General features: G+C 38.1%; 1 protein-coding gene and 1 non-coding gene across 2 annotated transcripts; one reads left to right on the top strand and one right to left on the bottom strand.

The window, feature by feature from the left end:
- Nucleotides 1-48,315: 48,315 nt before the first annotated feature.
- On the top strand, nt 48,316-51,244 carry LOC141605422 (zinc finger protein CONSTANS-LIKE 14-like). Its single transcript, XM_074424177.1, has 4 exons — nt 48,316-49,304; nt 49,838-50,041; nt 50,488-50,726; nt 50,821-51,244. Exons 1-4 carry the CDS (start codon nt 48,423-48,425, stop codon nt 50,921-50,923), a joined length of 1,428 nt encoding a protein of 475 aa, XP_074280278.1. The 5' UTR covers nt 48,316-48,422; the 3' UTR covers nt 50,924-51,244.
- An 18,853-nt stretch (nt 51,245-70,097) lies between these two features.
- On the bottom strand, nt 70,098-70,204 carry LOC141610278 (small nucleolar RNA R71). Its single transcript, XR_012528181.1, has one exon. It is a non-coding gene; the product is annotated as a small nucleolar RNA R71 (small nucleolar RNA).
- Between the last annotated feature and the right edge of the window lie 1,885 nt (nt 70,205-72,089).

The raw sequence follows: 72,089 nt of genomic DNA, 5'->3' as shown, positions 1-72,089 counted from the left end.
TTATTGCGACTTGGTTCAGCGTCGTCTTTGTTAAGAGTAATTTCATGGGCCATGAGAGCACCAATGAGTTCTTCATAGGATAGGGTCTCAAGATCTCGTGATTCCTTCATTGCAGTGACCTTAGCACGCCACTTCTTAGTAAGGCTCCTAAGAACCTTTCTAGCAATGTCCTCAGTACTGAATTTCCTACCTAGGTTTTTTAGTTCGTTTATGATGCTTGAGAACCTTGCAGACATGCTATCTAAGGACTCATTAGGCTCCATAATGAATAGCTCATATTTTTGCATAAGCAAATCAATTCGGTGCTTCCTAACAATGGAAGTACCTTCATAAGCTAATTCGAGCCCATCCCATATCTCCTTGGCCGTGGAACATGAAGAGAACCTATCAAACTCAGTAGAAGTCATTCCGTTTTGCAGAAGACTTATCGCTTTGGAGTTCTTTTCGGCCTTCTTGTAGTCGGGCTCGACATAGTCCTCTTCTTTCTTTTCATAGGTAGTGCCTTCCTCGGATGCTACAAGAATTTTGTGCGGTCCGTTTTGAATGATCCTCCAGCACTCCCAATCGTGTCATTTCACATAGTGAGTCATCGTGTTTTTCCACAATCCGTAATTCTTCCCATCAAAGACGGGACACTTGAGATATTTGGAATCCATTTATCACGTGATAGGCAGCGGAATATAAAACGATAAGATAAATGAAAAACAAGATAGATCAGCCTCTTTGCGGTTAGGCAATCAAGAGCACGAGGCTCTGATACCAATTGAAGAGTCTATTGATCCAAAATTCTCAAGAGGGGGGGTGAATTGAGGATTAAAAACTTTTTGAAGCTTTTTCGATTGTGCGTATGTAATTAATTATTTAAAGTTTATTAATTAAACTTTAACTAATCAACTAACGATTGTAAGCAAAGTAAACGAAAGAACGAAACAAGAAGAGACACACGGATTTTTGAAGTGGTTCAGTTTCACAAGTCGAAACCTACGTCCACTATTCTCGATTAATAAATTTAGTACCTTTCTACGGATTACAAATTTACTAACCCAACTCGTACAACTAACTCTAGCTGTAACTCAATGAGTACCGTTAAATACTCGAGTGACTAACTTACGCTAATAAGAAAGCACTAATGATTCTAACAAAGGTTCACGTTAATGAACAAGTTAAGAAATCAACTAAGCACTATTATCTTATAACGATAAATGAAGAACAAGTATGCGAGTTTGTAACACACGACCTTTCAAAATTGCAAAACGGTTTTCGTTAAAAACACACGGTTTGCTTTTTAAAAATATGAAAACAATATTTATGCTTAAGGTCTCTATTTTAGATGTTGTAAATAGCAAAGTATTTATAGGCAAGGAAGAGGTAGGCTACACGGTTTCTACAAGAACCCTAATAGCCGAAATAATAAGATATAATTACAAATTATATCTTCTTATTATCTCTTTCCTAAAAGCCATAAAAGATAATAAAGAATATTCTAAAAGATAGAATATAATCTTTCCAAATATTATCTTTACTATAAATTCTAAGATTATGATAAGATTTCCTAAAACAAGAATATCTTTTACCATAAATAAATATATTAAGTAAGATATAAGATATGTAAAGATATTATTATAGAACAAAATCTTTACCTAATATCTCTTAGGCAACACGCATAACACGGCTCATAAGCTCGTGAATCATGCAAACCCTAATCTTAATATATAATTAGAATTTAGGTTTTAGGAGAGACTATATGGAAACCCTAATTGATAGTAAAGTCCAACTCATAAGTTGATCCAATAACCATCAATTAACGCTAACCATAAAACCGGACTCCTCACTAAACCGGGCTTTATAAAATAAATACTTTCATTAGAACATTTAAAATAAACTTTAAACAATTATAAAACAATTTTCGAAACATTTATAAGTCGTGTATGAAAACTCAGCATTTCAATGTTATAGTAGAAGAGCTATAACATTGAGCTCTTTTACTAGTAATGTTATAGCTGCAAAGCTATAACTTTACTAATCAAGACACTCATTCTTGACTATCATTATAAGATAATCACATATACTATTCTAATCTTCAAGGAGATCTTCGAGTATAGGCTACATCATCATCCAAGCTTGATTAATCTTTAGACAAACTTCGTCTTCACATAATACTTGAATGAATCTTTGAATTGTTTGATCTTGAACGAAGGCTTGAACTTCTCATGTAATCGTCACAATCCTCTTTGTTGCTCGTAATAGGTTAATGCTAAAACACTTAACAAACGTTTACACGCAACAAGTATATAAAATGTAAAACACCTTGATATCATCAAAACATAAACATATAAGCTATATGGTCCAACAACACCATTAGATGAAATAAAAAAGAAAAGCTAATTAAGGTAAGGGCTAATGAGGGTAGGACGAGAGGAAATCAGATGTTGCGGGTCGTATACGGGTTCACGTAGTCGGGTCTAGTACGGTGCTCCAAAGCATCCAGATGGTCGAAGGAGCTCCTAACCAACTGTGAAAGAGTAGAAATGCTCCTCTCAAAATTAAGCACCTTCAAAGAAAAAGCCTTTGTAGCTTCCAACGTGAGAGCTTGATCACCGGCCATCGCTTTCCCGTGCATCACCAAAGCACCACCCTGACTCGTAAGGAAAGTGAGACGATCACCGTGTGGGAACACTTCCCCATGAATAGCCTTCAGCTCCCTCTCAAAACCCGCTAACCTCTTGTCTACGTCCTTCATCCACGAGTACACCCGACTAGCATCTAAACCCGAGTCAAAAGACCGAGATGGTCCAACTCGTGACAATGCCATAGCCAAACTAGTCGAATGCGCCTCGAATTTCTCCATTAAACCATTCATAAACCCCTCCAACTTCGACTTCATAGCTCCTAAACCCAAATCCACCGGGGCTTTTTCAACATCTTTTGCAAGTTGCAATTCGGGTCCATCAACAACAAGACCCATTAGCTTGATTAACTTGTCACACATACAATCTCTAGCACTAACACCGTAATTGTCAGGCCCGATCACTTGTTTAATTTCCAACAGACGAGATATCCACATACCATACGGCAAATCGATTGTGGTGCTCAACTTGTCTTTAGTAACCGTAAGACTAGTCTGAATGATACGGTGCAAGACAACACTACCCAAATTCACCTTCTGACCTTCCAACCAAGAATAAACCATTATCGCCTCATAACTCGACACCTTATCACGGCCCCCTCTTCTCGGCACCACTGTGTTCCACAGAAAATTTAAGAGGAACTTGATCTTAGCCGAGAGAGGTCGAACCACGATATTGACACCCTCCGTCATCTCCTCAAAATACTTCTTCACTAACAACTCCTTTTCACTTCCAACATTAGACTATTCAAGACTCGGATTTAATTCAATCCCTTCATTAGGAACCGAAAAAGCAGAGCAGAAATCCGAAACAGAGACGGTAACATCGACACCATTAACAACCGCATGCAACACACCTTTCTTAATTGAGACACTAGCAAAGAATTGTACCACCTCAACCGGGTATATAGGACCCGAAAACTGACTTATGTGACTCCACCCTTGAAAATCAAGAAAATTAATAAAGAAAGCAAGAGCGGGTACACTAACCAACCAAGATTTCGGATAGTACCGACCACCATGAATGGAATACCTCAAAACTCGATTAACCAAGATGCTTTCATCATGAGTAAGCCGAACACGATTCAACCCTTCCTTTGTCGCGGCTTTCGAAGCATCCCAGAGCAGAGTACGAGCAACACCATTCCGAACTATCACCTCGGGTTCCTCCACAACAGCTTCACTATCATCAACAACAACTTTATTTTTACCCTTGAAAAGACAGCGTCTTTAGCCTTCGGAAAACGATTCGTCCCGACTACGAAACAGGGGCGAGTTTGGGTTTGGTTGTGGTGAAGGACAATTCATGGAATGAGGATTATGTGGTGGCAAAGGTGATGTTTGGTGAGGAAAGGGACGGTTTTGGTGGTGACGGGTTGAGGATCGGGTATTTTTTGCATGAGATGTGTTCATGATGATGGTGATTGTTTGAAAAAAGGGGATGATGGTGATTGTTTGAGTAAAAGAAAAGATATGTAATGATGGTAAAAATTTGGAAGAAGAAAAAGTGAGCAAGTGGGGATGGGTGGACGGGTCACGCAAGGGTAGATATAGGTGTAGGTTTTAGGGTTAACAAGTGGAGGTGTAATATGGTAAGTGTCTTTAATTAGGAATTGGAAAGTGATAAGTATGGAAATTTATGGTGATAAGACATGAATTAGGAAGTTGGTTTGATATAGGAAAGATATGAGCCGTGTACTTGTGAGCTTATTTGTGAGAATTTTTTATGATTTGGAAAGATAAAAGATATGGTGTGTTTGTTTATTGTGATAGGAATAAGTTTGTACATCAATTAAATTCTAAATAGCAAATAGAATCTTATGAAAAAATATTTCTAGAAACGAAATTATTCATGCAACGCAATATACGGACACAGTCATACAATCTTAACTTAACTAGTCAGTCATAAAAAGATTAAACACATATAGAAGCTTAGGTACCACTGATTAAACCAATTTCCAACGGTAAAGTCTCAAATCGTTCTCTAGCTAATGATTTTGTCAAAATGTCTGCCCATTGTTTTTCAGTACTACAAAATTCAAGTTTTATATTCCCCTTCTCAACATGGTCTCTAATAAAATGGTGTCTTATTTCAATATGTTTGGTACGTGAATGTTGTGCGGGATTTTTAGAAATTATTATCGCACTAGTATTATCACATAGAATAGGAATACATCCTACATCAACACCATAATCACGTAATTGTTGCTTAAGCCATAAAAGTTGAGTACATACCAGTCCTGCGGCAATATATTCAGCTTCAGCGATTGAGAGAGCAACTGAATTTTGTTACTTCGAACCCCACGTAATGATACACGGTCCGATAAAGGTGGCGACACCCGACGTGCTTTTTCTGTCTAGAGAACATCCTGCGTAGTCGGCATCTGAATAACCGACTAGGTCAAAATTGCATTCCATAGGATACCATAGGTATAAGTTGGCCGTTCCAATCAAGTAACGTAAAATTCGTTTTACGGCCGTCATATGCGATTCTTTGGGAGACGATTGATATCTCGCACAAACGCATACGCTAAACATAATATCGGGTCTACTTGCGGTCAAATATAACAGTGACCCAATCATCCCATGGTAAGCAGTTTTATCAACTGATTTACCGTTTTCATCCAACGTCATTTTCTTATTCTCGACCATTGGAGTAGGCATAGCGTGTGAATTTTCCATTCCAAATTTCCGAATCAACTCTTTGATATATTTCTGTTGATGGATCTTAATGCCTTCATCTGTTTGTTGTATTTGCAGACCTAGGAAGAATTTCAATTCTCCCATCATATTCATTTCGAACTCGGAAGTCATCAACTCAGAAAAGTATTTGCATAGTCTTCGGTTGGTCGATCCAAAGATGATATCATCGACGTATATTTGAACAACCAAAAGGTCAAAATCCTCAGTTTTTAGAAATAGGGTTTTGTCAGCGGATCCTCTACTGAATCCACTATCAAGTAGAAACTTGGATAATCTGTCGTACCAAGCCCTAGGTGCTTGCTTCAATCCGTATAAGGCTTTATCTAATTTGAAAACGTGATCCTCAAATTTGATATTCTTAAAACCAGGGGGTTGTTCAACGAAGACTTCCTCTTGCAAATATCCATTCAATAATGTCGTCTTGACGTCCATCTGGAAGAGCTTCATTCCCTTGTGTGCGGCAAATGCTATCAGAAGTCTAATAGCTTCAAGACGAGCAACAGGTGCGAAAGTCTCATCATAATCTATTCCTTCTTGTTGATTATATCCTTGAACCACCAATCTAGCCTTGTTTCTGACAATGACTCCGGCATCATCTAATTTGTTCCTGAAGACCCACCGAGTTCCAATGACTGTTCGATCTTTTGGTCTAGGAACTAAATGCCAAACCTTGTTTCTTTCGAACTGTTGTAGCTCTTCTTGCATAGCTATAATCCAATCTGATTCAGCAAGAGCTTCATTGATGTTCTTTGGTTCGATCATGGATAGAAAAGAGTAGAAAGAGCAGAAGTTGTTTAAGGAACGTCTTGTTTGGACACCCTTTTTAATATTCCCAAGAATGTTGTCCATGGGGTGTGAGTTATTGTATTTCCACTTCGTCGAAGTGCTTGGTTCACCATCGTTATTTGAGCTTGTCCCGACTTCATTTGGTTCGGAATTAGAGGAAGTTCCCCCTGAATCCAATTCGGGTGTTGTGTTTGAGTCGATTATAACCTCGGACTCTACACCTTGATTTGGATTCAATGTTACAGTAACATCATCTATAACATTGGTTTGGGAGTTCTTATTTTGAGTCGATGTTATAGTATCATCAACTATAACTTTGTCCTTCTCCTTTTTGTCTTTTGAGGAACGATCAAGTTCATCGTTTATTCCCTCAATCTCATTATCCTCTAATTCCAAATCCGGGGGATCGTCTCTTGAAAGACGAAAGTCGGGTTCATCCAAGTCTTCTTCCTCATCCTGTAAAGGCTTATCGAACAAGTTATCTTCATCAAAGATAACGTGGACACTTTCTTCAATACAAAGAGTTCTCTTATTGAAAACTTTGTAAGCCTTGCTATGATCTGAGTATCCTATAAAAATTGCCTCGTCATTCCTAGGGTCTGATTTACTTAAACGGTTCTTACCGTTATTATGTACAAAACATTTACTCCCAAAACAGCGAAGATGGGAGATATTAGGTTTTCGACCTCTAAGAAGTTCGTAAGGGATTTTCTTGAGGATAGGTCGGATCATAGCACGATTATGGATGTAACAAGAAGTACTTATGGCTTCAGCCCAAAAGTTACGAGGTAAACCACTACACAGAAGCATTGTACGTGCCATATCTTCTAAAGTTCTATTCATACGTTCAACAACACCGTTTTGTTGAGGAGTTCTTGGTGCAGAAAAGTTATATCCTACACCATTAACTCTACAATATTCTATAAAAGTTTGGTTGTCAAATTCGGTGCCATGGTAAAATTACGAATAGATACAAGATTAGTCTTATATTTATTTTGAACACGTTTCATAAGACAATCAAATTCATCAAAAGTTTCGTCTTTTGAATGAAGAAAGATAGGCAATACATACCTTGAGTAGTCATCTACAAGAACAAAGACGTACTTGGATCCTCCTCTACTCCTTACCTTCATAGGTCCACATAAATCCATGTGTACCAGTTCCAAGGCTTGATTTGTGCTCACTACTCTTTTAGGTTTGAACGATGATCTTACTTGTTTACACCTTGCACATGTGTCACACATCCTTTCTTGGTCGAACTTGATTTTAGGCAACCCTTCAACCAAGTCCCACTTCTTGAGCTTGTTCAAGGTCAGTCAACTAATGTGACCAAAACGTTTATGCCATAAACAAGGATCATCAAGTGTAACTTTCATGCATGAAAAAGAGTTAGTAGGCATAGCATTTAAATCTATCATATAAACATTCCTCTTTCGGTGGCCTTCAAGAATAACATTGCTAGTTCCTTCAATAATGATGCGACAACTATCAGTATGAAAAACTACCTTGTTACCTTTGTCGCATAATTGAGATATGCTTAGCAAGTTGTGTTTTAAGCCATCTACGAGATAAACGTCACTTATTGCGTGAGACTTAGAGATTCCGATTTTGCCAACGCCGATTACTTTTCCCTTTTTGTTGTCCCCGAACGTCACTTTTCCTCCATTGAAGGGCTTGAGTGAAAGAAATAGATTCTTATCTCCGGTCATGTGTCTTGAACATCCACTGTCAAGATACCATTGATTGTTTTCTTTCACTATTTCCTGCAAAATGATTAGATACAGTTTTTAGGTACCCAAGCTAAGTTGGGTCCCTTATAATTAGTTACTCTAAATACTAAATCCTTTCGAACCCAAACACGTTTAATGACCGTTTTTCTAACCTTAGGTTTGTTTGGCTTGTGAGGAGTTCTAGGGTTAGGGTTTTCTCTAGGTCTAGGAATTTCTCTAGGTCTCTCTTGACTATTTGCCTTGTGAATAGGTTTACTGGGTTGAGATCTACAAGGGTTTTGTGAAGTGCTAGGTTTCTTAGAGTAGTCAAAGGCCATGTCATAGAACCAACGAAATTTATTATTTCTTTCTTCGTTAGGTTCGTTAGTGGGGGTTTCCTTATCCTCGACAACTGTGTCAGCAGTTTTGGCATGTTCGGCATTCTTTCTTATATCATGAGCCTTTTTGACACAATTGATTTGGATGTGACCCGTATGACCACAGTAATTGCAAATCAAGTATTCAGGAAGATCAGCATACTTCCTTTTTCTAAAATCAAAATCCGAAGGTGTTGATTTGCATTTAGAGTGATCTCTACGGCTGTAGCACTCATGTCCTAACCCCATCTTCATATTATTGTCAGATTGTTCGGTTAGGAAGTTTAGGACTTTCGTGCTACCTTCCCACTTGTCATGGACCTTTCTAGCGTGTAGAAGTAGGTCTTTTAGGGTTTTGATTTCATCTTGACATTTCGTGTGATCTACATCATTGTCCTTTTTAAAGTTGTCACGAAAGTCTTGGAATCGTTTGTTAAGAATGAACACAACATCGGTGTGGTGTTTCTTAACATTGATCATATCAGTCTTAGATTCTTTCAATTGCTTTGAAAGAGAATCTATCTCTTTCTTTTGATCCAAGATCACTTCTTCATTAGATGTGACCTTAGTTTCCAAGAGTTCTTTGACTTTTCTAAGTTCTAAAGTTATAGCTTCATTAGCTATAACTTTGGCTTGAAGGTGCTTGATGTTAAGCTTTAGGTCGGAGGTTATAGCTTCATTAGCTATAACTTTGGAAACTAATTCATTCTTTTCAGCCATCGTAGAATCTAATGTTGTAGCTTTCTCAGCTATAACTTTAGATTTCAACTTCATAGCTTTAGTCTTGAGAGTATGATTCTCTTCCGCGATTTCGAGAATCTGTTCCTTCAGATATTTTAATTCCAAGTCGTGTTCGTGACACTTATCAAGAGACTGTTCAAAGAATTCAATTAAAGCACTTTTAGACAATTTCCTAACACGTTTTTTAAGCTCAAGGTAACTTACCTCTTCATCGTCATCCTCATCTGATTCTCCAAGAAAGCAATAGTTTGAATGAGAAATTGTGCTTTCATCGTCACTGTCGGAGATTAGGTCAAGACTAACACTGCTGAGACAAAGGTTTGCTACTTCGTCGTCTTCAGATTCCTCGTCATCTTCTGAGTCAAGGTCTCCCCAGCACGAAGCCATCATAACTTGCTTGAATTCTCTCTTTGTCTTCTCACGTTTCGTCTTGTCCTTTATCTTCTCCCATGTTGGACAATCTTTGATCATATGACCAGATTCTCCACACTTGAAGCAACCTCTATTTGCGAAGGACGACTTTGAGTCATTAACCTTTTTGTTAAATGACTTGTTGTTATTGTTGTTGTAGGATGATTTTGTTTGTCTGTTTCGAAATATTTTATTTTTAAAACGTCGTGCAAACAAGACAGTTTCATCCTCTAGGTCAGAGTCCACTTCTTCGCTCTTTAAAGCCATACTCTTATTGCGACTTGGTTCAGCGTCGTCTTTGTTAAGAGTAATTTCATGGGCCATGAGAGCACCAATGAGTTCTTGATAGGATAGGGTCTCAAGATCTCGTGATTCCTTCATTGCAGTGACCTTAGCACGCCACTTCTTAGTAAGGCTCCTAAGAACCTTTCTAGCAATGTCCTCAGTACTGAATTTCCTACCTAGGTTTTTTAGTTCGTTTATGATGCTTGAGCACCTCGCAGACATGCTATCTAAGGACTCATTAGGCTCCATAATGAATAGCTCATATTTTTGCATAAGCAAATCAATTCGGTGCTTCCTAACAATGGAAGTACCTTCATAAGCTAATTCGAGCCCATCCCATATCTCCTTGGCCGTGGAACATGAAGAGAACCGATCAAACTCAGTAGAAGTCATTCCGTTTTGCAGAAGACTTGTCGCTTTGGAGTTCTTTTTGGCCTTCTTGTAGTCGGCTCGACATAGTCCTCTTCTTTCTTTTCATAGGTAGTGCCTTCCTCGGATGCCACAAGAATTTTGTGCGGTCCGTTTTGAATGATCCTCCAGCACTCCCAATCGTGTCCTTTCACATAGTGAGTCATCATGTTTTTCCACAATCCGTAATTCTTCCCATCAAAGACGGGACACTTGAGATATTTGGAATCCATTTATCACGTGATAGGCAGCGGAATATAAAACGATAAGATAAATAAAAAACAAGATAGATCAGCCTCTTTGCGGTTAGGCAATCAAGAGCACGAGGCTCTGATACCAATTGAAGAGTCTATTGATCCAAAATACTCAAGAGGGGGGGGGGGGGTGAATTGAGGATTAAAAACTTTTTGAAGCTTTTTCGATTGTGCGTATGTAATTAATTATTTAAAGTTTATTAATTAAACTTTAACTAATCAACTAACGATTGTAAGCAAAGTAAACGAAAGAACGAAACAAGAAGAGACACACGGATTTTTGAAGTGGTTCAGTTTCACAAGTCGAAACCTACGTCCACTATTCTCGATTAATAAATTTAGTACCTTTCTACGGATTACAAATTTACTAACCCAACTCGTACAACTAACTCTAGCTGTAACTCAATGAGTACCGTTAAATACTCGAGTGACTAACTTACGCTAATAAGAAAGCACTAATGATTCTAAAAAAGGTTCACGTTAATGAACAAGTTAAGAAATCAACTAAGCACTATTATCTTATAACGATAAATAAAGAACAAGTATGCGAGTTTGTAACACACGATCTTTCAAAATTGCAAAACGGTTTTCGTTAAAAACACACGGTTTGCTTTTTAAAAATATGAAAACAATTTTTATGCTTAAGGTCTCTATTTTAGATGTTGTAAATAGCAAAGTATTTATAGGCAAGGAAGAGGTAGGCTACACGGTTTCTACAAGAACCCTAATAGCCGAAATAATAAGATATAATTACAAATTATATCTTCTTATTATCTCTTTCCTAAAAGCCATAAAAGATAATAAAGAATATTCTAAAAGATAGAATATAATCTTTCCAAATATTATCTTTACTATAAATTCTAAGATTATGATAAGATTTCCTAAAACAAGAATATCTTTTACCATAAATAAATATATTAAGTAAGATATAAGATATGTAAAGATATTATTATAGAACAAAATCTTTACCTAATATCTCTTAGGCAACACGCATAACACGGCTCATAAGCTCGTGAATCATGCAAACCCTAATCTTAATATATAATTAGAATTTAGGTTTTAGGAGAGACTATATGGAAACCCTAATTGATAGTAAAGTCCAACTCATAAGTTGATCCAATAACCATCAATTAACGCTAACCATAAAACCGGACTCCTCACTAAACCGGGCTTTATAAAATAAATACTTTCATTAGAACATTTAAAATAAACTTTAAACAATTATAAAACAATTTTCGAAACATTTATAAGTCGTGTATGAAAACTCAGCATTTCAATGTTATAGTAGAAGAGCTGTAACATTGAGCTCTTTTACTAGTAATGTTATAGCTGCAAAGCTATAACTTTACTAATCAAGACACTCATTCTTGACTATCATTATAAGATAATCACCTATACTATTCTAATCTTCAAGGAGATCTTCGAGTATAGGCTACATCATCATCCAAGCTTGATTAATCTTTAGACAAACTTCGTCTTCACATAATACTTGAATGAATCTTTGAATTGTTTGATCTTGAACGAAGGCTTGAACTTCTCATGTAATCGCCACAATCCTCTTTGTTGCTCGTAATAGGTTAATGCTAAAACACTTAACAAACGTTTACACGCAACAAGTATATAAAATGTAAAACACCTTGACATCCTCAAAACATAAACATATAAGCTATATGGTCCAACAACACCATTAGATGAAATAAAAAAAGAAAAGCTAATTAAGGTAAGGGCTAATGAGGGTAGGACGAGAGGAAATCAGATGTTGCGGGTCTTATATACGGGTTCACGTAGTCGGGTCTAGTACGGTGCTCCAAAGCATCCAGACGGTCGAAGGAGCTCCTAACCAACTGTGAAAGAGTACCAATGCTCCTCTCAAAATTAAGCACCTTCAAAGAAAGAGCCTTTGTAGCTTCCAACGTGAGAGCTTGATCACCGGCCATCGCTTTCCCGTGCATCACCAAAGCACCACCCTGACTTGTAAGGAAAGTGAGACGATCACCATGTGGGAACACTTCCCCACGAATAGCCTTCAGCTCCCTCTCAAAACCCGCTAACCTCTTGTCTACGTCCTCCATCCACGAGTACACCCGACTAGCATCTAAACCCGAGTCTAAAGACCGAGATGGTCCAACTCGTGACAATGCCGTAGCCAAACTAGTCGAATGCGCCTCGAATTTCTCCATTAAACCATTCATAAACCCCTCCAACTTCGACTTCATAGCTCCTAAACCCGAATCCACCGGGGCTTTTTCAACATCCTTTGCAAGTTGCAATTCGGGTCCATCAACAACAAGACCCATTAGCTTGATTAAATTTTCACACATACAATCTCTAGCACTAACACCGTAACTGTCAGGCCCGATCACTTGTTTAATTTCCAACAGACGAGATATCCACATACCATACGGAAAATCGATTGTGGTGCTCAACTTGTCCTTAGTAACCGTAAGACTAGTCTGAATGATATGGTGCAAGACAACACTACCCAAATTCACCTTCTGACCTTCCAACCAAGAATAAACCATTATCGCCTCATAACTCGACACCTTATCAAGGCCCCCTCTTCTCGGCACCACTGTGTTCCACAAAAAATTTAAGAGGAACTTGATCTTAGCCGAGAGAGGTCGAACCACGATATTGACACCCTCCGTCATCTCCTCAAAATACTTCTTCACTAACAACTCCTTTTCACTTCCAACATTAGACCATTCAAGACTCGGATTTAATTCAATCCCTTCATTAGGAACCGAAAAAGCAGAGCAGAAATCCGAAACAGAGACGGTAACATCGACACCATTAACAACCGCATGCAACACACCTTTCTTAATTGAGACACTAGCAAAGAATTGTACCACCTCAAACGGGTATATAGGACCCGAACACTGACTTATGTGACTCCACCCTTGAAAATCAAGAAAATTAATAAAGAAAGCAAGAGCGGGTACACTAACAAACCAAGATTTCGGATAGTACCGACCACCATGAATGGAATACCTCAAAACTCGATTAACCAAGATGCTTTCATCATGAGTAAGCCGAACACGATTCAACCCTTCCTTTGTCGCGGCTTCGAAGCATCCCTAAGCAGAGTACGAGCAACACCATTCCGAACTATCACCTCGGGTTCCTCCACAATAGCTTCACTATCATCAACAACAACTTTATTTTTACCCTTGAAAAGACAGCGTCTTTTTCCTTCGGAAACCGATTCGTCCCGACTACGAAACAGGGGCGAGTTTGGGTTTGGTTGTGGTGAAGGACAATTCATGGAATGAGGATTATGTGGTGGCAAAGGTGATGTTTGGTGAGGAAAGGGACGGTTTTGGTGGTGACGGGTTGAGGATCGGGTATTTTTTGCATGAGATGTGTTCATGATGATGGTGATTGTTTGAAAAAAGGGGATGATGGTGATTGTTTGAGTAAAAGAAAAGATATGTAATGATGGTAAAAATTTGGAAGAAGAAAAAGTGAGCAAGTGGGGATGGGTGGACGGGTCACGCAAGGGTAGATATAGGTGTAGGTTTTAGGGTTAACAAGTGGAGGTGTAATATGGTAAGTGTCTTTAATTAGGAATAGGAAAGTGATAAGTATGGAAATTTTTGGTGATAAGACATGAATTAGGAAGTTGGTTTGATATAGGAAAGATATGAGCCGTGTACTTGTGAGATTATTTGTGAGAATTTTTTATGATTTGGAAAGATAAAAGATATGGTGTGTTTGTTTATTGTGATAAGAATAAGTTTGTACATCAATTAAATTCTAAATAGCAAATAGAATCTTATGAAAAAATATTTCTATAAACGAAATTATTCATGCAATGCAATATACGGACACAGTCATACAATCTTAACTTAACTATTCAGTCATAAAAAGATTAAACACATATAGAAGCTTAGGTACCACTGATTAAACCAATTTCCAACCGTAAAGTCTCAAATTGTTCTCTAGCTAATGATTATGTCAAAATGTCTGCCCATTGTTTTTCAGTACTACAAAATTCAAGTTTTATATTCCATTTCTCAACATGGTCTCTAATAAAATGGTGTCTAATTTCAATATGTTTGGTACGTGAATGTTGTGCTGGATTTTTAGAAATTATTATCGCACTAGTATTATCACATAGAATAGGAATACATCCTACATCAACACCATAATCACGTAATTGTTGCTTAAGCCATAAAAGTTGAGTACATACCGATCCTGCGGCAATATATTCGGCCCGGCGATTGAGAGAGCAATCGAATTTTGTTACTTCGAACCCCACGTAATGATACACGGTCCGATAAAGGTGGCGACACCCGACGTGCTTTTTCTGTCTAGAGAACATCTTGCGTAGTCGGCATCGAAATAACCGACTAGATCAAAATTGCACTCCATTGGATACCATAGGTATAAGTTGGCCGTTCCAATCAAGTAACGTAAAATTCGTTTTACGGCCGTCATATGCGATTCTTTGGGAGACGATTGATATCTCGCACAAACGCATACGCTAAACATAATATCGGGTCTACTTGCGGTCAAATATAACAGTGACCCAATCATCCCACGGTAAGTAGTTTCATCAACTGATTTACCGTTTTCATCCAACGTCATTTTCTTATTCTCGACCATTGGAGTAGGCATAGCGTGTGAATTTTCCATTCCAAATTTCCGAATCAACTCTTTGATATATTTATGTTGATGGATCTTAATGCCTTCATCTGTTTGTTGTATTTGTAGACCTAGGAAGAATTTCAATTCTCCCATCATACTCATTTCGAACTCGGAAGTCATCAACTCAGAAAAGTATTTGCATAGTCTTCGGTTGGTCGATCCAAAGATGATATCATCGACGTATATTTGAACAACCAAAAGGTCGAATCCTCGTTTTTAGAAATAGGGTTTTGTCAACGGATCCTCTACTGAATCCACTATCAAGTAGAAACTTGGATAATCTGTCGTACCAAGCCCTAGGTGCTTGCTTCAATCCGTATAAGGCTTTATCTAATTTGAAAACGTGATCCTCAAATTTGATATTCTTAAAACCAGGGGGTTGTTCAACGAAGACTTCCTCTTGCAAATATCCATTCAAAAATGCCGTCTTGACGTCCATCTGGAAGAGCTTCATTCCCTTGTGTGCGGCAAATGCTATCAGAAGTCTAATAGCTTCAAGACGAGCAACAGGTGCGAAAGTCTCGTCATAATCTATTCCTTCTTGTTGATTATATCCTTGAACCACCAATCTAGCCTTGTTTCTGACAATGACTCCGGCATCATCTAATTTGTTCCTGAAGACCCACCGAGTTCCAATGACTGTTCGATCTTTTGGTCTAGGAACTAAATGCCAAACCTTGTTTCTTTTGAACTGTTGTAGCTCTTCTTGCATAGCTATAATCCAATCTGATTCAGCAAGAGCTTCATTGATGTTCTTTGGTTCGATCATGGATAGAAAAGAGTAGAAAGAGCAGAAGTTGTTTAAGGAACGTCTTGTTTGGACACCCTTTTTAATATTCCCAAGAATGTTGTCCATGGGGTGTGAGTTATTGTATTTCCACTTCGTCGAAGTGCTTGGTTCACCATCATTATTTGAGCTTGTCCCGACTTCATTTGGTTCGGAATTAGAGGAAGTTCCCCCTGAATCCAATTCGGGTGTTGTGTTTGAGTCGATTATAACCTCGGACTCTACACCTTGATTTGGATTCAATGTTACAGTAACATCATCTATAACATTGGTTTGGGAGTTCTTATTTTGAGTCGATGTTATAGTATCATCAACTATAACTTTGTCCTTCTCCTTTTTGTCTTTTGAGGAACGATCAAGTTCATCGTTTATTCCCTCAATCTCATTATCCTCTAATTCCAAATCCGGGGGATCGTCTCTTGAAAGACGAAAGTCGGGTTCATCCAAGTCTTCTTCGTCATCCTGTAAAGGCTTATCGAAAAAGTTATCTTCATCAAAGATAACGTGGACACTTTCTTCAATACAAAGAGTTCTCTTATTGAAAACTTTGTAAGCCTTGCTATGATCTGAGTATCCTATAAAAATTGCCTCGTCATTCCTAGGGTCGAATTTACTTAAACGGTTCTTACCGTTATTATGTACAAAACATTTACTCCCAAAACAGCGAAGATGGGAGATATTAGGTTTTCGACCTCTAAGAAGTTCGTAAGGGGTTTTCTTGAGGATAGGTCGGATCATAGCACGATTATGGATGTAGCAAGAAGTACTTATGGCTTCAGCCCAAAAGTTACGAGGTAAACCACTACACAGAAGCATTGTACGTGCCATATCTTTTAAAGTTCTATTCATACGTTCAACAACACCGTTTTGTTGAGGAGTTCTTGGTGCAGAAAAGTTATGTCCTACACCATTAACTCTACAATATTCTATAAAAGTTTGGTTGTCAAATTCGGTGCCATGGTCTGTACGAATAGATACAAGATTAGTCTTATATTTATTTTGAACATGTTTCATAAGACAATCAAATTCATCAAAAGTTTCGTCTTTTGAATGAAGAAAGATAGGCCATACATACCTTGAGTAGTCATCTACAAGAACAAAGACGTACCTGGATCCTCCTCTACTCCTTACCTTCATAGGTCCACATAAATCCATGTGTACCAGTTCCAAGGCTTGATTTGCGCTCACTACTCTTTTAGGTTTGAACGATGATCTTACTTGTTTGCACCTTGCACATGTGTCACACATCCTTTCTTGGTCGAACTTGATTTTAGGCAACCCTTCAACCAAGTCCCACTTCTTGAGCTTGTTCAAGGTCAGTGAACTAATGTGACCAAAACGTTTATGCCATAAACAAGGATCATCAAGTGTAACTTTCATGCATGAAAAAGAGTTAGTAGGCACAGCATTTAAATCTATCATATAAACATTCCTCTTTCGGTGGCCTTCAAGAATAACATTGCTAGTTCCTTCAATAATGATGCGACAACTATCAGTATGAAAAACTACCTTGTTACCTTTGTCGCATAATTGAGATATGCTTAGCAAGTTGTGTTTTAAGCCATCTACGAGATAAACGTCACTTATTGCGTGAGACTTAGAGATTCCGATTTTGCCAACGCCGATTACTTTTCCCTTTTTGGTGTCCCCGAACGTTACTTTTCCTCCATTGAAGGGCTTGAGTGAAAGAAATAGATTCTTATCTCCGGTCATGTGTCATGAACATCCACTGTCAAGATACCATTGATTGTTTTCTTTCACTATTTCTTGCAAAAGGATTAGATACAGTTTTTAGGTACCCAAGCTAAGTTGGGTCCCTTATGAATAGTTACTCTAAATACTAAATCCTTTCGAACCCAAACACGTTTAATGACCGTTTTTCTAACCTTAGGTTTGTTTGGCTTGTGAGGAGTTCTAGGGTTAGGGTTTTCTCTAGGTCTAGGAATTTCTCTAGGTCTCTCTTGACTATTTGCCTTGTGAATAGGTTTACTGGGTTGAGATCTACAAGGGTTTTGTGAAGTGCTAGGTTTCTTAGAGTAGTCAAAGGCCATGTCATAGAACCAACGAAATTTATTATTTCTTTCTTCGTTAGGTTCGTTAGTGGGGGTTTCCTTATCCTCGACAACTGTGTCAGCAGTTTTTGCATGTTCGGCATTCTTTCTTATATCATGAGCCTTTTTGACACAATTGATTTGGATGTGACCCGTATGACCACAGTAATTGCAAATCAAGTATTCAGGACGATCAGCATACTTCCTTTTTCTAAAATCAAAATCCGAAGGTGTTGATTTGCATTTAGAGTGATCTCTCAGAATTTGTAGCACTCATGTCCTAACCCCATCTTCATATTATTGTCAGATTGTTCGGTTAGGAAGTTTAGGACTTTCGTGCTACCTTCCCACTTGTCATGGACCTTTCTAGCGTGTAGAAGTAGGTCTTTTAGGGTTTTGATTTCATCTTGACATTTCGTGTGATCTACATCATTGTCCTTTTTAAAGTTGTCACGAAAGTCTTGGAATCGTTTGTTAAGAATGAACACAACATCGGTGTGGTGTTTCTTAACATTGATCATATCAGTCTTAGATTCTTTCAATTGCTTTGAAAGAGAATCTATCTCTTTCTTTTGATCCAAGATCACTTCTTCATTAGATGTGACCTTAGTTTCCAAGAGTTCTTTGACTTTTCTAAGTTCTAAAGTTATAGCTTCATTAGCTATAACTTTGGCTTGAAGGTGCTTGATGTTAAGCTTTAGGTCGGAGGTTATAGCTTCATTAGCTATAACTTTGGAAACTAATTCATTCTTTTCGACCATCGTAGAATCTAATGTTGTAGCTTTCTCGGCTATAACTTTAGATTTCAACTTCATAGCTTTAGTCTTGAGAGTATGATTCTCTTCCGCGATTTCGAGAATCTGTTCCTTCAGATATTTTAATTCCAAGTCGTGTTCGTGACACTTATCAAGAGACTGTTCAAAGAATTCAATTAAAGCACTTTTAGACAATTTCCTAACACGTTTTTTAAGCTCAAGGTAACTTACCTCTTCATCGTCATCCTCATCTGATTCTCCAAGAAAGCAATAGTTTGAATGAGAAATTGTGCTTTCATCGTCACTGTCGGAGATTAGATCAAGACTAACACTGCTGAGACAAAGGTTTGCTACTTCGTCGTCTTGATTCCTCGTCATCTTCGAGTCAAGGTCTCCCAAAGACGAAGCCATCATAACTTGCTTGAATTCTCTCTTTGTCTTCTCACGTTTCGTCTTGTCCTTTATCTTCTCCCATGTTGGACAATCTTTGATCATATGACCAGATTCTCCACACTTGAAGCAACCTCTATTTGCGAAGGACGACTTTGAGTCATTAACCTTTTTGTTAAATGACTTGTTGTTATTGTTGTTGTAGGATGATTTTGTTTGTCTGTTTCGAAATATTTTATTTTTAAAACGTCGTGCAAACAAGACAGTTTCATCCTCTAGGTCAGAGTCCACTTCTTCGCTCTTTAAAGCCATACTCTTATTGCGACTTGGTTCAGCGTCGTCTTTGTTAAGAGTAATTTCATGGTCCATGAGAGCACCAATGAGTTCTTGATAGGATAGGGTCTCAAGATCTCGTGATTCCTCCATTGCAGTGACCTTAGCACGCCACTTTTTAGTAAGGCTCCTAAGAACCTTTCTAGCAATGTCCTCAGTACTGAATTTCCTACCTAGGTTTTTTAGTTCGTTTATGATGCTTGAGAACCTTGTAGACATACTATCCAAGGACTCATTAGGCTCCATAATGAATAGCTCATATTTTTGCATAAGCAAATCAATTCGGTGCTTCCTAACAATGGAAGTACCTTCATAAGCTAATTCGAGCCCATCCCATATCTCCTTGGCCGTGGAACATGAAGAGAACCGATCAAACTCAGTAGAAGTCATTCCGTTTTGCAGAAGACTTATCGCTTTGGAGTTCTTTTCGGCCTTCTTGTTGTCGGCCTCGACATAGTCCTCTTCTTTCTTTTCATAGGTAGTACCTTCCTCGGATGCCACAAGAATTTTGTGCGGTCCGTTTTGAATGATCCTCCAGCACTCCCAATCGTGTCCTTTCACATAGTGAGTCATCATGTTTTTCCACAATCCGTAATTCTTCCCATCAAAGACGGGACACTTGAGATATTTGGAATCCATTTATCACGTGATAGGCAGCGGAATATAAAACGATAAGATAAATGAAAAACAAGATAGATCAGCCTCTTTGCGGTTAGGCAATCAAGAGCACGAGGCTCTGATACCAATTGAAGAGTCTATTGATCCAAAATACTCAAGAGGGGGGGGGGGTGAATTGAGGATTAAAAACTTTTTGAAGCTTTTTCGATTGTGCGTATGTAATTAATTATTTATTTAACTAATCAACTAACGATTGTAAGCAAAGTAAACGAAAGAACGAAACAAGAAGAGACACACGGATTTTTGAAGTGGTTCAGTTTCACAAGTCGAAACCTACGTCCACTATTCTCGATTAATAAATTTAGTACCTTTCTACGGATTACAAATTTACTAACCCAACTCGTACAACTAACTCTAGCTGTAACTCAATGAGTACCGTTAAATACTCGAGTGACTAACTTACGCTAATAAGAAAGCACTAATGATTCTAACAAAGGTTCACGTTAATGAACAAGTTAAGAAATCAACTAAGCACTATTATCTTATAACGATAAATGAAGAACAAGTATGCGAGTTTGTAACACACGACCTTTCAAAATTGCAAAACGGTTTTCGTTAAAAACACACGGTTTGCTTTTTAAAAATATGAAAACAATTTTTATGCTTAAGGTCTCTATTTTAGATGTTGTAAATAGCAAAGTATTTATAGGCAAGGAAGAGGTAGGCTACACGGTTTCTACAAGAACCTTAATAGCCGAAATAATAAGATATAATTACAAATTATATCTTCTTATTATCTCTTTCCTAAAATCCATAAAAGATAATAAAGAATATTCTAAAAGATAGAATATAATCTTTCCAAATATTATCTTTACTATAAATTCTAAGATTATGATAAGATTTCCTAAAATAAGAATATCTTTTACCATAAATAAATATATTAAGTAAGATATAAGATATGTAAAGATATTATTATAGAACAAAATCTTTACCTAATATCTCTTAGGCAACACGCATAACACGGCTCATAAGCTCGTGAATCATGCAAATCCTAATCTTAATATATAATTAGAATTTAGGTTTTAGGAGAGACTATATGGAAACCCTAATTGATAGTAAAGTCCAACTCATAAGTTGATCCAATAACCATCAATTAACGCTAACCATAAAACCGGACTCCTCACTAAACCGGGCTTTATAAAATAAATACTTTCATTAGAACATTTAAAATAAACTTTAAACAATTATAAAAAAAAATTTCGAAACATTTATAAGTCGTGTATGAAAACTCAGCATTTCAATGTTATAGTAGAAGAGCTATAACATTGAGCTCTTTTACTAGTAATGTTATAGCTGCAAAGCTATAACTTTACTAATCAAGACACTCATTCTTGACTATCATTATAAGATAATCACCTATACTATTCTAATCTTTAAGAAGATCTTCGAGTATAGGCTACATCATCATCCAAGCTTGATTAATCTTTAGACAAACTTCGTCTTCACATAATACTTGAATAAATCTTTGAATTGTTTGATCTTGAACGAAGGCTTGAACTTCTCATGTAATCGTCACAATCCTCTTTGTTGCTCGTAATAGGTTAATGCTAAAACACTTAACAAACGTTTACACGCAACAAGTATATAAAATGTAAAACACCTTGACATCATCAAAACATAAACATATAAGCTATATGGTCCAACAACACCATTAGATGAAATAAAAAAGAAAAGCTAATTAAGGTAAGGGCTAATGAGGGTAGGACGAGAGGAAATCAGATGTTGCGGGTCTTATACGGGTTCACGTAGTCGGGTCTAGTACGGTGCTCCAAAGCATCCAGACGGTCGAAGGAGCTCCTAACCAACTGTGAAAGAGTACCAATGCTCCTCTCAAAATTAAGCACCTTCAAAGAAAGAGCCTTTGTTGCTTCCAACGTGAGAGCTTGATCACCGGCCATCGCTTTCCCGTGCATCACCAAAGCACCACCCTGACTCGTAAGGAAAGTGAGACGATCACTGTGTGGGAACACTTCCCCACGAATAGCCTTCAGCTCCCTCTCAAAACCCGCTAACCTCTTGTCTACGTCCTCCATCCACGAGTACACCCGACTAGCATCTAAACCCGAGTCTAAAGACCGAGATGGTCCAACTCGTGACAATGCCGTAGCCAAACTAGTCGAATGCGCCTCGAATTTCTCCATTAAACCATTCATAAACCCCTCCAACTTCGACTTCATAGCTCCTAAACCCGAATCCACCGGGGCATTTTCAACATCCTTTGCAAGTTGCAATTCGGGTCCATCAACAACAAGACCCATTTGCTTGATTAACTTGTCACACATACAATCTCTAGCACTAACACCGTAACTGTCAGGCCCGATCACTTGTTTAATTTCCAACAGATGAGATATCCACATACCATACGGCAAATCGATTGTGGTGCTCAACTTGTCCTTAGTAACCGTAAGACTAGTCTGAATGATACGGTGCAAGACAACACTACCCAAATTCACCTTCTGATCTTCCAACCAAGAATAAACCATTATCACCTCATAACTCGACACCTTATCACGGCCCCCTCTTCTCGGCACCACTGTGTTCCACAAAAAATTTAAGAGGAACTTGACTTAGCCGAGAGAGGTCGAACCACGATATTGACACCCTCCGTCATCTCCTCAAAATACTTCTTCACTAACAACTCCTTTTCACTTCCAACATTAGACTATTCAAGACTCGGATTTAATTCAATCCCTTCATTAGGAACCGAAAAAGCAGAGCAGAAATCCGAAACAGAGACGGTAACATCGACACCATTAACAACCGCATGCAACACACCTTTCTTAATTGAGACACTAGCAAGGAATTGTACCACCTCAACCGGGTATATAGGACCCGAAAACTGACTTATGTGACTCCACCCTTGAAAATCAAGAAAATTAATAAAGAAAGCAAGAGCGGGTACACTAACCAACCAAGATTTCGGATAGTACCGACCACCATGAATGGAATACCTCAAAACTCGATTAACCAAGATGCTTTCATCATGAGTAAGCCGAACACGATTCAATCCTTCCTTTATCGCGGCTTTAGAAGCATCCCAGAGCAGAGTACGAGCAACACCATTCCGAACTATCACCTCGGGTTCCTCCACAATAGCTTCACTATCATCAACAACAACTTTATTTTTACCCTTGAAAAGACAGCGTCTTTTGCCTTCGGAAACCGATTCGTCCCGACTACGAAACAGGGGCGAGTTTGAGTTTGGTTGTGGTGAAGGACAATTCATGGAATGAGGATTATGTGGTGGCAAAGGTGATGTTTGGTGAGGAAAGGGACGGTTTTGGTGGTGACGGGTTGAGGATCGGGTATTTTTTGCATGAGATGTGTTCATGATGATGGTGATTGTTTGAAAAAAGGGGATGATGGTGATTGTTTGAGTAAAAGAAAAGATATGTAATGATGGTAAAAATTTGGAAGAAGAAAAAGTGAGCAAGTGGGGATGGGTGGACGGGTCACGCAAGGGTAGATATAGGTGTAGGTTTTAGGGTTAACAAGTGGAGGTGTAATATGGTAAGTGTCTTTAATTAGGAATAGGAAAGTGATAAGTATGGAAATTTTTGGTGATAAGACATGAATTAGGAAGTTGGTTTGATATAGGAAAGATATGAGCCGTGTACTTGTGAGATTATTTGTGAGAATTTTTTATGATTTGGAAAGATAAAAGATATGGTGTGTTTGTTTATTGTGATAAGAATAAGTTTGTACATCAATTAAATTCTAAATAGCAAATAGAATCTTATGAAAAAATATTTCTATAAACGAAATTATTCATGCAACGCAATATACGGACACAGTCATACAATCTTAACTTAACTATTCAGTCATAAAAAGATTAAACACATATAGAAGCTTAGGTACCACTGATTAAACCAATTTCCAACCGTAAAGTCTCAAATTGTTCTCTAGCTAATGATTATGTCAAAATGTCTGCCCATTATTTTTCAGTACTACAAAATTCAAGTTTTATATTCCCCTTCTCAACATGGTCTCTAATAAAATGGTGTCTAATTTCAATATGTTTGGTACGTGAATGTTGTGCTGGATTTTTAGAAATTATTATCGCACTAGTATTATCACATAGAATAGGAATACATCCTACATCAACACCATAATCACGTAATTGTTGCTTAAGCCATAAAAGTTGAGTACATACCGATCCTGCGGCAATATATTCGGCTTCGGCGATTGAGAGAGCAATGAATTTTGTTTCTTGAACCCCACGTAATGATACACGGTCCGATAAAGGTGGCGACACCCGACGTGCTTTTTCTGTCTAGAGAACATCCTGCGTAGTCGGCATCTGAATAACCGACTAGGTCAAAATTGCATTCCATAGGATACCATAGGTATAAGTTGGCCGTTCCAATCAAGTAACGTAAAATTCGTTTTACGGCCGTCATATGCGATTCTTTGGGAGACGGTTGATATCTCGCACAAACGCATACGCTAAACATAATATCGGGTCTACTTGCGGTCAAATATAACAGTGACCCAATCATCCCACGGTAAGTAGTTTCATCAACTGATTTACCGTTTTCATCCAACGTCATTTTCTTATTCTCGACCATTGGAGTAGGCATAGCGTGTGAATTTTCCATTCCAAATTTCTGAATCAACTCTTTGATATATTTCTATTGATGGATCTTAATGCCTTCATCTGTTTGTTGTATTTGAAGACCTAGGAAGAATTTCAATTCTCCCATCATACTCATTTCGAACTCGGAAGTCATCAACTCAGAAAAGTATTTGCATAGTCTTCGGTTGGTCGATCCAAAGATGATATCATCGACGTATATTTGAACAACCAAAAGGTCAGAATCCTCAGTTTTTAAAAATAGGGTTTTGTCAACGGATCCTCTACTGAATCCACTATCAAGTAGAAACTTGGATAATCTGTCGTACCAAGCCCTAGGTGCTTGCTTCAATCCGTATAAGGCTTTATCTAATTTGAAAACGTGATCCTCAAATTTGATATTCTTAAAACCAGGGGGTTGTTCAACGAAGACTTCCTCTTGCAAATATCCATTCAAAAATGTCGTCTTGACGTCCATCTGGAAGAGCTTCATTCCCTTGTGTGCGGCAAATGCTATCAGAAGTCTAATAGCTTCAAGACGAGCAACAGGTGAGAAAGTCTCGTCATAATCTATTTCTTCTTGTTGATTATATCCTTGAACCACCAATCTAGCCTTGTTTCTGACAATGACTCCGGCATCATCTAATTTGTTCCTGAAGACCCATCGAGTTCCAATGACTGTTCGATCTTTTGGTCTAGGAACTAAATGCCAAACCTTGTTTCTTTCGAACTGTTGTAGCTCTTCTTGCATAGCTATAATCCAATCTGATTCAGCAAGAGCTTCATTGATGTTCTTTGGTTCAATCATGGATAGAAAAGAGTAGAAAGAACAGAAGTTGTTTAAGGACCGTCTTGTTTGGACACCCTTTTTAATATTCCCAAGAATGTTGTCCATGGGGTGTGAGTTATTGTATTTCCACTTCGTCGAAGTGCTTGGTTCACCATCGTTATTTGAGCTTGTCCCGACTTCATTTGGTTCGGAATTAGAGGAAGTTCCCCCTGAATCCAATTCGGGTGTTGTGTTTGAGTCGATTATAACCTCGGACTCTACACCTTGATTTGGATTCAATGTTACAGTAACATCATCTATAACATTGGTTTGGGAGTTCTTATTTTGAGTCGATGTTATAGTATCATCAACTATAACTTTGTCCTTCTCCTTTTTGTCTTTTGAGGAACGATCAAGTTCATCATTTATTCCCTCAATCTCATTATCCTCTAATTCCAAATCCGGGGGATCGTCTCTTGAAAGACGAAAGTCGGGTTCATCCAAGTCTTCTTCCTCATCCTGTAAAGGCTTATCGAACAAGTTATCTTCATCAAAGATAACGTGGACACTTTCTTCAATACAAAGAGTTCTCTTATTGAAAACTTTGTAAGCCTTGCTATGATCTGAGTATCCTATAAAAATTGCCTCGTCATTCCTAGGGTCGAATTTACTTAAACGGTTCTTACCGTTATTATGTACAAAACATTTACTACCAAAACAGCGAAGATGGGAGATATTAGGTTTTCGACCTCTAAGAAGTTCGTAAGGGGTTTTCTTGAGGATAGGTCGGATCATAGCACGATTATGGATGTAGCAAGAAGTACTTATGGCTTCAGCCCAAAAGTTACGAGGTAAACCACTACACAGAAGCATTGTACATGCCATATCTTCTAAAGTTCTATTCATACGTTCAACAACACCGTTTTGTTGAGGAGTTCTTGGTGCAGAAAAGTTATGTCCTACACCATTAACTCTACAATATTCTATAAAAGTTTGGTTGTCAAATTCGGTGCCATGGTCTGTACGAATAGATACAAGATTAGTCTTATATTTATTTTGAACATGTTTCATAAGACAATCAAATTCATCAAAAGTTTCGTCTTTTGAATGAAGAAAGATAGGCCATACATACCTTGAGTAGTCATCTACAAGAACAAAGACGTACCTGGATCCTCCTATACTCCTTACCTTCATAGGTCCACATAAATCCATGTGTACCAGTTCCAAGGCTTGATTTGCGCTCACTACTCTTTTAGGTTTGAACGATGATCTTACTTGTTTGCACCTTGCACATGTGTCACACATCCTTTCTTGGTCGAACTTGATTTTAGGCAACCCTTCAACCAAGTCCCACTTCTTGAGCTTGTTCAAGGTCAGTTAACTAATGTGACCAAAACGTTTATGCCATAAACAAGGATCATCAAGTGTAACTTTCATGCATGAAAAAGAGTTAGTAGGCACAGCATTTAAATCTATCATATAAACATTCCTCTTTCGGTGGCCAAGAATAACATTGCTAGTTCCTTCAATAATGATGCGACAACTATCAGTATGAAAAACTACCTTGTTACCTTTGTCGCATAATTGAGATATGCTTAGCAAGTTGTGTTTTAAGCCATCTACGAGATAAACGTCACTTATTGCGTGAGACTTAGAGATTCCGATTTTGCCAACGCCGATTACTTTTCCCTTTTTGTTGTCCCCGAACGTCACTTTTCCTCCATTGAAGGGCTTGAGTGAAAGAAATAGATTCTTATCTCCGGTCATGTGTCTTGAGCATCCACTGTCAAGATACCATTGATTGTTTTCTTTCACTATTTCCTGCAAAAGGATTAGATACAGTTTTTAGGTACCCAAGCTAAGTTGGGTCCCTTATGATTAGTTACTCTAAATACTAAATCCTTTCGAACCCAAACACGTTTAATGACCGTTTTTCTAACCTTAGGTTTGTTTGGCTTGTGAGGAGTTCTAGGGTTAGGGTTTTCTCTAGGTCTAGGAATTTCTCTAGGTCTCTCTTGACTATTTGCCTTGTGAATAGGTTTACTGAGTTGAGATCTACAAGGGTTTTGTGAAGTGCTAGGTTTCTTAGAGTAGTCAAAGGCCATGTCATAGAACCAACGAAATTTATTATTTCTTTCTTCGTTAGGTTCGTTAGTGGGGGTTTCCTTATCCTCGACAAGCGTGTCGTAGTTTTGGCATGTTCGGCATTCTTTCTTATATCATGAGCCTTTTTGACACAATTGATTTGGATGTGACCCGTATGACCACAGTAATTGCAAATCAAGTATTCAGGAAGATCAGCATACTTCCTTTTTCTAAAATCAAAATCCGAAGGTGTTGATTTGCATTTAGAGTGATCTCTACGGCTGTAGCACTCATGTCCTAACCCCATCTTCATATTATTGTCAGATTGTTCGGTTAGGAAGTTTAGGACTTTCGTGCTACCTTCCCACTTATCATGGACCTTTCTAGCGTGTAGAAGTAGGTCTTTTAGGGTTTTGATTTCATCTTGACATTTCGTGTGATCTACATCATTGTCCTTTTTAAAGTTGTCACGAAAGTCTTGGAATCGTTTGTTAAGAATGAACACAACATCGGTGTGGTATTTCTTAACATTGATCATATCAGTCTTAGATTCTTTCAATTGCTTTGAAAGAGAATCTATCTCTTTCTTTTGATCCAAGATCACTTCTTCATTAGATGTGACCTTAGTTTCCAAGAGTTCTTTGACTTTTCTAAGTTCTAAAGTTATAGCTTCATTAGCTATAACTTTGGCTTGAAGGTGCTTGATGTTAAGCTTTAGGTCGGAGGTTATAGCTTCATTAGCTATAACTTTGGAAACTAATTCATTCTTTTCAGCCATCGTAGAATCTAATGTTGTAGCTTTCTCAGCTATAACTTTAGATTTCAACTTCATAGCTTTAGTCTTGAGAGTATGATTCTCTTCCGCGATTTCGAGAATCTGTTCCTTCAGATATTTTAATTCCAAGTCGTGTTCGTGACACTTATCAAGAGACTGTTCAAAGAATTCAATTAAAGCACTTTTAGACAATTTCCTAACACGTTTTTTAAGCTCAAGGTAACTTACCTCTTCATCGTCATCCTCATCTGATTCTCCAAGAAAGCAATAGTTTGAATGAGAAATTGTGCTTTCATCGTCACTGTCGGAGATTAGGTCAAGACTAACACTGCTGAGACAAAAGTTTGCTACTTCGTCGTCTTCAGATTCCTCGTCATCTTCTGAGTCAAGGTCTCCCCAGCACGAAGCCATCATAACTTGCTTGAATTCTCTCTTTGTCTTCACACGTTTCGTCTTGTCCTTTATCTTCTCCCATGTTGGACAATCTTTGATCATATGACCAGATTCTCCACACTTGAAGCAACCTCTATTTGCGAAGGACGACTTTGAGTCATTAACCTTTTTGTTAAATGACTTGTTGTTATTGTTGTTGTAGGATGGTTTTGTTTGTCTGTTTCGAAATATTTTATTTTTAAAACGTCGTGCAAACACGACAGTTTCATCCTCTAGGTCAGAGTCCACTTCTTCGCTCTTTAAAGCCATACTCTTATTGCGACTTGGTTCAGCGTCGTCTTTGTTAAGAGTAATTTCATGGGCCATGAGAGCACCAATGAGTTCTTCATAGGATAGGGTCTCAAGATCTCGTGATTCCTCCATTGCAGTGACCTTAGCACGCCACTTCTTAGTAAGGCTCCTAAGAACCTTTCTAGCAATGTCCTCAGTACTGAATTTCCTACCTAGGTTTTTTAGTTCGTTTATGATGCTTGAGAACCTTGTAGACATACTATCCAAGGACTCATTAGGCTCCATAATGAATAGCTCATATTTTTGCATAAGCAAATCAATTCGGTGCTTCCTAACAATGGAAGTACCTTCATAAGCTAATTCGAGCCCATCCCATATCTCCTTGGCCGTGGAACATGAAGAGAACCGATCAAACTCAGTAGAAGTCATTCCGTTTTGCAGAAGACTTATCGCTTTGGAGTTCTTTTCGGCCTTCTTGTAGTCGGCCTCGACATAGTCCTCTTCTTTCTTTTCATAGGTAGTGCCTTCCTCGGATGCCACAAGAATTTTGTGCGGTCCGTTTTGAATGATCCTCCAAAGACTCCCAATCGTGTCCTTTCACATAGTGAGTCATCATGTTTTTCCACAATCCGTAATTCTTCCCATCAAAGACGGGACACTTGAGATATTTGGAATCCATTTATCACGTGATAGGCAGCGGAATATAAAACGATAAGATAAATGAAAAACAAGATAGATCAGCCTCTTTGCGGTTAGGCAATCAAGAGCACGAGGCTCTGATACCAATTGAAGAGTCTATTGATCCAAAATACTCAAGAGGGGGGTGAATTGAGGATTAAAAACTTTTTGAAGCTTTTTCGATTGTGCGTATGTAATTAATTATTTAAAGTTTATTAATTAAACTTTAACTAATCAACTAACGATTGTAAGCAAAGTAAACGAAAGAACGAAACAAGAAGAGACACACGGATTTTTGAAGTGGTTCAGTTTCACAAGTCGAAACCTACGTCCACTATTCTCGATTAATAAATTTAGTACCTTTCTACGGATTACAAATTTACTAACCCAACTCGTACAACTAACTCTATTTGTAACTCAATGAGTATCGTTAAATACTCGAGTGACTAACTTACGCTAATAAGAAAGCACTAATGATTCTAACAAAGGTTCACGTTAATGAACAAGTTAAGAAATCAACTAAGCACTATTATCTTATAACGATAAATGAAGAACAAGTATGCGAGTTTGTAACACACGACCTTTCAAAATTGCAAAACGGTTTTCGTTAAAAACACACGGTTTGCTTTTTAAAAATATGAAAACAATTTTTATGCTTAAGGTCTCTATTTTAGATGTTGTAAATAGCAAAGTATTTATAGGCAAGGAAGAGGTAGGCTACACGGTTTCTACAAGAACCTTAATAGCCGAAATAATAAGATATAATTACAAATTATATCTTCTTATTATCTCTTTCCTAAAATCCATAAAAGATAATAAAGAATATTCTAAAAGATAGAATATAATCTTTCCAAATATTATCTTTACTATAAATTCTAAGATTATGATAAGATTTCCTAAAACAAGAATATCTTTTACCATAAATAAATATATTAAGTAAGATATAAGATATGTAAAGATATTATTATAGAACAAAATCTTTACCTAATATCTCTTAGGCAACACGCATAACACGGCTCATAAGCTCGTGAATCATGCAAATCCTAATCTTAATATATAATTAGAATTTAGGTTTTAGGAGAGACTATATGGAAACCCTAATTGATAGTAAAGTCCAACTCATAAGTTGATCCAATAACCATCAATTAACGCTAACCATAAAACCGGACTCCTCACTAAACCGGGCTTTATAAAATAAATACTTTCATTAGAACATTTAAAATAAACTTTAAACAATTATAAAAAAAATTTCGAAATATTTATAAGTCGTGTATGAAAACTCAGCATTTCAATGTTATAGTAGAAGAGCTATAACATTGAGCTCTTTTACTAGTAATGTTATAGCTGCAAAGCTATAACTTTACTAATCAAGACACTCATTCTTGACTATCATTATAAGATAATCACCTATACTATTCTAATCTTTAAGAAGATCTTCGAGTATAGGCTACATCATCATCCAAGCTTGATTAATCTTTAGAAAAACTTCGTCTTCACATAATACTTGAATAAATCTTTGAATTGTTTGATCTTGAACGAAGGCTTGAACTTCTCATGTAATCGTCACAATCCTCTTTGTTGCTCGTAATAGGTTAATGCTAAAACACTTAACAAACGTTTACACGCAACAAGTATATAAAATGTAAAACACCTTGACATCATCAAAACATAAACATATAAGCTATATGGTCCAACAACACCATTAGATGAAATAAAAAAAGAAAAGCTAATTAAGGTAAGGGCTAATGAGGGTAGGACGAGAGGAAATCAGATGTTGCGGGTCTTATACGGGTTCACGTAGTCGGGCCTAGTACGGTGCTCCAAAGCATCCAGACGGTCGAAGGAGCTCCTAACCAACTGTGAAAGAGTACCAATGCTCCTCTCAAAATTAAGCACCTTCAAAGAAAGAGCCTTTGTAGCTTCCAACGTGAGAGCTTGATCACCGGCCATCGCTTTCTCGTGCATCACCAAAGCACCACCCTGACTCGTAAGGAAAGTGAGACGATCACCGTGTGGGAACACTTCCCCACGAATAGCCTTCAGCTCCCTCTCAAAACCCGCTAACCTCTTGTCTACGTCCTCCATCCACGAGTACACCCGACTAGCATCTAAACCCGAGTCTAAAGACCGAGATGGTCCAACTCGTGACAATGCCGTAGCCAAACTATTCGAATGCGCCTCGAATTTCTCCATTAAACCATTCATAAACCCCTCCAACTTCGAATTCATAGCTCCTAAACCCGAATCCACCGGGGCATTTTCAACATCCTTTGCAAGTTGCAATTCGGGTCCATCAACAACAAGACCCATTAGCTTGATTAACTTGTCACACATACAATCTCTAGCACTAACACCGTAACTGTCAGGCCCGATCACTTGTTTAATTTCCAACATATGAGATATCCACATACCATACGGCAAATCGATTGTGGTGCTCAACTTGTCCTTAGTAACCGTAAGACTAGTCTGAATGATACGGTGCAAGACAACACTACCCAAATTCACCTTCTGATCTTCCAACCAAGAATAAACCATTATCGCCTCATAACTCGACACCTTATCACGGCCCCCTCTTCTCGGCACCACTGTGTTCCACAAAAAATTTAAGAGGAACTTGACTTAGCCGAGAGAGGTCGAACCACGATATTGACACCCTCCGTCATCTCCTCAAAATACTTCTTCACTAACAACTCCTTTTCACTTCCAACATTAGACTATTCAAGACTCGGATTTAATTCAATCCCTTCATTAGGAACCGAAAAAGCGGAGAGCGAAATCCAAACGAGAGACGGTAACATCGACACCATTAACAACCGCATGCAACACACCTTTCTTAATTGAGACACTAGCAAAGAATTATACCACCTCAACCGGGTATATAGGACCCGAAAACTGACTTATGTGACTCCACCCTTGAAAATCAAGAAAATTAATAAAGAAAGCAAGAGCGGGTACACTAACCAACCAAGATTTCGGATAGTACCGACCACCATGAATGGAATACCTCAAAACTCGATTAACCAAGATGCTTTCATCATGAGTAAGCCGAACACGATTCAATCCTTCCTTTATCGCGGCTTTCGAAGCATCCCTAAGCAGAGTACGAGCAACACCATTCCGAACTATCACCTCGGGTTCCTCCACAATAGCTTCACTATCATCAACAACAACTTTATTTTTACCCTTGAAAAGACAGCGTCTTTTGCCTTCGGAAACCGATTCGTCCGACTACGAAACGGGGCGAGTTTGAGTTTGGTTGTGGTGAAGGACAATTCATGGAATGAGGATTATGTGGTGGCAAAGGTGATGTTTGGTGAGGAAAGGGACGGTTTTGGTGGTGACGGGTTGAGGATCGGGTATTTTTTGCATGAGATGTGTTCATGATGATGGTGATTGTTTGAAAAAAGGGGATGATGGTGATTGTTTGAGTAAAAGAAAAGATATGTAATGATGGTAAAAATTTGGAAGAAGAAAAAGTGAGCAAGTGGGGATGGGTGGACGGGTCACGCAAGGGTAGATATAGGTGTAGGTTTTAGGGTTAACAAGTGGAGGTGTAATATGGTAAGTGTCTTTAATTAGGAATAGGAAAGTGATAAGTATGGAAATTTTTGGTGATAAGACATGAATTAGGAAGTTGGTTTGATATAGGAAAGATATGAGCCGTGTACTTGTGAGATTATTTGTGAGAATTTTTTATGATTTGGAAAGATAAAAGATATGGTGTGTTTGTTTATTGTGATAAGAATAAGTTTGTACATCAATTAAATTCTAAATAGCAAATAGAATCTTATGAAAAAATATTTCTATAAACGAAATTATTCATGCAACGCAATATACGGACACAGTCATACAATCTTAACTTAACTATTCAGTCATAAAAAGATTAAACACATATAGAAGCTTAGGTACCACTGATTAAACCAATTTCCAACCGTAAAGTCTCAAATTGTTCTCTAGCTAATGATTATGTCAAAATGTCTGCCCATTGTTTTTCAGTACTACAAAATTCAAGTTTTATATTCCCCTTCTCAACATGGTCTCTAATAAAATGGTGTCTAATTTCAATATGTTTGGTACGTGAATGTTGTGCTGGATTTTTAGAAATTATTATCGCACTAGTATTATCACATAGAATAAGAATACATCCTACATCAACACCATAATCACGTAATTGTTGCTTAAGCCATAAAAGTTGAGTACATACCAGTCCTGCGGCAATATATTCGGCTTCAGCGATTGAGAGAGCAACTGAATTTTGTTTCTTCGAACCCCACGTAATGATACACGGTCCGATAAAGGTGGCGACACCCGACGTGCTTTTTCTGTCTAGAGAACATCCTGCGTAGTCGGCATCTGAATAACCGACTAGGTCAAAATTGCATTCCATAGGATACCATAGGTATAAGTTGGCCGTTCCAATCAAGTAACGTAAAATTCGTTTTACGGCCGTCATATGGGATTCTTTGGGAGACGATTGATATCTCGCACAAACGCATACGCTAAACATAACATCGGGTCTACTTGCGGTCAAATATAACAGTGACCCAATCATCCCACGGTAAGTAGTTTCATCAACTGATTTACCGTTTTCATCCAACGTCATTTTCTTATTCTCGACCATTGAAGTAGGCATAGCGTGTGAATTTTCCATTCCAAATTTCTGAATCAACTCTTTGATATATTTCTATTGATGGATCTTAATGCCTTCATCTGTTTGTTGTATTTGCAGACCTAGGAAGAATTTCAATTCTCCCATCATACTCATTTCGAACTCGGAAGTCATCAACTCAGAAAAGTATTTGCATAGTCTTCGGTTGGTCGATCCAAAGATGATATCATCGACGTATATTTGAACAACCAAAAGGTCAGAATCCTCAGTTTTTAAAAATAGGGTTTTGTCAACGGATCCTCTACTGAATCCACTATCAAGTAGAAACTTGGATAATCTGTCGTACCAAGCCCTAGGTGCTTGCTTCAATCCGTATAAGGCTTTATCTAATTTGAAAACGTGATCCTCAAATTTGATATTCTTAAAACCAGGGGGTTGTTCAACGAAGACTTCCTCTTGCAAATATCCATTCAAAAATGCCGTCTTGACGTCCATCTGGAAGAGCTTCATTCCCTTGTGTGCGGCAAATGCTATCAGAAGTCTAATAGCTTCAAGACGAGCAACAGGTGCGAAAGTCTCGTCATAATTTATTCCTTCTTGTTGATTATATCCTTGAACCACCATGTAACACCCCCATTTATTTAAGGGCCTGGACTAGGACTCCTCAGATAAAGAAGGGTGTTACCATCTCGGAAACCCGAGGCAGTAGATAACAAAGGAAACATAAACAGTACTTTAAATCGAAAGTTATAAATGTTTACAACTCAAATGGAACATGTCCCAAAACTGAAAATAAAGTCTGATAGCTAAACTGAAATAAAAGTGGGCTAGCTCTAAGTCAGGTGATCCATGCTCTCTCCCCTGCCAGCTCCATATGTCTCAACAACCTGTCAAGTCTGCTCCCCAATATTTGGATCGTCGCAGGTGTTCACGAATACACAGGGTCAACCTCGAGGTTGAGTAGGGAATACAATGAAACAACAAAGTATGATATTCATGCTCCTCCGTCACCTCCATCTCCATCTCAACTCATATCTCATAACCCGGACAACCCAGCCATACCGATCCTCGGTAGACTATATATCGACCGTAGCCGATCGCCATTTCGCGTTGAGGACACCAGGGCAAGTCTGTGAGAACCCTTTGGGCCTTATCACAACATCATCATCACCACACCACGTCACCACAACATCCTCCATCTCCAATGCATATGAATGCTCAAGAAATTAATGCAACACAATATGTATATCAATGAATGGTAAATCATAGAATCATGCCGGTTCGAATGTTGTGATAATATACTCAATACGATCAATTGATCAAGCACATTCAGGATATGAATCATAACATGAATCAACAACCACGAATCAAGTCAACGTTCACGGTTTGGTCATATGAAACACAAACAAGTCAACACAATTCAACAACAACGATAATAAGTCAAGTGTATTTCCCTACCTCAATGGCGCGATCAAATAGTTGGGTGCTCGGTAATATTCCACAACAATTCGCCCTCACGAAAAATAAATAAATGATAACAATTACTTAAACCATTCCCGTTCCCAAAATAGAAGTTACTAAAATAGAAACCTCTTAAAATGGAAAGTTTCCCTAAATGGAAACTTTCCGATCTATGACTTTTCCATTTTAACAAACCCGACTCAAAACCCATCTCTAATTATTTTAAAAGACTCGGGAATTAAATTAAATAATTAATACGATAAATAAAAGATTAAACGAATTAGCTCAATATCGATTATAAACTCAAATAACTCAATAACTCAATAACCATGGTCACTCTGGACCGTAAACATAACTCGGCTCAAAGGCCCCATAACTCATAACTCAATACCAGTAGCCAATTTCCATCTCAATTTCAATATCGATATTGTCAAAGGTTCAAAGAACCGTGCTCAACACTTAGAGTAAAAACTCTAAGCTACTCACCCACGAGTCGAGGTCAAAGGAGCGGCAACTCAAATACAATTCAAAACCATAAATCATATACTCTTAATCCATAGTCACTGACAAAGGCATATAAGACGGTACCAAACGCATGCTATTCATTGCAATTCAACATCCGTCGAGTATTACTTCAATCTTACCAAATTAATCAATTTCTCGCCATGACTATATACACCAATCTTGGTTTATTTACACGTAAATCCACTTGTTACACCAACAATCCTACAATTCCGTTATGAACAATACATTGCAGCAACCTAATTTCGAGTCCTCCATTCATAAACACTCAATTCTAACTCACTTGTCTTTAACCAATGTAACAATTATTAACTTAGCAATATAAAATAAAATAGCTATTACTAGGATATATAATATTAAGAAAATAATTATCACATATCATTATCAGTGATCAATTTATTACATAAAACACATATGACAAGCATATATTCATACAACCCCGAACAATATTAATAATAATAGGATCGGTAGAATCGTGTTACCTCAAATTGACTTAAAATCGCTGCACGAAAAGGACCAACAAATAAAAACTGGAGCAAGAGGATGGCAGACTAAAGAAGCACGTCCAATCTAAGATAATAGTATGACTATAATAAATTACTAAATGATTATGAGAAATTTTGAATGTCGATGATGGTTATTATAATGGAGAGTGATGTTGAATGATAAGAACTAGGAAACGAGAAGATGGAAGAAGCCTTATATCACAAATAGTGGACAACTCAAATAAGGGAATAAAATTAGGTTAAGCGGCTGAACAAGAAGATGCGTAAAAGCTTAGGAATAAAATAAGGTATTAAACCTTAGATTGTTAATAAATCAGCATAGAAACACTTTATTTATTATTTTCCTTTTTATCAAATAATTTCAAGAAAAGGATATTTAATGATAAAAATTGCCCGAAAGACATGAGGTATTACAATCTTCCCCTCTTAAAAGAAACTTCGTCCCCGAAGTTCGATTTTAAAAAAATAAAAATAAAGTGAAAATGTTAATGGTATTACACCCCAATCTAGCCTTGTTTCTGACAATGACTCCGGCATCATCTAATTTTTTCCTGAAGACCCACCGAGTTCCAATGACTGTTCGATCTTTTGGTCTAGGAACTAAATGCCAAACCTTGTTTCTTTCGAACTGTTGTAGCTCTTCTTGCATAGCTATAATCCAATCTGATTCAGCAAGAGCTTCATTGATGTTCTTTGGTTCGATCATGGATAGAAAAGAGTAGAAAGAGCAGAAGTTGTTTAAGGAACGCCTTGTTTGGACACCCTTTTTAATATTCCCAAGAATATTGTCCATGGGGTGTGAGTTCTTGTATTTCCACTTCGTCGAAGTGCTTGGTTCACCATCATTATTTGAGCTTGTCCCGACTTCATTTGGTTCGGAATTAGAGGAAGTTCCCCCTGAATCCAATTCGGGTGTTGTGTTTGAGTCGATTATAACCTCGGACTCTACACCTTGATTTGGATTCAATGTTACAGTAACATCATCTATAATATTGGTTTGGGAGTTCTTATTTTGAGTCGATGTTATAGTATCATCAACTATAACTTTGTCCTTCTCCTTTTTGTCTTTTGAGGAACGATCAAGTTCATCGTTTATTCCCTCAATCTCATTATCCTCTAATTCCAAATCCGGGGGATCGTCTCTTGAAAGACGAAAGTCGGGTTCATCCAATTCTTCTTCCTCATCCTGTAAAGGCTTATCGAACAAGTTATCTTCATCAAAGATAACGTGGACACTTTCTTCAATACAAAGAGTTCTCTTATTGAAAACTTTGTAAGCCTTGCTATGATCTGAGTATCCTATAAAAATTGCCTCGTCACCCCTAGGGTCAAATTTACTTAAACGGTTCTTACCATTATTATGTACAAAACATTTACTCCCAAAACAGCGAAAATGGGAGATATTAGGTTTTCGACCTCTAAGAAGTTCGTAAGGGGTTTTCTTGAGGATAGGTTGGATCATAGCACGATTATGGATGTAGCAAGAAGTACTTATGGCTTCAGCCCAAAAGTTACGAGGTAAACCACTACACAGAAGCATTGTACGTGCCATATCTTCTAAAGTTCTATTCATACGTTCAACAACACCGTTTTATTGAGGAGTTCTTGGTGCAGAAAAGTTATGTCCTACACCATTAACTCTACAATATTCTATAAAAGTTTGGTTGTCAAATTCGGTGCCATGGTCCGTACGAATAGATACAAGACTAGTCTTATATTTATTTTGAACACGTTTCATAAGACAATCAAATTCATCAAAAGTTTCGTCTTTTGAATGAAGAAAGATAGGCCCTACATACCTTGAGTAGTCATCTACAAGAACAAAGACGTACCTGGATCCTCCTCTACTCCTTACCTTCATAGGTCCACATAAATCCATGTGTACCAGTTCCAAGGCTTGATTTGTGCTCACTACTCTTTTAGGTTTGAACGATGATCTTACTTGTTTACACCTTGCACATGTGTCACACATCCTTTCTTGGTCGAACTTGATTTTAGGCAACCCTTCAACCAAGTCCCACTTCTTGAGCTTGTTCAAGGTCAGTGAACTAATGTGACCAAAACGTTTATGCCATAAACAAGGATCATCAAGTGTAACTTTCATGCATGAAAAAGAGTTAGTAGGCACAGCATTTAAATCTATCATATAAACATTCCTCTTTCGGTGGCCTTCAAGAATAACATTGCTAGTTCCTTCAATAATGATGCGACAACTATCAGTATGAAAAACTACCTTGTTACCTTTGTCGCATAATTGAGATATGCTTAGCAAGTTGTGTTTTAAGCCATCTATGAGATAAACGTCACTTATTGCGTGAGACTTAGAGATTCCGATTTTGCCAACGCCGATTACTTTTCCCTTTTTGTTGTCCCCGAACGTCACTTTTCCTCCATTAAAGGGCTTGAGTGAAAGAAATAGATTCTTATCTCCGGTCATGTGTCTTGAACATCCACTGTCAAGATACCATTGATTGTTTTCTTTCACTATTTCCTGCAAAAGGATTAGAACATCCACTATTTCTCTAGGTCTCTCTTGACTATTTGCCTTGTGAATAGGTTTACTGGGTTAAGATCTACAAGGGTTTTGTGAAGTGCTAGGTTTCTTAGAGTAGTCAAAGGCCATGTCATAGAACCAACGAAATTTATTATTTCTTTCTTCGTTAGGTTCGTTAGTGGGGGTTTCCTTATCCTCGACAACCGTGTCAGCAGTTTTGGCATGTTCGGCATTCTTTCTTATATCATGAGCCTTTTTGACACAATTGATTTGGATGTGACCCGTATGACCACATTAATTGCAAATCAAGTATTCAGGAAGATCAGCATACTTCCTTTTTCTAAAATCAAAATCCGAAGGTGTTGATTTGCATTTAGAGTGATCTCTACGGTTGTAGCACTCATGTCCTAACCCCATCTTCATATTATTGTCAGATTGTTCGGTTAGGAAGTTTAGGACTTTCGTGCTACCTTCGCACTTGTCATGGACCTTTCTAGCGTGTAGAAGTAGGTCTTTTAGGGTTTTGATTTCATCTTGACATTTCGTGTGATCTACATCATTGTCCTTTTTAAAGTTGTCACGAAAGTCTTGGAATCATTTGTTAAGAATGAACACAACATCGGTGTGGTGTTTCTTAACATTGATCATATCAGTCTTAGATTCTTTCAATTGCTTTGAAAGAGAATCTACCTCTTTCTTTTGATCCAAGATCACTTCTTCATTAGATGTGACCTTAGTTTCCAAGAGTTCTTTGACTTTTCTAAGTTCTAAAGTTATAGCTTCATTAGCTATAACTTTGGCTTGAAGGTGCTTGATGTTAAGCTTTAGGTCGGAGGTTATAGCTTCATTAGCTATAACTTTGGAAACTAATTCCTTCTTTTCAGCCATCGTAGAATCTAATGTTGTAGCTTTCTCAGCTATAACTTTATATTTCAACTTCTTAGCTTTAGTCTTGAGAGTATGATTCTCTTCCGCGATTTCGAGAATCTGTTCCTTCAGATCTTTTAATTCCAAGTCCTGTTCGTGACACTTATCAAGAGACTGTTCAAAGAATTCAATTAAAGCACTTTTAGACAATTTCCTAACACGTTTTTTAAGCTCAAGGTAACTTACCTCTTCATCGTCATCCTCATCTGATTCCCCAAGAAAGTAATAGTTTGAATGAGAAATTGTGCTTTCATCGTCACTGTCGGAGATTAGGTCAAGACTAACACTGCTGAGACAAAGGTTTGCTACTTCGTCATCTTCAGATTCCTCGTCATCTTCTGAGTCAAGGTCTCCCCAGCACGAAGCCATCATAACTTGCTTGAATTCTCTCTTTGTCTTCTCACATTTCGTCTTGTCCTTTATCTTCTCCCATGTTGGACAATCTTTGATCATATGACCAGATTATCCACACTTGAAGCAACCTCTATTTGCGAAGGACGACTTTGAGTCATTATCCTTTTTGTTAAATGACTTGTTGTTATTGTTGTTGTAGGATGATTTTGTTTGTCTGTTTCGAAATATTTTATTTTTAAAACGTCATGCAAACAAGACAGTTTCATCCTCTAGGTCAGAGTCCACTTCTTCGCTCTTTAAAGCCATACTCTTATTGCGACTTGGTTCAGCGTCGTCTTTGTTAAGAGTAATTTCATGGGCCATGAGAGCACCAATGAGTTCTTCATAGGATAGGGTCTCAAGATCTCGTGATTCCTCCATTGCAGTGACCTTAGCACGCCACTTCTTAGTAAGGCTCCTAAGAACCTTTCTAGCAATGTCCTCAGTACTGAATTTCCTACCTAGGTTTTTTAGTTTGTTTATGATGCTTGAGAACCTTGCAGACATGCTATCCAAGGACTCATTAGGCTCCATAATGAATAGCTCATATTTTTGCATAAGCAAATCAATTCGGTGCTTCCTAACAATGGAAGTACCTTCATAAGCTAATTCGAGCCCATCTCATATCTCCTTGGCCGTGGAACATGAAGAGAACCGATCAAACTCAGTAGAAGTCATTCCGTTTTGCAGAAGACTTATCGCTTTGGAGTTCTTTTCGGCCTTCTTGTAGTCGGCCTCGACATAGTCCTCTTCTTTCTTTTCATAGGTAGTGCCTTCCTCGGATGCCACAAGAATTTTGTGCGGTCCGTTTTGAATGATCCTCCAGCACTCCCAATCGTGTCCTTTCACATAGTGAGTCATCATGTTTTTCCACAATCCGTAATTCTTCCCATCAAAGACGGGACACTTGAGATATTTGGAATCCATTTATCACGTGATAGGCAGCGGAATATAAAACGATAAGATAAATGAAAAACAAGATAGATCAGCCTCTTTGAGGTTAGGCAATCAAGAGCACGAGGCTCTGATACCAATTGAAGAGTCTATTGATCCAAAATACTCAAGAGGGGGGGGGGAGGTGAATTGAGGATTAAAAACTTTTTGAAGCTTTTTCGATTGTGCGTATGTAATTAATTATTTAAATTTTATTAATTAAACTTTAACTAATCAACTAACGATTGTAAACAAAGTAAACGAAAGAACGAAACAAGAAGAGACACACGGATTTTTGAAGTGGTTCAGTTTCACAAGTCGAAACCTACGTCCACTATTCTCGATTAATAAATTTAGTACCTTTCTACGGATTACAAATTTACTAACCCAACTCGTACAACTAACTCTAGCTGTAACTCAATGAGTACCGTTAAATACTTGAGTGACTAACTTACGCTAATAAGAAAGCACTAATGATTCTAACAAAGGTTCACGTTAATGAACAAGTTAAGAAATCAACTAAGCAGTATTATCTTATAACGATAAATGAAGAACAAGTATGCGAGTTTGTAACACAAGACCTTTCAAAATTGCAAAACGGTTTTCGTTAAAAACACACGGTTTGCTTTTTAAAAATATGAAAACAATTTTTATGCTTAAGGTCTCTATTTTAGATGTTGTAAATAGCAAAGTATTTATAGGCAAGGAAGAGGTAGGCTACACGGTTTCTAAAAGAACCCTAATAGCCGAAATAATAAGATATAATTACAAATTATATCTTCTTATTATCTCTTTCCTAAAAGCCATAAAAGATAATAAAGAATATTCTAAAAGATAGAATATAATCTTTCCAAATATTATCTTTACTATAAATTCTAAGATTATGATAAGATTTCCTAAAACAAGAATATCTTTTACCATAAATAAATATATTAAGTAAGATATAAGATATGTAAAGATATTATTATAGAACAAAATCTTTACCTAATATCTCTTAGGCAACACGCATAACACGGCTCATAAGCTCGTGAATCATGCAAACCCTAATCTTAATATATAATTAGAATTTAGGTTTTAGGAGAGACTATATGGAAACCCTAATTGATAGTAAAGTCCAACTCATAAGTTGATCCAATAACCATCAATTAACGCTAACCATAAAACCGGACTCCTCACTAAACCGGGCTTTATAAAATAAATACTTTCATTAGAACATTTAAAATAAACTTTAAACAATTATAAAACAATTTTCGAAACATTTATAAGTCGTGTATGAAAACTCAGCATTTCAATGTTATAGTAGAAGAGCTGTAACATTGAGCTCTTTTACTAGTAATGTTATAGCTGCAAAGCTATAACTTTACTAATCAAGACACTCATTCTTGACTATCATTATAAGATAATCACCTATACTATTCTAATCTTCAAGGAGATCTTCGAGTATAGGCTACATCATCATCCAAGCTTGATTAATCTTTAGACAAACTTCGTCTTCACATAATACTTGAATGAATCTTTGAATTGTTTGATCTTGAACGAAGGCTTGAACTTCTTATGTAATCGCCACAATCCTCTTTGTTGCTCGTAATAGGTTAATGCTAAAACACTTAACAAACGTTTACACGCAACAAGTATATAAAATGTAAAACACCTTGACATCCTCAAAACATAAACATATAAGCTATATGGTCCAACAAATATGCTCCGGCACAAACTGCTCTCTTATAGCGCTCTTCAACCCAGACCTAGGAATAGCTCCCAGACCCTCAGCCTGGTAATAAGCTCTAGCATCTTCCTTGACGTTTTGCCACCAAACAGCAGCTTCACCTCTCAGGTAGTATACCACCTGCTCAACGATCATGTCTTCGGGGCACTTAACCATTTCCATGAGTGCTTCAATCTCACGGTGCCACTTCTCGAGCAGCTTTGGTTCACCTACCCCTTCATATGTGGGAGGGTTGAAGCGAGCAATGATGCTGAGCTGAGTAGCATCCATCGGCTTCTCATTCCCCTTTCCCACATTTCTGAGAGCTTCAAGGAGAGCCTCTTGTTGCTCAATCATGCGAGCAACCTCATCAAGAGTCATCTCAGAAGCTTGGATCTGTGCGGGGGTTCTTTTGGGCGGCATTTTGAGCTGATAAGAAACAAGGAAACGTAAGCACAAAAGCCTACGGCTCAAAATGTATCAATCATCCGCCAAAGGAACACTCGGCCGAGTATAATACGATACTCGGTCGAGTAACGACTACTCGGTCGAGTATCCCAGATACTCGGTCGAGTAATCGACTCCAGCAGCCAACGTCAAATACCCAGAAACAACACTCGATCGAGTAAAAACAATACTCGGTCGAGTAGTCACTATTCGATCGAGTACACCTACTTACTCGGTCGGGTAAACACATACAGTAGCCATTGCTACTCACTGCCAAACAACACTCGGTCGAGTGCTTGGTTACTCGGTCGAGTACCTGCCCTGCTCGGCCGAGCCATACTAAAGACGGGTTAAAACAGTAAAAGTCCCCTATCATGCTTTCTGTTCCCTCAACAAACATATATCAACAGGAACTGAATGCCACGTTATAAACATACAATCATACAAATCATGCACATGCTAAATCCAATACACCAAAAGTTCACAAACCCGTCCCCTCTACTATTTCTCCAATCACCAAACTTACGAATTCCACATATACATTTTCAACCATCAATTATTATCAACATTAATCTTCATGTACATGCACATGCAAGACACATCTCTCAACACACTTCCCCAGGTGACCGGCTCGAGTTAATGAGGGCCAAATTGCGACTCCGGGACGTCTCCCGAGTCTTTGAGGTAGCTCCAAACAACTCTCCCCGGGTTCATTTTATTTAGACTCCCTACGTTCATTAGATTCATTTGTTTAGGTGCCGGAATCTTCGGCTCTGATACCACTTTGTAACACCCCCTCATACCAAGGTGCCTTACCAGGACCACCCTACCATGAAAGTGTGTTACCATCTCGGTTGCCCGAGGCTAGTACATATCAAAAGCGTCTGAACTGGGCACATTTATTAAGGTACCGTAAGGTATAAAAGTTTACATCAACCAAATCCCAAACTGTTACAATAAAATAAACCAAATGTCTGACAACTAAGAAATCAAAACTAAGACTCGGACGGTGATGCTACGACTGGTGATGACAACTCTCCCATGACTGCCCCAAGCTCACCAATAGCAATACCTGTCAAGTCTGCTCACCATCCCCGAATGGATCACAGCAGATTCCACAAACAATAACGGGGTCAGTATTACTCAATCACTATAAGACAAACAAACACGGTAACCAGCTGATCATCCTCCAATCCCAGTCTCCCGATCTCACACAGTAACCGACTACACATCGGAGTGTGTATCCCTGCCAGATTACCCATCGCAACAGGTAATCCTCGCCGCCAGTGGGTGACCGCAGCCGATCCCACCTAGTCCAGCTCATCAACGAGCGACTAACAATCCTTGTCCATTAATTTGCACATCCCCTCCCGTGGCGGGTTCCACGGAGGGCGAACTAGGGTGTGAAGCCACTCCCGCAAGTGACTCCACCACAATCACAATCACACAGCACCACGGCTGTCACAACACCTCCACACCAACACCGTCACAACAACGCCCATACTCCGATGATCAGCAGACAACAATAATCATAAAACAATCATGTCTTAAACAATGAACGATGGCGAGTAGGAGAACCCTACCTTAGCAATAAACAGTAGAACGGAAACCGAACAATCAGAAAGGCTCCTCTATGAAGTCTTCTCCTATACAATAATCACATAACACAATTACACATTGCACAATCCCCCATATTCCCAATTCCATATATATATATATATATATATATATATATATATATATATATATATATATATACAGTAACCCCAAAACAATACAAATGACATAGAAATGGAACTTACCAACAGTAGAATAAGAGATTATACACAAGAACCACGACGATTGCACACACAACGAGATTAGGGGATGATTAGGGAGTGATTAGAGTAATCGTAAAATGATTAGGGTAGGAAATGATGTTTTAGAAACTGACGTTCAATATAATATAACCCTAAACATTCCCTAATCAAACCGATAAAATAACACCCGCCAGACCGGATACTCGGTCGAGTAAAGCTATACTCGGCCGAGTATCCTCTACTCGGTCGAGTATTCCCCATACTCGGCCGAGTAGTCCTCGGCAGAACCAAAACAGACTTCACAATAAACACTACTCGGTCGAGTAGGCTCTACTCGGTCGAGTATACAGCTTAACAAATTTCGTAGTATCACATTTAACTGGAAAAAGATTAATAGTTTAGGTTCTTATCTTACCCATTACTCCATTACAAGTCGTTTAGGACTATAATACATATTTTTCTGTAATAAAATAAACAGAAAGACTAAAATTTGTAATTTTTTTTGTTTGAAAACTTATAGAAAAAATGAGGGAGTAGAAATAAAATGAGATAATATAAATAAATAAATAAGGAAAATGAGATATTGACACCGGGTGTTGCTCAAATTCAGTAACACCGGGGATAAAATTGTAATTTGATTAACTATTTTGAATTTCAAACAAAATATTAATGAAGGGCAATTTAGGGACTTTATCTAGTATTATTTGTTATATAATAATTAAAGATTTCATCTAATAAATAACTAAAAAAGAATCTATATTGTTATCACCCAAATTGTAAGCAACTGGACACTTCATTTTTTCACAATCACGTTTGCGATGATACCCTTACCCCCATTATTAAATAAAGATTATCATCAAAACTTTAGGTATCTAGGCCAAATTGTAAGCAATTACACGCCAAATTGTAAGTAATTATACCCTTACCCCCATTATTCAATGAAGATTATCATCAAAACTAAAATTCATGATATATGATTGGGTAAAAGTTGTGATGTGAAGATTGTGTACATCAATGGATTTCTTCTTCATGTGTCTTAGCGATGATCGAAATCAAACTGAGTAGACGGAAGAGATATAGTATTAGTTTTCACATTTTTATATATGTATTTTATTTTATTCATATAATAGATTATGAATTACGATTTTATCCCTGCGATATTGGCACGAAAACGAAAACTCCTTTGAAGTTTTTATTTTTTTCTTATTTTTTTATTAGGGTGTTACCGAAACTCGGTAACACCCGGTGTCGCCCTAACACTTCCCAATAAATAAAGGGTTGAATAATGATGTTATTGTAGGGAGGGAGTTGGGAATGAGAAAGGGATGAGGATGAGAAAATAATTCCAAAAAAGAAGAGTATAAAATTGGAAAGCATAGAAAAATGGGCTGGTAGAGGGTTCTCTGGCATTGAATATACTTGATTTAGGAGCTAAGCGTCACGTAGTATGTCATCATTCTTAGAGTGCCGCAAAAACTATTATTATCTCGTTGTACACTTTCCAGATTTAGATCACCATTCTGTTTCTCAACTTTTTGGCATATTATATACGAATACGATTATGTTTGACTACCTAATTGAGTAACTACCCACCGCTTTAGTTTTCACTTTTCACTTTTCACTTTTCACTTTTCACTCTACCCACCTATTTTATTTATAGACCGATTATTCGCTTGTAAGACATACGTCTATGTAGGACTTTTTATAGTTCGTAAAAGTTGACTCGATTCGAGGAATTCGACCAGACATGCTTAAAGTCTGACTTGATATAACCCAAAAATAGGGTGAATCGAAATTGATATGAGGCTAAATCGATAACCGACAACAACCTTATTTCAACCCGAACTCGACCCGACTCGTGACTCGATATTAACTCAACCTGATGGGTGACCCGATAATGAACTAACTTAATAATGATGTAAATAAGACAAAATTGACATTCATATCAATTGTTTTCACTTAAAGGTACCGTTAATACACCATACACCGTTTAAACATAAAATTACCCATAAAAAACTAACTACATAAGATAAAATATATGCTGATAATCTGATCCTAATGACCCGACCCGACTTGCCACCCGTTGATAACCCAACCGGAAGATGACCCGACATGAATTGTAACCGATCTGAACTCATTAGTGACTGACACAATCCAAACTGATATGACATGACCCACTTTGACCCGACCCGTAAAAGACCCGAGTGATTCAATTGCCACCTCGAAGATTGTTGGAGAATGAATATTGCTCAAACCCGACTATATAAGAATATAAAAAAAAAAAGATAAATGAATAAATAGAACGGAGGGAGTATACAAGGGTAAAATGATTCCTATCTTGCAATTTATTTTCGATCTAATATACTCCATAAAGCGGACATTCTCTTTGACATAACACGACTATATATAGAGTTTGCAATATAAAAACTCGGTGATTTGTTGAGCAAGTGATGCATCAGGAATTATTCAGGATGCTGTTAATGTGTTAGGCTATTAGCAATTAGGTATAGTGGGAGAATGAGTCTAAGATCCACAAAATTATGAGGAATGTGTAAAAAAAACAAAAAAATCATCAAAATTAGTAACCCCCAAGCTTAGGATCCAGACTAGTTAACCAAACTAGATGTAATACATTGTCAAAAGCAAAGGTAACAATAATAGCGACTTAATAAAATGGTTCGTATTAATTAATTAACTTAGCTTAATATATATAGTTGGTTTCTCTCAAGATAAACATATTCATTATTAAGATTCAAACAGATTAATACCACTACGCTCTCGAGAAATCAAAAACTTTTACTTAACCCGTTTTAAATTTAAGAAATCGTAAACTTACTAAAATAAGGAAGTGGAAAGGTGACAAAATGGAGTTACCACTATTAGTAGTACTAGTACAAGAGTATCTTGTAAAGCGTATTCCAAATTAGTAATTAGATCCAGCTCAGCAAGTAAAAGTTGGCAAGATATTTGTTTAAAGTCCCTAGTCGCTTGCCTTGTGTCTCCTCCATATTTATTTAGTCTTACAAATACAAACCCTTTCTTAAAAAAATATACTTGTATTGAAGTAGACACCATATCAAATCGGTTACATTTTCCTTAAAAATTAAAAAAGAAAGAAATGGGAAACAGGAAGAAGGTCGGAGGAAGAAGGATAGGAATCGGGTGCGAGTTCTGCAACAGAGAGACGGCGGTGGTGTACTGTCGAGCCGACAAGGCGAGGTTGTGTATAGGGTGCGATAAACAGGTGCACTCGGCGAATACACTGTCTAAGAAGCATGTGAGGAGTCAGATCTGTGAGGAGTGCGGAGAACAGCCTGTTTCGGTGAGGTGCCTTACGGAGGAGAGAGGTGTTTGTCAGGAATGCGATAGGGAGGGACATTCCTCCCATGATCGCATTCCTGTTCAGGGTTTTGATGGAACGCCTACTGCCTTCCAGATATCCTCCCTCTGGGGGTTTGATCTTTATAATAATAACAACAACGACAACGATAATGATAATGATAATCCGTTGTTGGATGATGATTGGTCTGATCTCATGGTTCCTTCTGATAATTTTAATAATAATTATAATAGTAATAATAATGAAATGTTGATGCCGATGGAGAAGAAGGCGAGTGAGCTACAGAAGCTGATGATTCATCAGTTATTAGAGCTGAACAGGACAGATCATTCGGTTGCTCCTGCTCCTGGGAGTAGTGGCTCCATCGTTGTGGATGACGATACTGACATTAACTCTGTGGTTCCCACTGCCGCTGTTGATGATCACCACGCCGCAGCTGCTTTCTTTGATCTTCTTGATCATAATCTTTTCTTACCAGCTTGTCATCTTCAGTCCCAACAACAACAACAACAACAACAACAACAGCAGCAGCAGCAACAACATCAGCCCGATTTCTCCCTGGGTTTTCTGCCTGCAGCGAATGCGCTGCCAGCTCCTCATCAAAATAATACGCTTCTGTTCAATTCTAACATTACCAATCACCATCCTCCTACTCTACAGGTTTCTTTCTTTCCTTTCTCTCACTTTTCCTACTGGCTACTCCTTTGCTTTCTGTGTCGGTCAGCTACCGCGAAATCAAGAAAAAGAATGTTGGTTGTTTTAATTTCAGTATAAATGTTAAATATGAATATATATGGCATCTTTCTAATTCTAGAAGCAAATTGGAATATTCATAAACTGGGTTTTCACAATTCTTTTCTTCCCTCCGTTCTAATCATTTGTTTACGTTTGATAAAAATACTGTTTGCAATGAATATAAAAGGTAAACAAATGACTGAGATCGAAAGAGAACTATTTTGGCTATTTAGTATTTACCACTGCTTTATGGCCTATAATTTACCATGGGTCTCATTTCTACAATTCTACGCATGGGATTTCAGTCATTTATTTACGTTTGATTAAAATACTTTTCAAAATGAATATAAAAGGTAAACAAATGACTGAGACTCAAAAAGAGACCTATTTTGGCTATTTACCACTGCTTTATGATGGCCTATAATGTACCATGGGTCTCATTTCTACAATTTTTACAGATTTGGGATTTCAACTCTGGTCAGATGAGGGGACAAGACGAATGCGGAAGGTTAGACCCAAATTACGATCAAACTACACCGGGATTTGTACTCAGTACCTATGCCTCTCTTCAACAGGATCCTAATTTGGCAAACTCAAACGTCTTGAGGGATCTGTATGACCTTAAATGCTCCAATGTTCCTGACGATTTCAGATTTTTCAATGTATGTCGTCTCAACTACAACTATTATACATCTCACCCTCTTTATTTACGTTTTCTGCATCTTTAACTGCTTATCTTATGACATCTTTGGCACATGTACTCGATTAGGTAGCTGAAAACATTGTGAACTTGCAAATTCCGCAATCTGAAATACTATCAGTGACCTAGAACCTGCAAATTCCATAACCTTTAATGCTTCAGACTGCGGTGATCAAATTTTCAACTACCCAGCGCTGAATCTTGCTTCTGAATTTCTTAGTTAGAAATGATAACGAGTATTCAATGCTTGACCAAGACATGAATATAGCTTAGCTCCATGTAATTGAATCAAGGGAATGGTTATCAAAGACCAACATCCCTTGTTAGCTCACACTGTGACATACCGATTACATCTGTATTATCAGCTACATTTTCCCAATTTGAGATGTGTCACTTATTCAATTACAGAATAAATTACATCCAGCAGCGAGCCAGGGGCCAGCAACATCCGAAAGCAACAACTTGGCATCTTCAGGCTCAGTTTACAGTAAATCTCGAACAGGTTGCTCTACTGATATAAATTTCCTGGAACATTCTGTGTTCCTTGAAGGTGACACTGCAGTCAAAACCAAAGCCGATATGGAGATGCTAGCACACAACAGAGGCAATGCAATGCAGCGTTATAAAGAGAAGAAGAAAACTCGAAGGTCAGTCTTCTTCATCTTTGCTTCTTTACTTTCCATCTACGCTACTCCTTACTCACGCGTCCACTGAATATCCTGATATTGTCTTCGTGTGTAGGTATGAAAAACAGATACGTTACGAGTCAAGGAAGGCAAGAGCTGATACCCGCAAGAGAGTGAAAGGACGGTTTGTCAAGGCCGCTGATGCCCCTCTTGCGTAAATCCAAAGATCGAAATCAATACTAGCCCTGTACATATTACTGCAACTCCCCTTGGCCTTGAAACTTTAATTTGTCATCTTTGGACACTTTGCTCTATATCTATATTTTTTTATTTTTTTGAGAAATGCTTTTGATTTGATGAAAAAATAGGGAAATTTTGTAGTTTTAGATTGCATGCTTCATTTTGAGCCAAACAGCATGCATCAAGAGAAAGGAGCAGAAGACGACCGTAGCTATGTTTGTTACTTTGTTCCTTGTAATTTAGCCCATTTGTTTGTTTTTGCCACCAAGGTTCAATATACAATATGGTCACTTCTTCCTTATTAGCAGCTAGTAGTTTTTGGTCCCATGGAAATTCACGGGATTTATTTTAACATGCTTTTATATTGTAAATAATTATCGAATTGTCGACTCGTAAAATTGTCGGTTGAAAACGGCCTCCTAATGAATTTGCTTTTTGATTATTGATCATTTTGTATTTCAATCAATTGACGTCTAAAATAAATTAAATGACGGGGTACATACCGTATACGGAGTATTTATATGTATGCTCGACAACACCTCGAAATCGGCTGAGTCAAAGCTCAGCTCGAAATCGGTCAAACTAAGCTGAGCACACTAAAGCTCGGCCACATAAGCTCGTTGTACCAATGTTAAGATAAATTAATTAAAATTATTAGTTTAGAATAGAAAATAACATGTAAATTGTTATGTTTAGGCATTTAGCTAATAAACAGAAAAAAATATTGGCTTGAATTGGAATTTTTAACGTAAAAATCGCGTTATAATTAAAATAATGCGTGAAAAAATAGTACTCAGATAAAGTTCGGACTCGGGTTCGGGCTCGTAAAATATCATATGATTCGATTCTGAGCCTTGATTTCAAGAGTTCGGGTTTAGGTTTGGGTTCGAGTTCAAACTCGACTTTGACAATATGAGTCGATTGAGCTCGATCATAGGTAAGTTCGAGCTCGGCTCGACTCAACTCGGCTCGGTTACACTCTTACACCTATGTACAACCTTTTTTTAAAGATAGAATGTCAATAAGCTGACATGTGACACAAATTTTATACCTATTAATCTTATTTAAAAACCAATATTAGAAAAATGGAAAGAACATAAAGTCTCAATTTGATTCATTTTAGGGTTCGCTTGGTTGACAAATTCATGGGAATTTGTTTGCCAATGAGGGAATTCACTTCCATGGGTAGTTGAAGTCACCAAGGGGAAAGTTGGTAAGCAACTTCCTACATTTTTGTAGGAAGTCATTTTCATGGGAAGTGGCACTTTCCCCATTTTTACAAAAGAAATGGGCAATCAAACAACTCCGTTTTTTGTAATTTATGAGAATTTCCACTTTCTATGTTTTTTCAAAGGCAACCAAACAATCCCTTAGAATGTAGTACTTGAAATGTTTTTGTCCATAAGTATATACTATATACTCTGTTCTTCATCCGTTCACTTGAATTGTTTACATTTACTTTTATCCGTTCAATTGAATTATTTACATTTTCTTTTTGTTCAAATTTTAAGAAAAGTGAATCTCGCTACTTTTTTAATGCTTATTTATCAAAATACCCTGATTATTTGATTAAGCCCCACCCCTTTTTAAACCCACCCACCAAAAAGTGATAGAATAAGTCAATATTGTGTATATTGTAATTATTTGATTGTGATTTACTTACTTAGGTTAGTGTAATTAGTTACCTAGTTTAGTGTTATTTGTTTCCTACTTGTAGTATTCGGTTTCTAATTAGTAGGACTCATTCTTGCATCTATACGTTCGAGATAATCAATAGAAGGCACCGATTAATCTCCTTTATGCTATCAGGTTTTTAGGTCGATCTTTGCTCGACGCCACGGTCCTTCAGTGGATCTATTCCACCGTCACTACTGATCTTTTGAAAACTATCATTGAAGCCGAGTCCACTGCTAAGGAGGCATGGAATCGTCTTGCGGATATTTTTCAAGATAACAAGAACTCAAGGGTTGTCACTCTCGAACATGAGTTCTCTCATGTCGAGATGGCAGATTTCTCCACCGTCTCCGCTTATTGCCAACGGCTCAAGTCATTGGCGGACCAATAAAAGAATGTCGGCTCCTCTGTCTCGAATAGCCGGTTAGTTCTTCAATTGGTCTCGGGTTTATCTCCGGCTTATCAAGGTGTTGGGACGATTATTCGTCAAAGCAATCCTCTTCCTGCCTTTTATCGAGCCCGTTCTATGTTGACGATCGAGGAGGCTAGCCTCGCCAAACAGGATTCTACTGGTTCCACTGAGGCTCTCTATACTCGTGGTGGTATCGACGACGACAATGGAGGCAACTCCTTCAAGGCTGCCACTTCAAACAACGGGAAAGAAGGCCGTGGTCAAGGATCCAGTGGCAAGAAGAAGGGGAACAAGGGTGGTAAAGGTAATCAAGGCAGCGGCAAGGGGCAGGGCACTTCCTCTCCAACAAAGGCTCTCCGAACCGCAACCGCCCCCCCCCCCCCCCCCACACCTATGCAATGACCAAGAGGTTATGGGCAGTGGCAGTGGCCCCCATCATCTTGGGGTTACCCACTGTGCCCCTATCCTTAGAATCCTTGGATGATGAGACCAACTTTTTCACCACGGTCACAACAGGTTATTTCGGGTCCTCAACCTCCACAGGCGTATGTCGTTGATGGGTCAACACCGTCTCAAACTGATATCGAGGAGACAATGTATACTCTTGGACTCACTCCTCCCTAGCCGTGGGTGATGGACACGGGTGTTATGTCTCATATGACAGCGAATTAAGGTCACTCTTGCCTTTTATTAATAAGAGTTTTCGTAATGGTATTATTGTCGAAAATGGTGAGCCAATTCCAATTAATGGTTACGGACATACGACCCTGCCTACACCACACCCACTGTTAGCTTCAAAAACGTCCTTTATGCCCAAGATTAGTTAAGAATCTTATTTCCGTTCGAAAATTCACTACCGATAACATGGTCACTATTGAATTTGACCCTTTTGGTTTTTGTGTGAAGGATTTGCGGACGGGGACTCGTCTAATGAGGTGTGACAGTTGGGGTGACCTTTATCCAATTTCCACCATTACATCGCTAGTTGTACCATCCTCTTTCGCTGCTTTAGCGTCGTCTATTTGGCATAGTCGCTTGAGTCATCCAGGCGACCCTGTTTTTTCTGTTCTTAGGCAAAATAAACTCGTTAATTGTAATTCGAATTCTCGTAACTCGTTTTGTCATTCTTGTCCTCTTGGAAAACATGTTTGGTTACCTTTTGCAAAGTCTATTTCGCGTACTTATATGCCTTTTGATACTCTTCATTGTGACCTTATGGGCTTCACCTGTCTTAAGTTCGTTAGGTCACAAATATTATCTGGTAATTTTGGATGATTATACTTATTACTTGTGGACTTTTTCCATCGATAAGAAAAGCCGAGTGAGCCTCATTTTATCAAAATTTCATGCTTTCGTCCAAAACTCAATTTGAGCGAAAATAAAATCGATACAATGTGATAATGGAATGGAATTTGTTAAAAGCTAATTTCGCGAATTTTGTGATAATCAGGGGTTGGTTTTTCGACTCTGTTGTCCTCACACTTCGTCTCAAAACGGGAAAGCTGAACGCAAAATTCGTTCTATTAATAACATTATTTGTAATCTTCTTTTTCATGCTTCAAAGCCAGTTAAATTTTGGCTTCACGCACTTGACATGTCTACTTATATATTGAAAATACTCCATAGTAAACCAGTCGTACCATCCTCTTTCGCTGCTTTAGTATCGTCTATTTGGCATAGTCGCTTGGGTCATCTAGGCGACCCTGTTTTTTCTGTTCTTAGGCAAAATGAACTCATTGATTGTAATTCGAATTCTCGTAACTCGTTTTGTCAGTCATGTCCTCTTGGAAAACATGTTCTGTTCTTAGGCAAAATAACCATTACATCGCCAGTCGTACCATCCTCTTTCGCTGCTTTAGCATCGTCTATTTGGCGTAGTCGCTTGGGTCATTCGGGCGACCATGTTTTTTCATTCTTAGGCAAAATAAACTCATTGATTACAATTCGAATTCTCGTAACTCGTTTTGTCAGTCATGTTCTCTTGGAAAACATGTTCGGTTACCTTTTACTTCTATTTCACATACTTATATGCCTTTTGATATTCTTCATTGTGACCTTATGGGCTTCACCTGTCTTAAGTTCGTTAGGTCACAAATATTATCTGGTAATTTTGGATGATTATACTAATTACTTGTGGACTTTTCCCATCGATAAGAAAAGCCTAGTGAGCCTCATTTTATCAAAATTTCATGCTTTCGTCCAAAACTCAATTTGAGCGAAAAATAAAATCGATACAATGTGATAATGGAATGGAATTTGTTAAAAAGCTTATTTCGTGAATTTTGTGACAATCAAGGGCTGGTTTTTCTGTGGGTTAATATCCGTATACTACCCTTTAATTGTAGGATTATAACGCAAAATTTATATGTAGTTTATAGTCATAAAACGAAAATAACAATGAAACGATAAAGATATAGAAATAACCTTCGGTCTTAGTGCAAAAGGCAATGAGAGATCAAGTTAGATCTCCTCCTAATCGTTGCACCCAAGATGTCCGAGTAATGCCCTTGTGCTAGAGAGAATCCCCTAATTGCCTTGCAATATCGAGGGGATTGTTTTGTGAGTTTGTGTTGGATGAGAGATCCGGAATTCGGGAGGCACAATTCCCAAAACCCTAATAATTTTTAGCAAATGAATTAGGTTAGACAAAAGGAGAAGACTCCCCTTTTGTCTATTGAGAGCCTCGGCCAAACCGAGTGAGAGGAGCCCAAATGGGCTTTTCATTTTCTCTTCACTTAAACTTGTGGTCCGGTCCATAACTCGCTAAGTGTATATGACGCGGTTTCATTATAAACTGTTATCGGTTATCGGAAATTAAGGCATCAACTAATCATACGGGTTAGTTGAATTATTAATACATGTCCGACAAAACAGTATTGTATAATTATATTCAATACACATTTAATTAAATATAAAACGCTTATATTCAATTTTACGAATTAACTGGTTAATTCGCCTTTAGCCCATGATATTTAATCCGTATTAAATATAATATCTCAACATCACATTTTGACTAATTATTAGTCAAATAACTCAGACTAACTGGTTAGTCAAATTTGGCATCTACATGACTGTATTTTCATACCGTCACATCACTCAAACGTATCCTATAGGTGTGACTTTTAGGGACCAGTTGATCACCGCCATCTGTATGACAATAACGTCAAACTTATCTAGCAAGCCAACCGTTATTGATAAACGTGGATCAACTGATAATAATACAAAGTATACCCTTTGATCCTTTTAAAGATTTATAAGTCCTTGCACTAACTGTTAAGGACACTAACCCCAACAAGCTCCCACTTGTCCGTACAAGTGTATGTGCAATGACGTTATCCGCACTAACTGGAGGACACAAGCTCCAACAAACTCCCACTTGTCCGTACAAGTGTATGTGCGATAACCGATTCTCATATTCATTTAAAATTTCTCCCACTCAATGTAAAACAATTTGCAGATCTGGATCCACAAAGGTCGTATTTTACAATCGATCTGGATCTAGAGTGGTTTCCCCGACTAGAGAGTAACTTAACTGATAAAACGAATCCGTATCCGAGCATGGCCATGCATTTCGATTCTGACTCCTCGAGTGGCCCCGAGAAATATCGAGGTACCGATAAAGGCTGAATATTTCCTTCAACTCGAACTCCTTCCGATCTAAGCACAGCATGAAATGACCCAGAAAAAAACTACTTGGCCCCCTGTTACGGATGACCGTGAGAAAGAAACCAAAGTCACCCAAAATCTGCCTTAGTCTCAAGAGACAGTCGATAGTCAAAAGATTCGACTCTTAGGATCACCATGGAAGTCCTATCCACGACCGGGCACCGAATGTTAGAAAACATTTAGGACTCCACGTCGATGTCACAATTGTGTCCTACGAAATATCCGTATAAATCGCCTCTGTGATTGGTCAGTCAACCGGTTGACTTATGGCTCGTTGAACCCACCATCAACCAACGTCACAAAATAATTGCCAAAGTTATCAGCTCATGTGGGCAATTAAGGACTGAAAAATATAATGTTCGTTCAGTTCACTTTGTGGTGTTCAAAATTTGTCGTACAAATCCACATGAAAAACAAAATATATATAAAATATCAAAACGATGATGTTGTATAGAGTACAAGAGAGAATGAATCTGATCCATAAAAGAGTACTACAACTTAGGAACACGTTTAATTCCCATGGAATTAACGTGCCCTTCATGCTTATCTTGTCGTAATGCTTTAGTGAGAGGATCTGCTATGTTATCATCTGTAGCAATCTTTTCTATCACTCTCGCCTTTTGCTCCACGTAATCCCGGATTAGATGAGCTTTCCGTTGTACATGTCTAGACTTGTTGCTAGACTTTGGCTCCTTAGCTTGGAAGATGGCACCACTATTGTCGCAATAGATGGTGATCGGGTCATTCGAACTGGGCACTACAGATAGCCCATGTAAGAATTGACGCATCCATATCGCTTCCTTTGTAGCTTCAGACGCGGCATAGTACTCGGACTCGGTCGTAGAATCTCTTTGTAACAGTTTGTTTCGAACTCTTCCGGTGATCTGCAGCGCCATTAAGAGTAAAAACGAATCCGATCGAGATTTCGAGTCATCACGATCCGTTTGAAGCTAGCATCTGCAGAACCGGTTTGCGCATAGCTTTTGTTCGCCTCCATAAGTCAATGCCCAATCTTTAGTCCTCCGTAGGTACTTAAGAATGTTCTTGACAGCTAACCAATGTGATTCACCGGATCTTTGTTGGAATCGACTTGTCATACTCAATGCATATGCCACGTCCGGACGTGTGCATATCATGGCATACATGATTGATCCTATTGCCGAAGCATAAGGAATCCGTGTCATGCTCTCTTTCTCTTCCGGTGTCTCTGGTGCCTGAGACTTGCTCAAATGCACCCCTGGAGCCATGGGAAGGAACCCCTTCTTGGAGTTAGTCATGCTGAATCTCTCCAGGACTTTGTCTATGTAAGACTCGATCGAGAGATAGCATCCGTCGTGATCTATCTCGATAGATACGGATGCCTAGAATTCTTTGTGCCTCTCCCAGATCTTTCATCTGGAAATGGTTTTTCAACCATACTTTCACCGAAGTTAAGAGAGGTATGTCATTCCCAATCAGGAGTATGTCGTCAACATACAATATTAGGAAGACAATCTTGCTCCCACTCGACTTGATATATAGACATGGTTCCTCGACCGATCGAGTAAATCCATTTTCTTTTATCACTTGGTCGAAGCGATGATTCCAACTCCTTGATGCTTGCTTAAGTCCATAAATGGAACGCTTAAGCTTGCACACTTTCTTAGGATGTCTTTGGATCGATGAAACCTTCGGGTTGTACCATGTACAACTCTTCCTCCAAAAAGCCGTTTAAGAAGGCGGTTTTCACGTCCATTTGCCAAATTTCATAGTCATGAAAAGCGGCAATCGCTAAGATAATCCGAATGGAACGCAGCATGACTACGGGTGCAAAAATCTCATCGTAGTGCAAACCTGGCACTTGGGTGAAACCTTTAGCAACTAGTCGTGCTTTGTAGATATCTTGTTGACCTTCCATAGAATGCTTTATCTTGTAAAGCCATTTGCATTGAAGGGGACGAACCTTAGCAGGTAAGTCAACAAGATCCCACACGTTGTTCTCATACATGGAGTCCATCTCGGATTGCATGGCCTCAAGCCATAGCTTTGAGTCGAAACTAGTCATGGCACCTTTATAGGTTGCGGGTTCACTACTCGTTAAGAGTAGAACGTCATCTATATCCTGTTCCTCGATCATACCAATGTATGCATGCGGAGGAATAGAGACTCTTCCCGACCTCCTAGGTTCCTCGGGAATATTCACCGCGTAGGGATTGAAGGAATAGGTTCCTCCAATGGTTGCTCGGTGTTTGGTTATGGAATCTCCGACAGGTCGAAGGTTCTATCACTCTTTGCATTCTCGAGAAATTCCTTCTCTAAGAATGTCGCACTAGCCGCAACAAAAACGCGTTGTTCGGTTGGCGAATAGAAGTAATGACCACGTGTTCCTTTAGGATAACCTATAAAGTATGTCTTGACCGATCGCGGGCCGAGCTTATCTTCAGTTCTCCACTTGACATAAGCCTCGCAGCCCAAACCCCCGTATAAAGGACAAGTTAGGGACCGTTCCCTTCCATAGTTCATATGGAGTCTTGTCAACAGCTTTAGACGGACTTCGGTTAAGTATTAGAGCAGCTGACAAAAGAGCATAACCCCATAATGAATCATGTAAAACCGTGTGACTCATCATGGATCGAACCATATCAAGTAGTGTTCGATTTCTCCGTTCGGACACACCATTCACCGAGGTGTTCGGTGGAGTTAATCGTAGGGCGATCCACAGTCTTTAAGGTGTTGATCAAACTCGTGAGAAAGATACTCGCCACCACGATCCGAACGCAGTGTTTTAATCTTTCTACCCAATAGGTTCTGTACCCTATTCTGGTATTCTTTGAATTTTTCAAAGGATTCACTTTTGTGCTTCATTAAGTAGACATAGCCATATCTACTTAAATCGTCCGTGAAAGTGATGAAATACCTATAGCCTTCTCGTGCGGTGATTGACATAGGGCCACATACATCCGTGTGTATGAGTCCTAATAGGTCAGCAGCGCGCATTCCAACACCTTTGAAGGAAATCCGAGTCATCTTACCGATGAGACATGATTCACACGTGCCAAATGATTGAAAATCAAAGGCCGAGATAGCTCCATTTTTGATGAGCTGTTTTACGCGTTTCTCATTAATGTGTCCCATACGGCAGTGCCATAGATACGTTTGATCTTTGTCACCAACCTTTAACTTTTTATTCATTACGTGTAATATTTCCGTGGTCTGATCTAAAACATAAATTCCGTTCATGGAGATCGCCTTGTCAGTAAATCATATCGTGTAATGAGAAAATGCAAGTATTATTTTCTATTACAAATGAAAAACCAAGTTTATCAAGTGCGTAAACCGAAATAATGTTTTTCAAAGACTGGGTACATAATAGCAATCATATAATGATAACTCAAATCCGCTAGGAAGCTGGATCACATATGTTCCCCTCGAGACGGCAGCCACTCTTGCTCCATTCCCGACACGCAGTCAACCTCCTTTACGAGAGGCTTGAGATTTCGGAGGCCCCGCACATGATTACACGGATGAGAACCACAACCAAGTATCAAGTACCCAAGTTCCGTAACTTGCGTGGTTAATCTCAATCATATGAATAAAAGTAGGAGGAGAAGACATACCAACAGGTTTAACGCGACCTGCTTTTATGTCCTCATGATAAACAGGACATGTACGCCTCCAATGCCCAGTCTTGTGGCAATGATGGCATTCCATGTTTTCGGTCTTGCTCTTTGTCGCGCCTGATGAGTTGCTCGACTCACCAGGACCACTCTTACCTGAACCCGACTTCTTGAACTTCGGTTTACCTTTGCTAGGTTTGCACGAGCTTTGCCCTTACCTTTCCCTTTGTTGGACACAACGAGAACATCCTGTTTCAAGCTCCCACTGAACTTCATGTCCTTCTCGGTCTGTACGAGAAGGGAGTGTAGTTCATGGGGAGTCTTCTTCAAATCATTCATATAGTAATTCGCTCTAAATTGCGAAAAACCATCGTGGAGTGAATGAAGCATGCGGTCGATAACAATGTTCTCGCTGATGTTACAATCAAAGGTCTCCAGCTTCTCGACATTCTCAATCATGCTGAGAATGTGTGGGCTAACCGGTTGGCCCTTCTGGAGTCTCGCATCAAAGAAGCGAGTGGTATGCTCATAGGTCACGATTCTCGGTGCTTTCGAGAATTCCTTGGTGAGCGTGGTGAAAATCTTGTTCGCACCATGGGCTATGAAGCGTTTCTGCAAATTTGATTCCATTGCAAAAATGAGTACGTTTTTAATCGCACCCGCTTCCATACAGAAATCATAAAACTTGGTGATTTCAGACTCTAGCTATGGGACTGGGTTTGCGGGAGGGGCTCTAATAGATATTTGAGCTTCCCATCGCAGTGCAAAGCATTCCGTAATGCCGCCTCCCAGTCTCCGAAGTTGGATCCATCATTCTTGATCGAGTAGACTGATTCATCTGATTCATGAAGATCCGAAGCCAGGACTCACGGTCCAATGTGGCACTTGGCATTGGGTTATCAGCAGAACCAGCCATTTGTTATTAGCAGTTTAAATGTTCGTGTTCTACACTGAAAAAGGAAGAAAAACAAAACGAAATAAGCAACTCATCGAGGTGATTTAAGTCTATTTAAAATTCATTTTAAACATGTAGACTCTCCCACTTGCATAATTGATCTCCCTCAAGAATGATACAAGTGATCCCAAGACTCAATTTCGTAAACCGATAAGCCAATTTGTTTAGCTAATTCTTCCGTAAGAACTCTTGGTCGATAGATTTCTGTAAATCCTATCTATAGTCCACCATAATCACAGGATCGTACGAGTGATCATAGTGTTGAGATAAAATAGGTCAATCGGTTCCAACTTACCCGACGTAGAAGGGGTCATATTATGCCTACCGACGAAGAAGGGACTCATTGGAGTTTGACCTATAAAGACCGTTCTCAATTTTTGTTTATACGAGGAAGATCCCATCAACTAAATTATAATTCATATTAAGTGAACGAATAACTAGCGTTTGCGTGAATGAATTAATTTGGATGATGGCTTAAAATCGTGTGACATGCGAATGTCAAAGAAAACTAACTCGTGACCTCTATATGTGTCAGTTTTCATGCAATAATTAGGTGGTTTGGTATTTAGGCGGAAAATGATGCATATTATCGTTACAATAAAATAAATAAATGAATGCGATACGTAAATAAAAATTCCTAGTGTGGCCTATCCTAGTAAAAAGAACAAAATACAACTTTGGAATCCACCGTTGGACCCGAAAGCTTGTCTTGGTGTTCCATCTTTGTCCATGTAGCGGGAGTGAGCTCCGGTCTCCATCTTTAGTCTTCTCAAAAATTACAATTAAAATTTACAAATATAAACCTATTTACATTCTAAATAAAAACTGTAATTAAAAAGAAATAAAATGGAGATACGAGATCTCAAAATACAACCAAGACCGTGTTCCATCATTACGGTAACACGTTCTACTAAGGCCACACTAAGTTACAACCGTTTGCAAAATAATTAAATACGTAATTAAAAGGCATTCAAAACATTCAAAATATAAACAAGAACGATAAATTAAAATGCATCAACTAAAATTAAATTTATTCGTGACATAATTCCGTAATTATGTTAAATTTTTATCCAAACCACCAAAGATAATTAAAATTACATGACAAAACCGCTTTAGTCAAGTTAATTTTAATCCGAGATAATCCGTTACAATAAATCGTTTTAAAGTAACTTTATTTTACGTGGGTGAACCGGTTCACTAACAAGCGAGAGCATAAAAAAACGTTTTATGCATTAAAGGGCCGAAAAAAAAACAGAAAATTTTTTTTTTTTTCTTACTGTACTGCTGTACGTGAACAGTACCAGTACCTAAAAAAATTTTTTTTTTTTTTTATTAAATGCTGTAAAAAACGGGAGCATCAAAAGGCAAAAAAAATTTTTACACGGCTCAAAACGTGAGCAATGAAATATCAAAACAAAACGGTTTGATAAAAACACAATTGCAATTTTGATCTAATCCGTATAGAAATCAAAATACAATTGACATGTTCTTCACATCTTGTTGTAATTATCGTTTAAAACAACAATTCGCAAAGAACAACATGAAAACAAGAGATCGAACGATCTAACAAAATTGTGTGGCACGCAAATTAATGCAAAAAAAAAAAAAAAAAAAAAAACAGAAAACAGGCCGTGTACATGAAGGCCACACGGTTTTCAAAAAAAATTAGCCACACGAAATTTTATGCAATCATTTTGATCGATCTTTAACATATTGCAATGAATATCGATTACAATACAAAATGCAAAGATCGAAATGAAAACAAAACAAAACAATAACCAACAACCGTGTACATGGACACGGTTCCCAATGCACAAAGCAACAAAAAAACGCAGCAAGAAAAAAAATTCTGCCGAGTAAAAAAAATGTGAGCCGTGACATTTTTTTTTTAACCAAAATTCATCGTTTCAACAATCGTTTGATGAAAAACACATATAAAAATTTACGTGGCCTCGCTCTGATACCACTTGTGGGTTAATATCCGTATACTACCCTTTAATTGTAGGATTATAACGCAAAATTTATATGTAGTTTATAGTCATAAAACGAAAATAACAATGAAACGATAAAGATATAGAAATAACCTTCGGTCCTAGTGCAAAAGGCAATGAGAGATCAAGTTAGATCTCCTCCTAATCGTTGCACCCAAGATGTCCGAGTAATGCCCTTGTGCTAGAGAGAATCCCCTAATTGCCTTGCAATATCGAGGGGATTGTTTTGTGAGTTTGTGTTGGATGAGAGATCCGGAATTCGGGAGGCACAATTCCCAAAACCCTAATAATTTTTAGCAAATGAATTAGGTTAGACAAAAGGAGAAGACTCCCCTTTTGTCTATTGAGAGCCTCGGCCAAACCGAGTGAGAGGAGCCCAAATGGGCTTTTCATTTTCTCTTCACTTAAACTTGTGGTCCGGTCCATAACTCGCTAAGTGTATATGACGCGGTTTCATTATAAACTGTTATCGGTTATCGGAAATTAAGGCATCAACTAATCATACGGGTTAGTTGAATTATTAATACATGTCCGACAAAACAGTATTGTATAATTATATTCAATACACATTTAATTAAATATAAAACGCTTATATTCAATTTTACGAATTAACTGGTTAATTCGCCTTTAGCCCATGATATTTAATCCGTATTAAATATAATATCTCAACATCACATTTTGACTAATTATTAGTCAAATAACTCGACTAATCGGTTAGTCAAATTTGGCATCTACATGATTGTATTTTCATACCGTCACATCACTCAAAACGTATCCTATAGGTGTGACTTTTAGGGACCAGTTGATCACCCATCATCGTATGACAATAACGTCAAACTTATCTAGCAAGCCAACCGTTATTGATAAACGTGGATCAACTGATAATAATACAAAGTATACCCTTTGATCCTTTTAAAGGTTTATAAGTCCTTGCACTAACTGTTAAGGACACTAACCCCAACATTTTCGACTCTCTTGTCCTCACACTTCGTCTAAAAACGGGAAAGCTGAACGCAAAATTCGTTCTATTAATAACATTATTTGTACTCTTCTTTTTCATGCTTCAATGCCAGTTAAATTTTGGCTTCACGCACTTGACATGGCTACTTATATATTGAAAATACTCCATAGTAAACCAATTGCCTATAGCATTCCCGTTAGCATGCTATATAACCGTACACCGATTTATCATCATCTCCGTATTTTTGGTTGTTTATGCTTTCCTTTGATACCATCTACAACCATACACAAATTAAAACCTCGCTCCTCTCCGTGTGTGTTTCTTGGCTATCCTAAAGATCATCGTGGTTATAAGTGTCTTGACATGTCTACTAATAAAATTCTTATTTGTCGTCATTGTTAGGACCTATTTGTTGATGATGACATGCCCAATCTAATCGTGTTTCTAAGTGTACCATTTCAGGAATAATGCACCCTCCTCAAGCAAGAATTAATCAATGTCAAAGTCAAGAATGGTTGATAATTTGCTACCCAAGATTTAGAGTCAGTTGTGTCATCTAATGTACAAGTTAGGGAGTAGAGTATTTAAACGCAACAACAACAGTCAAAACTACTGTTATTCTTGCAAGTAACAATAGCCTGGACTGTTACGTTGGTCCGTAACACTTGAAACTCGGTTTCACTTTTCGAAAATCATTTTTATCACTTTAAATATCTTGGATTTAAATGATAACTTTTAGATTCTTTTTTAAAGAGTTGGGTCTCTAAAAACAAAAGGTTTAAATAATTATCAATTCAAATTGTTTCCTTCTTTGTGCAAATTTGTTTCCTTGGTCTTTTATAAAATAAAGTTTGCTTTATGCCATTTTTGTATAAGCTTGTCATCTTATGACTTGTTTTCCATTCTTTGTTTTCTGAAAAATCAAAGGCTTATTTTGGATAAATTACAAACCTTCTTTTCTTCTTTTGCTTTTTAAAAGAGTGCTCTCTTTTGTGTAAGTTTGGGAAAGAGTTGGTCTTCATCACATGTGAAGACCTTTGACTCACAAACCCTAGCTTACCTACCTTGTTTACCCTCTCTATAAAAGGAACCCTTCTCCTCACTTTGAAAGCAAGACTTTTCGAAAAATCAAAACTATTTTTGCAAAATCAGTTTTTAAGAACTCAAAATTTTCTTTGCAAAAAATCTTCTAAGTCTTCAAATGAGTCAGTCGAAATCACTGTTACTTCACAGTGATGTACCCTCTCATCTAGAAATCGTTTGTACCAATAAGTTGTCCTTCTCAATTCTTTTTAAGAATCAGTCTAAGGAAACTTGGTTTGAAAACATTCTAGTTAGAGTGCAGAGTTTGCAAAATTGTTTTCAAGTTTTCAAATCGTTTTGATATTTTGCAAAGCTTTCAAAGTCTTAAAGTGTTACAGTCATAACAACTGTTGCTTTAAATATTAAACTCTCTCACTTATGAACCGTTTGATCATGTAAGTTGTCCATATCAATTCTTGTTAAAGAATCAGTCCGTGGAAACTTGATCCTTGTAAACGTTCTAAGTTAGAGTGTTGAGTTTTAGGACGGAGTAGTCCTTTAACTCTTGTGGCAACCGGAGTAGGTTGTGAGTTGTTGAGTTCTAGGATGGAGTAGTCCTCTAACTCTTGTGGCAACCGGAGTAGGTTGTGAGTGGTTGAGTTCTAGAACGGAGTAGTCCTTGAACTTATGTGGCAACCGGAGTAGGTTGCGAGTACTTTTTATTGTACGGGTTTTTAGTAGTCGGAGTAGATCACTAAATCAATCCATAAAAAGTAGATTGGACGTAGGCACTTGAGTTCTTGCCGAACCAATTCAAAAATCATTGTGTTGATCTCACTTCCCTTTTAATTCCGCTGCAATTTATCTTATTTGTTCTTCATTCAAAGTTTTAGTTAGCAACAGTCCTGAATACTGTTACTTCTGGTCTGTAGCTTTTACTTCACTTGCTAAGACAAACAAGTAACAGTCAGAACAACTGTCGCTTCCTGATTTCAACAACTTACTTTGGGAATCGTGATACACTCTTAATCATTCAATTTATTTGATGTATCCATTTAACATTCATATTGTCAATCAACTTACTTTAAAACAATAAAGATTAAGTTGAAATTTTTAGTTAAATTCATTCATTGTTCTTAAACACAACTGTCTGCAATACTATCGGTTTGGTCTGTTGCTTACAACATTTGCAAAGCCAACTAGTACCAGTCTGTCTCACTGGTCCTCTAGTCAGGTCAACAATAAGCCTTTTAACTTTCATTTAAAAGGGGTGTTTGTTAGATACTTGAGATATCATTTCATTTGACTAACTTAAATCAATTAAGTTTAGTTAAACATTTTAAATAGTACCTAATTCACCCCCTACTTCTCTTAGGTACTTGAATCCATAAACTCTTCACCCACGCAACCCACTTCTCATATTGCCTAGACTAGCAGTGACCAGTTCACCAGTCAACCGTCTTCATCTCAACCCTCGGCAACCCCCTCTCCTACCCCTACTCGTCGACCCATTATACCCGCCTTTAAACTCACATCGCGTACTGATCATGGCATTATTAAGCCAAACCCCAAGTACTCGAAGCCACCCACCCAACACAATTTATCTCACACTTTAGCTATATCACCAATTCCTAAAAATCCAATGTCAGGTATTCGTGACTCGAATTGGAAACTGGCCATGGATAACGACTATACCGCTCTTATTAATAATAAGGCGTGGGTCTTGGTTCCTCGTCCTACGAACGTTAATGTCATTCACTCATGTGGATTTTTCATCATAAATTTAATTCGAGCGGTTCTTTTGAAAGGTATAAAGCTCGTCTTGTAGGTGATGGAAAGACTCATTCGCTCGATTGTTGTTTTGTTTACTACTGTTTTCTGTAAGTTTCGGTTTGGACATATACACTGTTGTCTTGTTTATTGATGTTTCTTACCAGTTTCGGCTTGGTAGTAAGGGTAGAGTATGATATGGAAGAGAGTTGCGCATTTTGTGGCCGTTGTTCTCATGGTACAATGATATTCTGTTAATGGGACACAATTGTGAGAGGTTGTTAGAGTACTTTTGATCTTGTTTTAGATGAGGCATTAGTTGACATAGTTGTGGCAAGTGATTTTTGGAACGTGTGTGTGCTGAGCTGGAAGCGGCAACTGGTTCGTAATCTTTATTGGGACAATAAGTATAGGGCACTACAAAAAAACACGGAAAACTGACGAAAATAATCCGTCAGTAAAGCCCGTTTCCCGTCAGAAACACGGGTTCCTGACGGAAAAACCGTCAGGAATCAACCGTCAGTAGGATTCGTCACAGAAAACGCATTCCTGACGGTTTTTCCGTCAGGATTCATAGTACTGACGGCATAGTGACGGTCATTCCGTCAAAGCTTTCATTTAGTCTGGGGCAGAAAGTCAACGTTTTGTTGACTTTTTTTACGGAAAAACCGTCAGGAATTTAGATTTCCTGACGGAATTTCCTTCAGTAAAGTCAACAAAATGTTGACCTTACTGACGGAAATTCCGTCAGGAAGTCCAAAATCCTGACGGTTTTTCCGTCAGTTAAGTCGACAAAATTCTAACTTTCCTGACGGAATTTCCGTCAGGAAAATTATAGGCATTGGCTGGAAACAGCAGCTTGCTGCCTAGCCACTAATATGTTCATTTTATATATACTTTTACCCCTCATTTTAGCTCAGTTTCTATTATTTATCATACTTTAATTAGTATATATTTGTGCTAATCTTGTGTTCTAGGTGTATTGTTGTGTTTGTTACGGTTTTGTAGGAATCTAAGCATTTAGAGACCTTTTCCTATGATTTTGTACACCAAGTTCACTAAGCTAAGCAAGACCAAATATTGGACTAAGTGTGTGAAGTTGCTTGGGTTTTGCATGAAGATTTAGTGGATTGAAGTAAGGAATTACAAATGAAGCCAAATGTAAAGTCAAGCCCAAAATGAAGGTCCATATTAAGGTGCAAGCATTGGATGCCAAGAAAGCTTAGGATGCTAGGAATTTAGAGCATTACCGAGTGATTAAGGAGCATTAAAACACGAGCATAGAGATTCCTCATGTAATTAATCAAGGAATTAAGGCAATTATTCAGAAAACACACGACCCCGATCGGGGCCATATGCTCATTGATTTCTTACGTTTTGCTCTTCGTCTCCTATAAATAGGAAAGGTATTCCAAGGCTTTAGGCGTCTCATTTTCACGTCTAAGTTTACTTACAATAGCTTCAAGCATTATATTTTCTCTCATTAGTTTTCTCATTTTAATTTACAAGTTGTTAAGCATTCCATTAGTTAATCTTTCAACATTTGTACTACAAACTATTGTTCAAGCATTTGATATTCAAGCATTTGGTTATTGTTATTGGTTCTTCCATATAAGTTCTCTTCTATTAAGGTATTTCTAATTCTAAGTTTGCAATTTCACATTACTAACTTAGTTACCACATAATTTATAATTAAGTACTTCATTTTACATTAGCATTATTCCTTTTACATGTTATATCATCTAATTCATATAAATCATACAACCATGTTTAGCATTTCTTATAATTTAGTTTGCAATTTACATTTACTATGAGTAGCTAAATTTCCTAGTCTAAAGGCTAGGGGAGCCATGCAAAATCAAATATATAACATGTTTAAATAGGTTGATAATAATATTGTTCAATTGTTTCCATCACATGTTTGTATTGTTACGTTTAATATTTGGTTATCGGCCGTAAACGTAGATTAAGTTTGTTCATTCATTCTAAAGTCGAGAGGCACGGAATTGAATTAGACTAAACATGTGTGGTAGGACGACCTAGTCATGGACGAGAGTTTCTCTAGGACCCGGTCTAAGGTTGATACTAATGTCGTAAGGTGGGTATCTCTAAGCCTAAACAATTGACAAAATTATTAGTACCGAATTTACCATGTTCATATTTTCACCTTTGCATGAGTGACCTGAACCCTTTAGTCTCTCTTTTATTATATAATTTACATCATAATTTTTATTAATCATCAACCAAACAAACCAAACCCAAATCGAAGTCGACCTTGATAAAAATCTACCCATAGCAATTCACGACGTAATTCCCGTTTCCTTGTGTTCGACCCCTATTACTACATTAATTTGTGTCTAGGGAAATTATCTTTGCATAGGTACGCGATAAGCCTATCAAACGGTTTTATTTCATTTTGAATTGTCGATTTTTATCTTGTTTTCCTTTGTCTTGGGGAACACTTGTTCCTTGAGACCTTTACTTATCACTTCTCTAGAAATTGTTGTCTTATGCCCAGGTCCTCACGCAAGGGAGAATTGCTTTCACCGGATTCCGATCCCGAGAGAACCTTTAGGAGAAGATGACGGTTTTGGAAGGAAGTAAAAGAGGCCTCTTCTTCTGTACAAGCCGAAAGTGCTAGAAAGTCTTATTTAGATGATCTAGAAGCCCTTGAAGAGGAGGAGGTTTCAAGTTCATCATCTCCACCACCACCACCATCTACTACCAAAAAAATGGTGAAACTTTCCGATCACTCAAAGCCCACCGCGGCCATGCTTCTGGCCGGTATCACAACCACTCAAATCACCGCGCCGGACTTCGAGATCAAACCGGCTTTCATTAGCCTTGGGGAGAGGAAGCAATTTGGGGAAAGTCCTTTGGAGGATCCCAATTTTCATGTGCAAAACATTTGTGACTATTGTTGCATGATCCGTCAAACGGGCGTCACTCAAGCCCAAATAAGGGAAATACTTTTCCCTTTCTCTTTGAAGGACAAGGCCAAGCTTTGGATCAATAGCTTTGACCGCACCGCCATGGGAATCACCAATTGGGAGACTTTGGCTCTAGCCTTCTATCAAAAGTTTTTTCCACCGGAGAAAACTCAAACTTTGAGGAGCCAAATTACCGGATTCCGTCAACAAGCTCTTAAGAGCTTATATGAGGCTTGGGAGAGGTACAAAGAGTTTCAAATACAATGCCCACATCATGGGCTAGATGATTGGTTTCTAGCAATAACATTCTACAATGGATGTTGTGCCGAGTCCCGAAGGATTCTTGATTCCGCCAACAATTGGAGGTTTGATCAAATTGACACCGACCTTGCTCATGCCACGATCGAATCTATGGCGGTCCATGATGCACAATATGTCAATTCCCGAGTTGTGCCATCTAAAGGTAAAGAAGAATCCTCCAACAACTCCGTTTTGCTAGCTCAAATCGTCTTGCTCCAACAACAATTGGCGGAAAGGGATGCTAGAGATTCCATTCAACAAGTCAATGCTATGTCTTCAACAAGCCAAATCGTTGTGTGTGATGGTTGCGGAAGTGCGGGTCATTATGCCGCTCATTGCCAAGCTCCTATTGAAGAGGTAAATGTCTTTCTAGCTTTAAGACAAAATGCTTATCCACCGGGTACATTCTCAAACACATATAACCCAAATTCAAGATTTCACCCGAATATGTCTTATAGAAGCAACAATGTGCTAAATCCTCAACCACAACCCCCACCAAAACAAAATGCCTATGTCCCTCAACAACAAAAATATGTCCCTCCACCGGGTTATCAAAATCAACAAAGGCCCCCACAAAACAATTTCCAACAAAATCAACCTCCACCATAAAATGCCCAACAAAACAACCAAGAAGGAGTTAAGCTTGAGGGCTTGATAGTCCGTATGTAAAAAGAATTGTTGGCTCAAATCCAAAAGAATGAGCAAGCTCAAAATGCCGCAATTAAGATGTTGGAGCAACAAATGGCTCAATTGGCCTCATCTAGCTCCTCTAGGAAATCAGGTCAACTACCCCCTCAAGGTGAGCAACCACATGCTACCCTTAATGCTATCTCCTTAAGAAGTGGTACAAAATATGATGGGTCATCCATGCCCAAAGAAGATGAGGAGGTGCTTGTTGAGTTGGAGATCTCCCCAAATGATAAAGAGAATGAAGAAATTCCCAAGAAAGTGGATGATCCACTTGTTGTTGTTGAGAAAGTCAAGGAAGTAGAGGATGCTCCTCCAAAGAAAGATGTTGAAGCAAAGATTACGGAAAAAGTCAAAGTGCCATTTCCTCATAGATTGGTAAAGCATCAAAAGAATTCTCAATTCGGTAAATTCATGGAAGGTGTGAAGAATCTCCAGGTAACCGTTCCTCTTACCGAATTAATCACTCAAATTCCATCTTACACTAAGTTCATGAAAGACATTTTAACTAAGAAGAGGACTTTTGATGAGGTTGAAACAATAGCTCTCACCACCGAGGTGAGTGCTCTTTTGCAAAACAAGTCCCCTCCTAAGTTAAAAGATCCCAGTAGCTTTTCTATTCCATGCATAATTGGCACCTACCAAATTGATAAAGCTTTATGAGATTTAGGTGCTAGTGTGAGTGTAATACCTTACTCTATTTGTGCTAAGCTTAATATGAGATTCTTAAAATGCACTAGTGTCACATTACAAATGGCGGACCGTTCTATAAAACGCCCTTTGGGAGTTTTGGAGGATGTTCCCGTTAAAGTTGGTAAGTTTTTCATTCCAGTTGATTTTATTGTTCTCGACATGGCCGAGGATGCCCAAATCCCAATCATTTTGGGAAGACCATTTTTACACACCGCGGGTGCGTTAATTGATGTCAAGAACGGTAAAATTACATTGGAAGTGGGTGACAATAAGGTCACATATAATTTGAATAGTGCCATGAAGAGTCCAATGATAGAAGAGTCTTTTTATTCTATTGACATTTTGGATGTTGTGACATCGTTATAGAAGACTCTACACCTCGATCTTTATCTAAAGATCCCTTGGAGGCACTCTTGCTTTTAGAATCATTTGCAGGTGATGATGAGATTGGAAATGAGGAGATTGATGCTTTGGAGCAAGAATTGG

This window comes from Silene latifolia, chromosome 10, assembly GCF_048544455.1.
Source record: "Silene latifolia isolate original U9 population chromosome 10, ASM4854445v1, whole genome shotgun sequence".
NCBI lineage: Eukaryota > Viridiplantae > Streptophyta > Magnoliopsida > Caryophyllales > Caryophyllaceae > Silene > Silene latifolia.
Note: the sequence above shows the minus strand (reverse complement) of the source record. Positions and strands in the feature narration are given on the sequence as shown.

Bases quoted from the DNA above. Each gene is read 5' to 3' on its own strand.
- LOC141605422 (XM_074424177.1), top strand. From the start codon at position 48,423: ATGGGAAACAGGAAGAAGGTCGGAGGAAGAAGGATAGGAATCGGGTGC. The intron at 50,042-50,487 runs GTATGTCGTCTC...ATTCAATTACAG, and splicing joins ACGATTTCAGATTTTTCAAT to AATAAATTACATCCAGCAGC. The intron at 50,727-50,820 runs GTCAGTCTTCTT...CTTCGTGTGTAG, and splicing joins GAGAAGAAGAAAACTCGAAG to GTATGAAAAACAGATACGTT.